This window comes from Ranitomeya imitator, chromosome 2, assembly GCF_032444005.1.
Source record: "Ranitomeya imitator isolate aRanImi1 chromosome 2, aRanImi1.pri, whole genome shotgun sequence".
NCBI classification, from domain to species: Eukaryota; Metazoa; Chordata; class Amphibia; order Anura; family Dendrobatidae; genus Ranitomeya; species Ranitomeya imitator.
The window spans coordinates 311,920,597-311,992,685 of record NC_091283.1 but is presented as its reverse complement, the minus strand read 5'-3'; the positions used below and the strand labels follow the sequence as shown (position 1 = coordinate 311,992,685).

The 72,089-nt window shown below is 43.5% G+C and overlaps 1 protein-coding gene across 2 annotated transcripts; it reads left to right on the top strand.

Moving 5' to 3' along the window:
- Window positions 1–15,121: 15,121 nt before the first annotated feature.
- On the top strand, window positions 15,122–55,189 carry LOC138663401 (oocyte zinc finger protein XlCOF22-like). Of its 2 annotated transcripts, none has more exons than XM_069749583.1 (7): window positions 15,122–15,172; window positions 43,202–43,351; window positions 43,481–43,660; window positions 43,743–43,866; window positions 43,950–44,047; window positions 44,246–44,336; window positions 53,453–55,189. In XM_069749583.1, the coding sequence occupies exons 1-7, from the start codon at window positions 15,146–15,148 to the stop codon at window positions 54,883–54,885; spliced, it is 2,103 nt and encodes a 700-aa protein (XP_069605684.1). In that variant the 5' UTR covers window positions 15,122–15,145; the 3' UTR covers window positions 54,886–55,189. The 2 variants fall into 2 exon arrangements, with proteins under 2 accessions (XP_069605684.1, XP_069605686.1); XM_069749585.1 differs by lacking the exon at window positions 15,122–15,172 and adding an exon at window positions 41,318–41,790.
- The last annotated feature ends 16,900 nt before the right edge of the window (window positions 55,190–72,089 follow it).

The window sequence follows — 72,089 nt, the reverse complement described above, 5'->3', positions numbered from 1 at the left end:
TCGCAGTTTACATTCCAATAGTCTCACAGTTAAGCACAGTATGAGGAGCACAAGACCCATTTTAAAGGGGTCGGTGCTTCCTGTTCGTGACGCCAAGTTGGAATGCCCGCCAGGGCCTTGGGGAACTCGGTACCAGGTCCAGTACTTAAAGGGATGTGTCATGCCGGTTGTGACCCGGTCCGTGGCCCTGTGTGCCCATGTTAAAGGAAAAGGTCTTTAAAGGGGTTTGTGAAATAATAAAAGTTTGTGATGCCACCTGTGGTACTCGGTCAGGGATGACCGAAGCTGCTTAAATGGGTCCTCTGGGGTGATGTTATGGCAGCAGGGATAGTATGGCTCCCGATGTCTTTGTCAAGGATAGTGTGGTGCTGGAAAATAAACGGAGGACACAGGGTTGCAGTCTCTTTACCTGGTTTACTGATGGTAGACAGCCACAGTCCAGGGTACCGGATCACAGGTGCTGGTATGGTCCAGCCGGCTTGGAAGCGAGTCTGGAATCCCCCTAACCAGGTGGGATTGGAAGCCTTCTTTCTAGCGCTGTGTTGTAGTCCCTTGCTGTCTTAGGCCTCACACAAGGTCCTCACGTTTTTTCTCTGTCCCCCTTTAGGTTGGACACAACCCGCATTACAGGTAACTCGAGCCTTTTTACAGGATCTCTATCATGACCCATGCGCTATCTGCTACTGTGTCTTTGGGTGTTAATGGTGGACAGGTGACTTGCAATCTGCTGTCCACTGTTTTCTGCCGTGGGGCATAGAGATACCCCCACAACCTCGGACTTCCGGCTACCGGTATCTGCGCTCAGCGTGGAGGAAGCTCAGTTGCAGCTTCTCTCCAGCGCTCAACTCTCCTTTGCTCCTTTTTCTCCTTCACACTCTCTACAGCTTGTTCCATCCTTTTCTCTCTCCTTTCCAGGAGCTGCAGCAACTCATGTGGCTGCACGGCAAAACACTTTCCTCGCAGGAGCTGCAGATCTTCTCATCTGCACAGCCCCTTTCCTCTGTCTTTCTCACAGACTGACTGACTACTTACCCTCCAGCCAGAATATATCTATGGGAGCCACCCACAAACTGGATCAGAGCTCCCCCTTCTGGCCTAGAGTAAGAACATGTTGCATGTTTGTGAATACCTGATAAAGGGATCCTTCCTTGCTTCCAAGCATGACATCACTCTCCCCGTGAGGAAAGCAATGCCACTGTAACAACCAGGAACCTGGGATGTTACTCACCTTCCTGCTGCTCTTCCCGCATACTCTTCTGTGGGCGGTTCCTTCTTCCATGCTTCCGGCCATCCAAGACTATGAGGTGGACTTCTCTTGTTGACGGACAGATCTCTCGGACATAATAGTTGTTGTGAGTTCCGTTCTTGGGCTCCCTCCGGTGGTTGTAAATGGCACTTTTGTGAATTCTGCCCTTGGGCTCCCTCTGGTGGTTTTGAGTGGAACTGCCGCTCCTTGGGTTTAGCTTTAGCAGCTGCTTTCACTAATCGTCTCTCCTGGCTCTGCTATTTAACCTGGCTCTAGTCTTCAGCCTATGCCACTTGTCAATGTTCTCTGGCTGGATTCACATCTCTGCTTGGATTCTCCTGGTTTCCTGACCAGTTCTGCAAAGATAAGTTCTGGCTTTGCTCATTTCAGTCCACATGTTGTGGACTTATTGTTCTGTGCATTCTATTTTTGTCCAGCTTGTCATTATGGATTTTTTCTGTTAGCTGGAAGCTCTGGGAAGCAGATTTACCCTCCACACCTTTAGTCAGGTGTGGAGATTTTGTAAATTCTGCGTGGATTGTTTTGTAGTTTTTATACTGACCGCACAGTATCCTTTCCTGTCCTATCTATCAAGCTAGACTGGCCTCCTATGCTAAAATCTGATTTCATCTCTGCGTATGTTATTTTCCCTTCCTCTCACCGTCAATATTTGTGGGGGGCTATCTTTCCTTTGGGGATTTTCTCTGAGGCAAGATAGGTTTCCTGTTTCCATCTTTAGGGGAAGTTAGATCTTAGGCTGTGCCGAGGGGTCTAGGGAGCGTCAGGTACCCCCCACGGCTATTTCTAGTTGCGCTGCTAGGTTCAGGGTCTGCGGTCAGTACAGATACCACTTCCTTCAGAGCTTTTCTCATGTTGTTCCTAAACCACCAGATCATAACAAATAGTATCGTGAGGGGCAGCCATAACTTTTGCACCGTTTTTCCAAGCTCCGCCCATGACAACACCCTCCACTCCTCCTGCACACCACATGGCGCTGCAATGGTGGCGGTAATGGCGGCAATTAACAGTTCATTGGTCTCTCAATAAAGCACAGTCTCTGAGGCGCACAAGACCCAATTTGCTGGGTCAGTCCATCCTGTTCGTGACCACAAGTTTTGGAGCGTGCCACTAGGGTCATCATTAATGGGGTGGTCTCGGTGGCAGCGACCTAGTCCGTGGCCCTGGACATCCAAATTGAAGGAAAGGTCTTTAAAGGGGTTTTTAGGAGTAAGAATGTTCATGACGCCACCTGTGGTATTCAGTCAGGGGTGACCGGCGCTGCGTAAATGGGTCCACTGGGATGATGGTATGGCAGCAGGGATGGTATGGTTTCCCACAGATGAAGCTGGATCCCCAGAGCTCCCGCTGTGATAGATAACGATGGTGTAGTAAGAAACAGAGGACACATGGTTGCAGTCTCTTTACCTCTTTACTTGTATAAGGCAGCCACAGTCCAGGGCATTGGATCACAGGTACTGGTACGGTCCAGCCGGCTTGAAAGAAGCTCAGGAATCCCCCTAGCTAGGTGGGGTTGGAAGCCTTCTCTTCTGTGCTGTGTTGTAGTCCATTGCTGCTTTAGGCCTCACACAAGGTCCTCACGTTGTCTCTGTCCCCCTTGTTGGTAGGACACTACCCACATGGCAGGTAAATCGAGCCTTTTTACAGGGTCTCTCAGAATGACTCCGGGCTCTATCTATTACTGTGTCTTCTGTTGGTAATGGTAGACTGGCGACCTGCAAACTCCTTTCCGCCGGTTTCTGCCGTGGGGCATAGAGTTACTCCCACAACCTCGGTCTTCCGGCTCCCGGAATTCTGTGCTTCTGCGTGGAGGAAGCTCAGTTGCAGCTTCCCACCAGCTCTTTACTCTCCTTTGCTTCTCTTCCCTGTCAGTCTCCTACAGACTGCTCTGCTTTTCTCTCTCCTTCCAGGAGCTGCAGATCCACGGGTCTGCACGGCCCCAGCTTTCCTCTCTCAGACTCTCTGTCTGCTTCCTCTCTCCTCTCACAACATAATTAACTCCTCCCCCAGGCCAGAATATATATATCTTGGGAAGCTCCCCTGAAACCGGTTTCAGAGCTCCCCCTTCTGGCCTGGATTCAGAACAGTGTTGTATGTGCTGGTTACCTGTTAAAGGGATGCTTCCTCACTTCCAAGCATGGCATCACTCTCCACGTGAGGAAAGCAATGCCACTGTAACAACCAGTTACCTGGGGTGTGACAGGGATGCATGGAAGAAATTATTGATCCTAGAGGCAATATGAAGTAGCAACTTAACCGTCACAGGATTCAAAATGTTAATAATTTATAAGAACCTATGAATTTAGAAGCAAGCATCCTTTGTGTGACCTTTAAGAGTAGATTTTTTTTAGGACAACCACCCAAAAGACAGGAGCCTTCCTATGTTTGCGGCTAGAACATCTCTTGTCCCGATCAACAGCTACCCAAAGACCCCTTTTGACCTTCTTCCAGACCTTAATTAATCTGGAAGATAATCCCTCTTCCTCTGGCATGGAGGATTGCATCCCAGAAAAGTTCCCAAACAGTGGATGAAAACCCCTGCATCAAAAAAAGGCGAGGTCTCAGTAGCTGTAAAGGAACGGTTTCTAAGAACAAACTCGGCAAGGTGCAGAAATTCCACCCAATCTTCCTATTTAGCAGAAACAAAACCTGTTAAACACTGCTATACCTCCTGGTTCATCCATTCTGTTTTTACATTAATCTCTGGATGATAACCTGAGGTAAAAGACAGCTTGATACTCAATCTGGAACAAAAACCAAGCCAAACGCTAAGAAATGTAACCCCTTTATCAGAAATAATGTTTTTGGGAACACATTGCTAAGGTTATATGCCCCTCTCAAGTCAAGTTTGCAAAACCATTTAGCTTCAGATAATTGGTTAAGCAGGTCAGGTATAAGGGGTAAAGGACAGGGATTGTGAACTGTGATTTTATAAATCTCTTGCATGTATGCAACCCTCCATCCTTTTTTAAGAAAAAAAACCCACGGCGACTGGAGAGGTGGATGTCCGTATATGGCCCTTAGCCGGACTATTTTGAATATAGTCTATTAAGGCCATCCTCCCTGGAAGGGGTTAAATAAATGAGATTTTGGCATTTTATCTCCTAGTATGGAGTCGATAGCACAATCATATGCTGCCATATACAGCTCTGGCAAAAATTAAGAGACCACTGCAAAATGTTCAGTTTGTCTGATTTTTTCTTTATAGGTATATTTTTGAGTAAAATGTAAATTGCTCTTTTATTCTATGAACTTCTGACAACGTCTCCGAAGTTCCAAACAATACATTTTGTATTTTTCTGACAAACAAAAATGGTCAAAATTACAAAAATAACCCAGTGCTTTCAAACCTAAAAAAATGCAAAGAAAACAAGTTCATCATCATTTAGAAACAACAACACTAATGTTTTAACTCAGGAAATGTTCAGAAATCAATATTTTGTGGAATACCCATGATTTTAATTACAGCTTTCATGCATCTTGGCAGCTTTCCACCAGTCTTTCAAACTGCTTCTGGTTCAAAAATTTAAGCAGTTCTTTGTTTGATGGCTTGTGACTATCCATCATCCTCTTAATTACACTCCAGAGGTTTTCAATGGGTTTCAGGTCTGGAGATTGGGCTGCCCATGACAGGGTTTTGATGTGGTGGTCTCTTAATTTTTGCCAGAGCTGTAGTAGACGTCCGGTAACTGGTAAGGTCGGCGTCACACTCAGCGTAGGGAAATACGGTCCGTTTTTTACGGCCGTAATGCGCAGAAATGTTCCCAAAATAGTGGTCCGTATCTCATCCGTAGGCAGGAATAAATATATAAATGGAGGGCACCACAAAAATACAACAAAGATTGGAAGATTCACTGTGGGCTTGTGATTAAACATGAACACCTCCATATATATACACCAGTATCAAAAATAAGTACACACACAAAACAACAACACAAAAGCCATTAAAAGCACTTAAAAAATGCAAACATGCAAGAAAACATGCCCATATATATGTCATATCCTAGAATGAGGAAAATGACAGCCCACAAAACATGTGCTTCCCACAATAAAGGTTATCACAAGAATCTGACTGCACAAGCGAAGATAATGCAAGGATAAATGACCACTCCATAAAATGGGTGTGAAGATGTTAATATTGCAATACCATACATCCCTATAATAAGGCACATAATATGCGTGCAGGATACTTCAATAATATAGAAACTTTAGTCATATGGCAAAAAGAAAAAATGTAACTGATGAAAAAAGGCGTACAACAAAAATGGTGATGAATGAGACAGTAGAAAAACATAAGAGATGTTAACATATGAAATGTCTCAGTAATAGTATGCATAGGACCTGCGGGAGGGGGAGGGAGAGGGGGAAACTAGACAATGCAAGAGCCCAAAACCTCAATCCCATGGGGAAAAAAAAAAAAAAAACGAAATACCCACAGTCCAAAGCCATAGAGAAAGATCTTGTGAAGTGGGGAAGCAGAATGTGGGATAGGCTCCCACGCGTATCGCCGCCTGAGTAGCGGCTTCCTCAGGGAAAAGATATCATGTAGTGTGAGGCATCCCATGTGGTAACATATATACATATCCCTAATGGTACTAAAGGTATTCACCTGTGTGGAGAGATCTCAAGGAGCACATGTGTGCAATACAGCATGGTCGCGGCCATCTTGTTTGTGTTAAAATCCTGAATGAAGCAATAAAGTTTGATCACATAGCTAGTGCGCATACGCGCACACATAGAGGCGATGCGCACCAAAAACTCAGATATAAAGCATCTAGCCATTGCTGCGCAAACCCAAGGGGGAAGTATCTGCGCATGCACACTGCATGGCTCTGCCTAAGTATCACAGTACGTGCTACAATTATTCCGCACATACCAAATAGCGAATCGGAGTGATTGTACCTGCGAAAATTAATGTACACAGTTCCCACTAAGTAAACAAAGCATGACCCAATTTTGTAACATTGATGGGGGGAAAAAAGAAGAAAACAGCTTATGCGCGTGCGCATAGACATGGATGTCATATGTCAGTAACATGAAACTGACCGACATGGTGATTGCTGCACAGACAAATGGAGATGGTACCAACGCTTGCACTATGTGCCACACAACACCCATGCAAGACCACTCGCTGTGGGTGGGATTCTCGACGCAATAATTCCTTAGTCCGATCGCCCCCACGTATACTCCCCAGCACCTGGTCCAAAACCATGACCCGTATATTGTGATATTTGCTGTCATGATTGTCAAAAAAATGGGATGCCACAGATGAAATGGGTTTGTCCTTCTCCTTGTCCCCATTGGCTCTGCTGATGTTTGATATATGCTGCTGGATCCTTCGTCTGATTTCTTGGCCCGTCTGCCCAACGTATATTTTCGGAAACACAAACAGACAAGTAGGTACACCACATTCCTGGATCGACAGTTGGCATATATCCTTGTTTCAATTTGCTCTAGAAAAACGGAAAGCGTAATAGTATTAGTGGCAACCATATAGGGACACACGTTGCAACTACCGCAGGGAAAAGATCCCCTGAGACGGCTCCCCGTCCCCAAACTCGTAGTCGGTCTCCTAAAGTGGCTGGTAGTGAGACAGTCCTTGAGGTTTCTGGCCCTCCTAGCAATCACCCTAGGCGTGTCAGATATGTGGGACAGGGTGTGTCATCGTATTTTGCGCATGTCATCCTCCGTATGTAATCCGTATGGCATCTGTACTGCGTGATTTTCTCGCCGGCTTGCAAAACGGACATACAATGGATCCATGGGCTCAAATTTCAGTTAAAACATATATACTGTCTATATATATCTATATATATAATTGCCTAAAAGGTAGTTCCGTTTTTCTGTCGGCAACTTCCGTAACGGAAATCCCGCATCGCTGATTGTCTTGCCAGCTACCTGTCATGGCTGCCGCGACCAATCAGCGACGGGCATAGTCCGATTAGTCCCTCCCTACTCCCGTGCAGTCAGTGCCCGCTCCATACTCCCCTCCAGTCAGCCCTCACACAGGGTTAATGCCAGCGTTACCGGAGTGCGGTGTAACGCACTCCGATTACGCAGCTATTAACCCTGTGTGACCAAGTTTTTACTATTGCGTATGCAGCATCAATAGTAAAACGATCTAATGTTACAAATAATAATAATAATGAAAAAAAAAACTTTATTCTCACCCTCCGATGTCGCGTCCTGTCCGCCGGCAGGTTCCGGTGCTAATGATGCTATGGGAGAAGGACCTGCCATGACGTCACGGTCATGTGACCGCGACTCATCACAGGCTCTGCGCGCCTGCGCGAGAAGGACCTGCCATGACATGGGAAAATATTCTGAAAAGTTCCCAGGCTCGAGTTCATATGAGTTCATCCAGCCAGCAGAGGGCGCATCACCGCGACTCGAGGTAACTACAGTACATTCCCCTGCATTCCATTCATTCACCAAGTTTTACAGCTAGGAGCACAGCTGCATTAGCAGAGCTCCTGGGTGTAAAATGATTTAACCCCTTCAGATGGATTTACAGCGTGGGACAAGACTGTAACGATGGAAGGTATGGAATATTGTTGTTTATTTTTTTTAACTTTGTTTCAGGTGACAAGGGTCTTTAGGTGGATTAAGAGCATAATAAAATATTAAAACGCCATATGTCTTTATTTCATTAAAATACTTTTTAATAATGTGCGTGTATTTTATTAACTATTTCATACTATTGGATTAATAATGGATAGGTGCCATAATTGACACCTCTCCAGAGGCGTAGCTAGGGTTTTGGTTCAGGGGGGCGAAGCTTCTGAGTGGGCCCCTAACCAGGTAACCTTGATTGCAACTCGGTGACGCGCCCTAATACTGGAGGAGAACCTCAGCACATGACCGCGCTGTTACTGAAAATAATCTCTATATAACGACCAACATGGATATTACCGCCATATGGTCAGTGGTAGATACCAGTCGTACAGAGCATATAAGAGATCACTGCACAGTTCCAGATAATGACTTACCACTGACGTCTTTTCTGATGGAATCGTTCACTTTTCCTGTCTTTTCCATCTGGCCCAGACCGACATGACAACTTCTTCCAGCAACGACTCACCTGCAGAGAAAACAACAAAGACACATTTCACTTCTTACATTCCAGACATCACCATCTATTCCCAACCTGCACAAACTCCTCATCCTGCTGATATCCCAAATACTGAGCCGCTGCTGCCGTATGTGTCCCTATTACTGCACCTGATATCCCAATACTGAGCCGCTGCTGCCGTATGTGCCCCTATTACTGCCCCTCCTGTGTGATTCTCTGTGCCCTCTAAATTCGAAGGCACCCCTCTATAATACAGTAATGCCGGGTGCAAGTGCCATAGAAAACAGTGCCCATATTTTGCCCCCTAGAAAGTAATATTGCCTGTGTGCCCCTTTGATAGTCACAGTAAGTTGAGTTCCCCTATAACAATAAGTGCCCACTTTACATTTAATGTCCCGAATCTGCCCCTGTACAGCTCCCCAATACACAGTGTGATGCTCTCTTATACACAGTATACTGACCCCTTAGTAGCCTCCAAACTGTTTGATGGCTCCAACACTGTAATCCCTGCACTGTATGATGCCCCTCTAGATAGCTTCCATATAGTATAATGCACCAGAGTGTCCTCAATATACTATAATGCACCAGATACTCCTCAATATAGTATAATGCACTCCCCATAGGCCTAATCTATATTGTATAATGCACCCCCCATACGCAGACCCTGTAGTATAAGGCAGCACCCCTATAGGCAGACCCTGTAGTATAAAATGGCACCCCGCAGGCAGACCCTGTAGCACTTGCTTATTACTGTGATTTTTTTACAACAGAGTATTTTTGACCTCACTGTACTCTTTTGCGCCTGTAGTATAAAGCAGCACCCCTATAGGCAGACCCTGTAGTATAAGATAGCACCCCTAGGACCCTGTAGTATTAGGCAGACCCTGTAGTATTAGGCAGACCCCCCATAGGCAGACCCTGTAGTATTAGGCAAACCCCCATAGGCAGACCCTGTAGTATAAGGCAGACCCCACATAGCCAGACCCTGTAGTACTAGGCAAACCCCCCCATAGGCAGACCCTGTAGTATAAGGCAGACCCCGATAGGCAGACCCTGTAGTATAAGGCAGACCCCCCATAGGCAGACCCTGTAGTATTAGGCAGACCCCCCATAGGCAGACCCTGCAGTATAAGGCAGACCCCCCAAAGGCAGACCCTGTAGTATTAGGCAGACCCCCATAGGCAGACCCTGTAGTATTAGGCAGACCGCCCATAGGCAGACCCTGTAGTATTAGGCAAACCCCCATAGGCAGACCCTGTAGTATAAGGCAGACCCCACATAGGCAGACCCTGTAGTATTAGGCGAACCCCCCATAGGCAGACCCTGTAGTATAAGACAGCACCCCTATAGGCAGACCCTGTAGTATAAGGTAGCACCACTATAGGCAGACCCTGTAGTATTAGGCAGACCCCCCATAGGCAGACCCTGTAGTATTAGGCAGACCCTCCATAGGCAGACCCTGTAGTATTAGGCAAACTCCCCATAGGCATACCCTGTAGTATAAGGCAGACCCCCACCCATAGGCAGACCCTGTAGTATTAGGCAGACCCCCCATAGGCAGACCCTGTAGTATTAGGCAGACCCCCATAGGCAGACCCTGTAGTATTAGGCAACCCCCCATAGGCAGACCCTGTAATATAAGGCAGACCCTGTAGTATAAGGCAGACCCCCGTAGGCAGACCCTGTAGCATTAGGCAGACCCCCATAGGCACACCCTGTAGTATTAGGCAAACCCCCATAGGCAGACCCTGTAGTATAAGGCAGACCCCACATAGGCAGACCCTGTAGTATAAGGCAGACCCCCATAGGCAGACCCTGTAGGATAAGGCAGACCCCCTATAGGCAGACCCTGTAGTATTAGGCATACCCCCCATAGGCAGACCCTGTAATATAAGGCAGACCCCCCACAAGCAGACCCTGTAGTATGACAGCACCCCCCATAGGCATATTCTGTAGTATAAGGCGGCACCCCTAAAAAAAATAAATACCTCTCTTCTTCATGATTCCTGTGCTGCTGAGCTCCCACTCGTCTCGGCGCCGGGCAGTGACTCATCACGCCCACTGTTAGTGTCGCTGACGTCAGACGCTGACAGGGGGATGATGGGGGAAGGAGCGCAGTGCTCCGATACAGCTGACCTTGCGATGACGGGCGGGGGGCTCACTGCTGGCATAGAGGCCGGCGGCAGAGCAGGGAGATCGATTCTCCCTGCTCTGCCGCAGAAGGTAACTGTATCGGCGCGCTGCACGAGCCTATACAGTTACAGTAGCGTAGCTCCGGGTGGGCCCCCTCTGAGCACCGGGCCCGGGGCGCCCACTCCCTCTGCCCCCCGGTAGCTTCGCTACTGCGCCTCTCCATTATTAACCTGGCTTAATGTCACCTTACAATAGCAAGGTGACATTAACCCTTCATTACCCCATATCCCACCACTACAGGGGAGTGGGAACAGAGTGGCTAAGTGCCAGAATAGGTGCATCTTACAGATGTGCCTTTTCTGGGGTGGCTGGGGGCAGATGTTTATAGCCAGGGGGGTCCAATAACCATGATCCCTCTCTAGGCTATTAATATCTGCCCTCAGTCACTGGCTTTCCCACTCTGGCGGAGAAAATTGCTCGGGAGCCCACGCCAATTTTTTCCGGGATTTAACCCTTTAATTTAATAGCTAGAGACCCCAAATTTGACACAAAGATACTTCGTACATTACTAAAGAGGAATATGTAATAAAAGAAGGGATATGAGATGGCTTACTGTATGTAATCCATGTCTCATATCGTGTCCGGTTTGTGAAGGAGATAGGAAAAGCTGGTAATTGAATTAGGCTACTTTCACACTAGCGTCGGCCCGTCGCAGTGTGTCGGGCCGACGTACCGACACATCCTGTCACAACGCAGCACAACGGGGGCAGCGGATGCATTATTACAACGCATCCGCTGCCCCATTGTGAGTTGCGGGGAGGAGGGGGCGGAGTTCCGGCCACGCATGCGCGGTCGGAAATGGCGGATACAACGCACCAAAAAATGTTACAAGCAACGTTTTTTGGTGCCGACGGTCCGACGCAACACGACGCAACCGTCGCACGATGGTTGTGACGTGTGGCAATGCGTCGCTAATACAAGCCTATGGAGAAAAAACGCATCCTGCAAACAACTTTGCAGGATGCATTTTTTTCTTCAAAATGACGCATTGCGACGTGCGTCCTACGACTACTAGTGTGAAAGTAGCCTTACCAGCTTTTCTGCTATCTAGCACTGAATTAAATATAAATATATATATGTGTCTCACTGACATATATGTACAGTTAGGTCCATATATATTTGGACAGAGACAACATTTTTCTAATTTTGGTTATAGACATTACCACAATGAATTTTAAGCAAAACAATTCAGATGCAGTTGAAGTTCAGATTTTCAGCTTTCATTTGAGCGTATCCACATTAAAATTGGATGAAGGGTTTAGGAATTTCAGCTCCTTAACATGAGCCACCCTGTTTTTAAAGGGACCAAAAGTAATTGGACAGATTAAATTATTTTAAAGAAAATGTTCATTTCTAGTACTTGGTTGAAAACCCTTTGTTGGCAATGGCTGCCTGAAGTCTTGAACTCATGGACATCACCAGATGCTGTGTTTCCTCCTTATTGATGCTCTGCCAGGCCTTCACTGCGGTGGTTTTCAGTTGCTGTTTGTTTGTGGGCCTTTCTGTCTGAAGTTTAGTCTTTAACAAGTGAAATGCATGCTCAATTGGGTTGAGATCAGGTGACTGACTTGGCCATTCAAGAATATTCCACTTCTTTGCTTTAATAAACTCCTGGGTTGCTTTGGCTTTATGTTTTGGGTCATTGTCCATCTGTAGTATGAAACGACGACCAATCAGTTTGGCTGCATTTGGCTGGATCTGAGCACACAGTATGTCTCTGAATAGCTCAGAATTCATTCGACTGCTTCTGTCCTGTGTCACATCATCAATAAACACTAGTGACCCAGTGCCACTGGCAGCCATGCATGCCCAAGACATCACACTGCCTCCGCCGTGTTTTACAGATGATGTGGTATGCTTTGGATCATGAGCTGTACCACGCCTTCGCCATACTTTTCTCTTTCCATCATTCTGGTAGAGGTTGATCTTGGTTTCATCTGTCCAAAGAATGTTCTCCCAGAACTGTGCTGGCTTTTTTAGATGTTTTTTTTTAGCAAAGTCCAGTCTAGCCTTTTTATTCTCGATGCTTATGAGTGGCTTGCACCGTGCAGTGAACCCTCTATATTTACTTTCATGCAGTCTTCTCTTTATGGTAGATATGGATATTGATACGCCGACCTCCTGAAGAGTGTTGTTCACTTGGTTGGCTGTTGTGAAGGGGTTTCTCTTCACCATGGAGATTATTCTGCGATCATCCACCACTGTTGTCTTCCGTGGGCGCCCAGGTCTTTTTGCATTGAGGAGTTCACCAGTGCTTTCTTTCTTTCTCAGAATGTACCAAACTGTAGATTTTGCCACTCCTAATATTGTAGCAATTTCTCGGATGGGTTTTTTCTGTTTTCACAGCTTAAGGATGGCTTGTTTCACCTGCATGGAGCGCTCCTTTGACCGCATGTTTACTTCACAGCAAAACCTTCCAAATGCAAGAATCACACCTCAAATCAACTCCAGGCCTTTTATCTGCTTAATTAAGAATGATATAATGAAGGGATTGCCCACACCTGTTCATGAAATTGCCTTAGAGTCAATTGTCCAATTACTTTTGGTCCCTTTAACCCCTTACCGGCATCGGACGTACTATACCGTCCGATGCCGGCTCCCCTGCTTTGATGCAGGGCTCCGCGGTGAGCCCGCACCAAAGCCGGGACATGTCAGCTGTTTTGAACAGCTGACATGTGCCCGTAATAGGCGCGGGCAGAATCGCGATCTGCCCGCACCTATTAACTAGTTAAATGCCGCTGTCAAACGCAGGCGGCCGGAAATGACGTCATTGCCGACCCCCGTCACATGATCGGGGGTCGGCGATGCTTGTGAATGGTAACCATAGAGGTCCTTGAGACCTCTATGGTTACTGATTGCCCTGTGGTCGGCGCTCACAGCACACGTGCAATTCTGCTACATAGCAGCGATCAGCAGATCGCTGCTATGTAGCAGAGCCGATCGTTCTATGCCTGCTTCTAGCCTCTCATGGAGGCTATTGAAGCATGGCAAAAGTTAAAAAAAAAAGTTTAAAAAAATGTGAAAAAATAAAAAAAACATAAAAGTTTAAATCACCCCCCTTTCGCCCCAATCAAAATAAATCAATAAAAAAAAATCAAATCTACGCATATTTGGTATCGCCGCGCTCAGAATCGCCCGATCTATCAATTAAAAAAAAGTATTAACCTGATCGCTAAACAGCGTAGCGGGAAAAAAATTCGAAACGCCAGAATTACATTTTTTGGTCGCCGCGACATTGCATTAAAATGCAATAACGGGCGATCAAAAGAACGTATCTGCACCGAAATGCTATCATTAAAAACGTCATCTCGGCACGCAAAAAATAAGCCCTCAACCGACCCCAGATCATGAAAAATGGAGACGCTACAAGTATCGGAAAATGGCGCAATTTTTTTTTTTTTTTTTTAGCAAAGTTTGGAATTTTTTTTCACCACTTAGATAAAAAATAACCTAGTCATGTTTGGTGTCTATGAACTCGTAATGACCTGGAGAATCATAATGGCAGGTCAGTTTTAGCATTTAGTGAACCTAGCAAAAAAGCCAAACAAAAACAAGTGTGGGATTGCACTTTTTTTGCAATTTCACCGCACTTAGAATTTTTTTCCCGTTTTCTAGTACACGACATGCTAAAACCAATGATGTTGTTCAAAAGTACAACTTGTCCCGCAAAAAATAAGCCCTCACATGGCCAAATTGACGGAAAAATAAAAAAGTTATGGCTCTGGTAAGGAGGGGAGCGAAAAACGAACACGGAAAAACTAAAAATCCCCCGGTCATGAAGGGGTTAAAAACAGGGTGACACATGTTAAGGAGCTGAAACTCCTAAACCCTTCATCCAATTTTAATGTGGATACCCTCAAATGAAAGCTGAAAGTCTGAACTTCAACTGCATCTGAATTGTTTGGTTTAAAATTCATTGTGGTAATGTCTATAACCAAAATTAGAAAAATGTTGTCTCTGTCCAAATATATATGGACCTAACTGTATATATATATATATATATACCCCTATACTATGTGTAGACATTTATCTTACCTATTCTATTCTAACCTGTCAGTGTGATTTTACTGTACACCGCACTGAATTACCGGCTTTTCTATAGAACACCGCTGCGTATTTCTCGCAAGTCACACTGTTGGTCCGTGTGTAATATGTATTTTTCTCGCCCCCATAGACTTTCATTGGCGTATTTTTTGCGCCTGTAACATACCATATATTACGGATGCGTAATATACGGCAGATAGGAGCTGCCCCATAGAGAATCATTGGGCCATGTGCAATCCGTATTTTCTGGACGTATTTTCTGCGCTCATACATCCGTAAAACTCGCTAGTGTGACGCCGGCCTAATAATTCCCTCATGTGTGGGGTGTATTTGTCTCCAAGCAGAGAAATCACACGTTACAGTCCACACCTAACACTGTGCAGAAAAGGCGGCGCGGGGTAATTGTGCCAGTAGTGAGGGGAAATAATGGCGGAAACGTCACTGACTGAGGAGAAGTTTCCATGTAGGGTCTACACTCAGGATATCATTCACTGAGGCCCCTGATCATGTGACCCCTGACTCCTCCCTCCTGTGACCTCATCACAGGTCCTGTGTGCACAGAGCAGCCATATATGTGGAGTGCGGCTCTGCAGGTGGAGGTAGGTGCTGGAGATTCCTCATCAGTGGGGGGGACATTAACCCCTTCAGCCCGAAGATGCTTTTGGGGTCTCTGTGTGGTGTGAACAGTGACGTAACAGCTGTAGACAGAATTCGGCTTCGCCGGTTCCCAAGTCCTCAGACACCTGCAGGATGAGCGGACAGAAGCCCAGAGAAGTTCTCCCACAATGCGATGATTCCTCTCCTGGCTCCAGCACCATAATGGAGATACTAGTGATGAGTGAGCGCGCTCGGCATTGGTCGAGTATCGTGTGCTTTGGCGCTATGCTCAAGAACCCGCCCGTATGTTTCACGGCTGTTAGACAATAAACATAGTTACATGGGCTGAATAACGACCTAGTTCCATCAAGTTCAACCTTTCTCCACCAATTGTTCATTTTGTCACTAATTTACCTATAACCCACAGTGTTACTTGTTCTGAGGAAATCATCCAGCCAGTTTATAAAAGCTGTTATAGTGTCTGCCGTGCTGGGTGCATTACTCTACATTTATCAATATTAAACCTCATTTGATCTTATCCAGATCATTTTTTAATATTGTAATTTCAAGGTCAGATTTTAATATCCTACATAGTTTGGTGTCGTCAGCAAAGACTGACACTTTACTCTCAATCCCATCTGCAAGGTCATTAATGAAGAGGTTAAAAAGAATTGGTCCTAGCACAGATCCACTGCTGACTATATCCCATTAAGGCTAGTTTCACATTTGCGGTAGAATCCACAGCGTTTAATCTGCATCCGCAAGTGCAGGAAAAAACGCATAGAAACACGTACAAACGCGGTGTTTTTTTAGACGCATGCGGGGAACGCATGCGGTTAAAAAACACCGCGTTTGTACGTGTTTCTATGCGTTTTTTTCTGCGTTTATGCTTTTGGTGTGCAGGGTGAAAAATTTAACAGGAGAAAAATCTATTTAACCTGACGGCGACAATGGGACTACAGAGGGCGTGCATTATGGGATCTCTATATATAGACCCCTGAACAGCTGAAATCTTCAGATTTTGCTCCTGTGTCATGGATCTTCGCATGGAGAGCTTTTATTTCAACCTGGATTTAAGCATCAAGCTGTTTCTTGCCTGAGTGCTTTTGCTTGGGAGCAAGACAGAAATCGCGAAAGATTGAGAAGGAGACGGCGTAGGCTTTTTTGGAGACACCCCATTATTGAATTACGTGAGAGACGTGGAGCCTATCACTCGCTGTATGGCGAGCTTAATGCCAACACGGAGAAATTCAAAGAATATACAAGGATGTCGCAAGACTCATTCCGGGATTTGCTTGCTCGTGTCCAAGGAACCATACCGAGACAGGACACCCAGCTCCGTAGAGCGATTCCACCCGAGGAACGTCTGCTGGTTACATTTAGGTACGTAACAAATCTAAACCAATGACAGTCCAAATTTTGGGTGTTCAGACATGTATTTTTTGGGTATTTTCCTTTCTGTCTTTAGCATAACCACATCATAAATAGAATAGATTGTAATTTTTTTTCTCACAGATTTCTGGCAACTGGAGAGAGTTTCTCATCCCTCCACTTCCAATACCGGCTTGGAATTTCCACCCTGTCTGGAATAGTTGCGGACACCTGTTGGGCTTTGTAGAATGTACTCCGGGATGAGTTTATACCCGTACCCACCTTGGACATGTGGCTTGAAATTGCGGAAAAATTCTGGAGTGTGTGTGATTTTCCAAACTGTTTGGGAGTGGTTGATGGAAAGCACATTTGCATTATAAAACCAGCCAGAACAGGATCGGAGTACTTAAATTATAAAAAATATTTTTCTGTTGTGCTCATGGCAATAGCCGATGCGGACTGTCGCTTCATCACCGTGGACATTGGAGCTTTTGGCCGTGGCAACGATTCCCAGACTTTTAAGAACTCTGATATGGGCCGCCGTATGTATGGCAAAAATTTTAATTTTCCACGGCCACAACTGCTCCCCAACACTCAAGGTCCACCGATGCCATTTGTTATGGTTGGGGATGAGGCCTTTCAGATGTGTGAAAACCTACTGAAGCCATATTCCAGTCGGGACTTGAACCACACTAAAAGGATCTTTAAGTACAGACTGACTAGGGCCCGAAGAACAGTAGAGTGTACCTTTGACATTCTAGTCTCAAAATGGCGCATTCTTGCATCAGCTATTAATCTAAAAATGGAGACAGTCAACAAGGTGGTCAAAGCCTGTGTGGTTCTGCACAATTACATAATGGCTAAGGAGGGACCCAACATTGAACTGGATGAACCAGTTGCACACCCACTGCCCGATTACCATCATCACCCGCTGCGGTCAACTGCTGAAGTTTTTTGATTCTGATATTAGATGTGTGTCATGGCAGGACAATGTTGTGTAAATGTCCTGTTGTAATTTTATCTGTACCAGTAATTTTTTTAAATGTTAATAATATTTCTCATTAATAAACTTTGTTTTTGTTGTCTTGACCGTGTCTCCTATGTATTTCTTCTACAAACCAAGGCTGTCCTCAAACTAGCAGTGGAGTGGGTGATAAAGGCAGAGGTGCTAGTTATGTTAATATTATAATTTACCTCTAATTGTTTCACTCCTTGTTTTGGCTTAGAAATACTGATATAAAACACTGACCACATACTGCTAGTGTGACGGCAACCATGTTGCTTTAGTGGTAAGGTTGTTGATGTCATTGCGTCCTGATTTTGTTCTGCTATGCAGTATCCACTGGACACAGACTGAAGAGACAATGACTGTCATACAAAACAGATCTATACTCCTCAAGTCAGGTGTCAGAAATAATGAATTCAGGATGCACATATAACAGCCTCATGAATTCACTATTTCTGACACATGTACAGGTGAGCATAGATATGCCGTGTTTATGACCACCATCGTACCTTCAATTTGTGTGGAATATTACGTACACAGACGAGAAAATGGAGGTTATACAAGGCAGTTCTCTACTCACCAGGTGAGGTGTCCTAACTAATGAGTTTTTGGACACCTGACCTGTTGAGTAATAGTTCTGCATTGTATTTCCGCCATTTTCTCTTCAGTCTGCAACACTAGTCACAGACTAAAGGAAGAGATTATGGAGATAATACATGAATTATTTTTTTGGCCCACCTCATATCTCTATACTAAAGACACACAAAGCTGCAGTCATTTATTTGCTAACTACTGGAGCTTTGATGTGGCCAAAAAATTAAGTGTTTGGCGCACGGTGTGTGTGGACGGCGGCGAAAGACATAATAAACTACACATAATTGGGAGCAAAACATAATATATATATTTTTTTTACACAAACTTTAAATTGAACTGCGCCTGCTTGGGGTAGAGTGGTGTAAACAGGGGGTGTGAAGCAGTGAGGCCTGGCTAACAGTGGATGACGCAGGGGTGGCAGGAGAAGGGGCAATGAAACTTGAGGGGTCTGGTAGTTCGGGGATAGGGCTTGACACATGAGAGGCTTGAGACACACTGGATGGGTGAGACAAACCTGACATTACAGACACACTGGGAGGTGAAGGGGGAGGAATACTAAGAGTCCGCTGTTTTGTTTTTTTTACTTTCTGGGATTGTCGGGTTCTGGGAAGCCTCGGAGGGCTCATTTGTCGTGGCATGGTCATGGTGGGTGACCTGTTAGGGTCCTGCTGCACTGTGCCAGTGTCCATAGTGCTCGTAGAGCGTGCAGCCATGCCAGAGTCCATAGTGCTCGTAGAGCGTGCAGCCATGCCAGAGTCCATAGTGCTCGTAGAGCGTGCAGCCATGCCAGAGTCCATAGTGCTTGTAGAGCGGATGGCCATGCCAGGGTTCTGCTGCATCATGGTGGCGGTACGGAAGGCCATGCCAGGGTCCTGCTGCATCGTGGTGGTGTCGGTACGGAAGGCCATGCCAGGGTCCTGCTGCATCATGGTGTCAGTGGAGGAGGTCCAAGCAGGAGCAGCGGTTGTCATGGTGGTGGCGGTGGGCTGTCCAATAGCACTCGGCATGGTGGTGGTGCTGTACTGGTGTCCGGCAGTGCTAGGAATAGAGGTGGCCGTGCAGTGGTATGCAGCAGAGGTCGGCATTGAGGTTAATCGTGACAGTGAAGGCACAGGTGGATATGCCGCCACTGTCTGCTGAGAATACTGAGTCTGCTGCATAGCCTGCACGTAAGCAGCATTGCAGGCCTGCATGACACTAAGCTGGAGATCAGGAGTAAGGTGTTCCGACATGCCCTGCTCAATTTGGTTAAAAAAATGATGTGCTGGCCTCTGGAGGTCGGCTTCTACTTGGTCAAGGCTTCTGGTGACCTCCAGGAAACGTGTATTCATGTGGCTAAGGGAAATATCCATTCGGTCACCCAAAGCCTTGAGTCCTTTGTGAAAAACCGAGCTCAAGTATAAAAACTCGGGCATGAGGGTCCTGTCCGATGCCCTCTGCCACTGCCGGGAGGAGCCTAAAAAAAAAAAAGGGGCAGTGGCAGAGGACTGGGAAAGGGGAAGACCTGATGGACCAGCTTCCTGGTCTCCAGTTTGTGTGGCAGGCCCACTTGCTGCAGCGCTGCTGGATGGCTGGGATGGGTCCGTGGCTGTTTGATGAAGGACCGCTCCAGAACCTGGGCCAACAGTAGTGCTCCATGTGCTGTGAAAAAAGGAAAAAATAAATTAATACCAAAAATTAAACAGACGACAACTCCTGTGGAATAGAAACATACAGATTATGGCAATTCAACATAACCTAATGCACGGGATAAATACTTATGTTCTCTGGGCAAGGACCGGTCTTAAAAATGCCAGAACACGATGGTATTTGTACTTTCGGATCCTTGCTCCTGAACCACTGGGAACACGGCTCTCTTGACGCAGGTCCTTGTTGAAGCGGTTCTTCATCGAACACCAACGTGTTTTGACTTTGGCCACTGTTAAAAAAAACAAACCATAATGGTCAGAAAATGGACTTTTGCCCGTGCTCACACAATTGTGTGTGATGAGAGAAACTCCTGAGAGTTTCTTTCATCACACACAGTTGAGTGAGCACGGCCAAGGTCTCTGCTGCTTGACACTGCAGTGCAATACTTACCAAATGCATTTCGGACCCGAGTCGGGGCGTTGTCCCAGCCATCCCACATCGCTTTGGCCACCTCATTCCATAGGCGCCGAATCGTTACGTTGTTTGAGTGCAGTGGATCCCGGGTGTCCTGCAACGGGACTCGCTTCTGGACCATGGAGATGAGGAGGTCTTCATCCCGTTCTGGAACCTAAAAATTAAATAAAGACATTAATGTTGGATACATTAACATAAGGAAAAGAAAGAAAACAGAGGCTGAGAAATGGCGTGAATAAGGAAAGTCAAGATATAAAAGTAGTCCAGAAGAGAATTAAAAAGAAAGAGTAAAGTACAGAAAGGAAGATTAAAGAATACAACAGTGAGGATACAGCAGCCAGCCTTGTATACGTACACGCTGCCGCCTTGCCACCCAACCGTGACTCCGCTGCTCCTGCCCAGTCTCTGCCGCAGTAGAAGTGCTCTAAAAAAAAAATGAAAAGCAAAAAATTGTCATATGTGTAGATTTGACAGTGAATACTTACCAATCTGAGAAGGTGAGTACTCCCTTCACTGACATGTTCTACTTCGGAAGGCCCAGGATGTTGCTCCTCATCAGAAGAAGAAGACATTCTGATGCATGCAGAAAGAAAGAAATATCAGAAATTAGGACATGCGTTCACATAGACAGTAATGCGTTTTTTTTGGCGCATTCCTTACGCAATCGACCGCATATGTTTATAGGTGGCAAATTGACGCCTCCAAAAATTACTACATGTTGCATTTCTGCGCAAAACTGCAGACGACGAAACGACGCATGCGTTGTCAAACGCGGCAAAAAGCAAATGATCGCAGACGCATGCGTCCCTAATGTTAAATATAGGAATACACAACGCATGCGGATATATGTGGAAGAAACGCTGCGGACACAACCGCAAATGTGAAACCGGCCTTAGAGAATGTACCATTTATGATATGTGCAAATTGCCTCTTCTGAGAAAAAGAGGAGTTAAATGCTATAGCGCCACCTGTTGGAAGTAGCGATCCTACAAGTCACAATCAACCCTTTAATGAGTCGTGCAATATGACTTAGAATTAAAGCAAAATCAGTATCTCAATTCGCAGACACGGTGTTTCGGGCTGTTGGCCCTCGTAAGTGCGAAGCATGAGAACTGATTTGGCTAGGTGAGAGGCTCTGGACTGGGGTCTAAGGTGTAACGTTTCTCCTTATGGAGAGTGACATACCAGCTGGCTTGTCAAGGTAAGGAGGCTTATTCGCCATGCAATGCTCCTCTGGGAAATTAAATATGCAAACTGCCTCTTCTGAGAAAAAGAGGATAATGATAATGACTCTTTGTTTCCTGTCATTTAGCCAATTCCTTACCCATCTGCATATAGGTCCTCCAGTCCTTGGTTCTGTAGCTTCAGTATAAGGCCGTTATGTGGTACAGACTCAAATGTCTTTGCAAAGTCCAGATAAATCACATCATTACCAACATCCCGATTTGCACTCACCTCCTCATAGAAATACAATATGCTAGTTAGACACTATTTATCGTTCATGAGTCCAGGCTGGTTGTCGGTTATATTATTCTCTGCCATATAACTCTGCAGGTCATCTCTTATGATGCCCTAAAATTTTTGCACACTATATTGTTGTCAGACTTACCAGACAGTAGTTACCTGGATCCACCTTCTTACCTTTCTTAAATATCAGTACCACATCAGCCATCCTCCAATGTTCAAATTGCTCAGACACAAGAGTACTTCTTTTCGTGTTTAACTATTATTTCAGATGGTGAACTTGGATTTTTGCCTTGTTGAATGATAACTGAAACAGACGGTTCATTGGTGAACATGGATGAAAAGTGCCTGTTTAATATCTCCGCCTTTTCTTTGTCTTCTATAACAATTATCTTGTTATTATCATTTTTAAGGGGCCGAAATTATCTTTTTTTTTCTTCTTGGCATTGATTAATGTAGAGACACGGGGGGTCAGTGGGTGCTCTGGTTCGCGAGCCGGAACTGCATGGACTGGGGATCATCATAATGAACGCCCACTATCATTTTACCATGGGCGTAATACTACTCAGACAGCACAGAGTGAGGGTAAAACAGTGTGGCAATAATTTATTTAACCACAAGAGGCAAATAATACATAGAATAGTCCCAGCAAAATGCTCAAAATGGTGCACATTACAGAGTCTCACCTTTAATAATAATAATAATAATAATAATTTTTATTTATATAGCGCCAACATATTCCGCAGCGCTTTACAAATTATAGAGGGGACTTGTACAGACAATAGACATTACAGCATAACAGAAATACAGTTCAAAACAGATACCAGGAGGAGTGAGGGCCCTGCTCGCAAGCTTACAAACTATGGGGAAAAGGGGAGACACGAGAGGTGGATGGTAACAATTGCTTTAGTTATTCGGACCAGCTATAGTGTAAGGCTCGGGTGTTCATGTAAAGCTGCATGAACCAGTATGTAGCAGTACAGAAACAGAGGGCTAATACTGCATAAAGTGTATGAGAACATGATGCGAGGAACCTTTTTTTTTTTTTTTATTATAAATAGGCCACACAGGGATCGTTAGGTTAATGCATTGAGGCGGTAGGCCAGTCTGAACAAATGAGTTTTTAGGGCACGCTTAAAACTGTGGGGATTGGGGATTAATCGTATTAACCTAGGTAGTGCATTCCAAAGAATCGGCGCAGCACGTGTAAAGTCTTGGAGATGGGAGTGGGAGGTTCTGATTATTGAGGATGCTAACCTGAGGTCATTAGCGGAGCGGAGGGCACGGGTAGGGTGGTAGACTGATACCAGGGAGGAGATGTAGGGTGGTGCTGAGCCATGGAGTGCTTTGTGGATGAGGGTAGTAGTTTTGTACTGGATTCTGGAGTGGATGGGTAGCCAGTGTAATGACTGGCACAGGGTAGAGGCATCGGTGTAACGGTTGGTGAGGAATATGATCCTGGCTGCAGCATTCAGGACAGATTGGAGCGGGGAGAGTTTTGCAAGAGGGAGGCCGATTAATAGAGAGTTACAATAGTCCAGACGAGAATGAATAAGTGAAACAGTCAGAGTTTTCCGCTGACTCGCCGGGATAAGAGCAGCTGTTACTTCAGAGCTTCCAGGGCCGATGGCCCCACCTGTGGCACGCACACAGAGAGGAGGTAATGACAAGCTTAGGAAGATGAATGAGCATGTTAATGTGGATATAATCTGTGCTGCTGAATAGATGTAGGTCCAGACGTATTTCACATAAAGAGACGTGGTTTATTCAATGTGTTTCGAAGTCTAAGTGACTAGGATACTGTCTTATATATACAAAATTTCAAATAACGGCGCCATTGGCATCACCTGAAAAACAGAAAATATCAGAGTTCACAGATACAGCACATGACATGTTCAAGAATTGATGTATATAAAATATTTAAGCATTGAAATTTGATGGTATTGACCAAATTTTCCTATTCCATAGTGCAAAGGTGAAAAAAGAAAAATTTGGCTAATACCATGAAATTCAAAGTTTAAATATTTGCTCGTCAGGTGATCCCATTGGTGCCGTTATTTGAAATTTTGTATGTATAAGACAGTATCCTACTTCTGACTCTGTATTCGTGTGGTATTTCCTGATGAAGAAATCGCTTAGACTTCGAAACGCGTTGAATAAACCACCTTTACATAGTAACATAGTTAGCAAGGCCGAAGAAAGACATTTCATCAGAATAAATCCCCAAATCTGCGTCCTTCTAAATAACCTAATAACTGTAAGATACAATATTGTTACGCTCCAGGAAGACATCCAGGGCTCTTTTGAACCTCTCGACTGAGTTCGCCATCACCACCTTCTCAGGCAAGAAATTCCAGATTCTCACTGCCCTAACAGTAAAGAATCCTCTTCTATGTTGGTGAAAAAACCTTCTCTCCTCCAGATGCAGAGTATGCCCCCTTGTGACTGTCCCCTTCCTTGGAGAGATATTTGTACTCTCCCCTTTTATACTTATATATGGTTATTTTATCGCACCTTAGTCATGTTTTTTCTAGACTAATCCTAATTTTGCTAATCTCTCTGGGTATTGTAGTTCCCCCATCCGCTTTATTAATTTTGTTGCCCTCCTTTGTACTCGCTCTAGTTCCATTATATTCTTCCTGAGCACCAGTGCCCAAAACTGTACATAGAACTCCATGTGCGGTCTATCCAGGGAATTGTACAGAGACAGTATAATGCTTTCTTAATTTTAAATACATCTGGGCCTACATCTATTCAGCAGCACAGATTATATCCACATTAACCCGTTCATTCATCTACAGCATGGTCACTTGCTGACCGGTAGATCTGCTGCAGCGGATAACTTTATATGCTTTATCAAATGCTCCATTTGATAAGTAGAATTTGATTATATCAATTCGATTTGCGTTGGATAAGACCCTATTTGCGCTGATGCCAACAGCATTCTTAAGCTTAGGAAGATGACAGTCCATTGAGGTATAAGGCCAGATAACCCGAGATTCAAAACTGGCTTCTCCGAAAATCTCAATGGAGCCAGATGAACAGTGGGTTCCATTCCTGGCTTTCACAAATGTATCCATGAGGCTCAAGTGACCGGAGGGTCCAAATCCTGACTTCCCCAAATGTATCCATGGTTCAGTGATGGTCAATGGAGTAAACCTGCATTTTTTCAACCGGGGCCATGTTCCCCTAAGCTGGCATCCTGTAGAATGACAATTTTGTGTCCCTTATGATGGAGCTATGATGTCTTCTTTGCTCTCCTGCGGAGAGTCTCTGGTTCTTTGAATGTCTTGACTTTTAGACCTAATACTATCTAATAGACCTGACAGAATAACAAATCTGCAGGTGGTCGGGCATCTAGGAAATAGTGACCACAATATTGTACAGTTTCACCTGTCTTTCACTAGGGGGACTTGTCAGGGAGTCACAAAAACACTGAACTTTAGGAAGGCAAAGTTTGACCAGCTTAGAGATGCCCTTAATCTGGTAGACTGGGACAATATCCTCAGAAATAAGAATACAGATAATAAATGGAAAATGTTTAAGAACATCCTAAATAGGCACTGTAAGCGGTTTATACCTTATGGGAATAAAAGGACTAGAAATAGGAAAACCCCAATGTGGCTAAACAAAGAAGTAAGACAGGCAATTAACAGTAAAGAGAAAGCACTACTAAAGCAGGATGGCACCATTGAAGCTCTAAAAAACTATAGGGAGAAAAATACTTTATCTAAAAAACTAATTAAAGCTGCCAAAAAGGAAACAGAGAAGCACATTGCTAAGGAGAGTAAAACTAATCCCAAACTGTTCTTCAACTATATCAATAGTAAAAGAATAAAAACTGAAAATGTAGGCCCCTTAAAAAATAGTGAGGAAAGAATGGTTGTAGATGAGGAGGAAAAAGCTAACATATTAAACACCTTCTTCTCCACGGTATTCACGGTGGAAAATGAAATGCTAGGTGAAATCCCAAGAAACAATGAAAACCCTATATTAAGGGTCATCAATCTAACCCAAGAAGAGGTGCAAAACCGGCTAAATAAGATTAAAATAGATAAATCTCCGGGTCCGGATGGCATACACCCACGAGTACTAAGAGAACTAAGTAATGTAATAGATAAACCATTATTTCTTATTTTTAGGGACTCTATAGCTACGGGGTCTGTTCCGCAGGACTACATTTCAAAAGACTGACCGTCACATCCAAACATAGACTTAGTGTGAACAGGTGCTGAACCTAGAGTCGCCAACTCGTATATAGTCAAGTAAATAAGGCAGCACACTGTAGCGCTAAAACATGCAAACATGAAACACGAAAATTGAACTGCATTACTGCACTAGAAATATGAAAAATGAGAGCGTTTAGCGCATAAAAATGGCCAATTTTATGTGTACCTGTTAGCCACTTTACGGCATCTCTCTTATACCAGGTCCTAAACTTGCCTTTCCTCGCTGAGAATAAACGTCTCCATCTGAATGGGTACCTGTGTGAAACCTCTTCTTAGACTAAAATTCTCTCTCTCTATGGAGGAGTAATGGACCTGCTGTAATTAAAACACCTGTGACTAGGAGGCGGAGTGCTCAATCAGAAGGCTAAAGAATACATTTCAAAAGACTGACCGTCACATCCAAACATAGACTTAGTGTGAACAGGTGCTGAACCTAGAGTCGCCAACTCGTATATAGTCAAGTAAATAAGGCAGCACACTGTAGCGCTAAAACATGCAAACATGAAACGCGAAAATTGAACTGCATTACTGCACTAGAAATATGAAAAATGAGAGCGTTTAGCGCATAAAAATGGCCAATTTTATGTGTACCTGGTAGCCACATTAGGGCATCTCTCTTATACCAGGTCCTAAACTTGCCTTTCCTCGCTGAGAATAAACGTCTCCATCTGAATGGGTACCTGTGAAACCTCTTCTTAGACTAAAATTCTCTCTCTCTATGGAGGGGTAATGGACCTGCTGTAATTAAAACACCTGCTCGAGCCCCGGATCCAAGATGGCCGCGGATCCGGGTCCTGCAGGGAGGGAGGTGGCTTCACAGAGTCTGCTCAGAGCAGGCACTGTGAAGCAGCCTGCACTGCTATCAGATCGGTGATCTGACAGAGTGCTGTGCACACTGTCAGATCACCGATCTGTGATGTCCCCCCCCTGGGACAAAGTAAAAAAGTAAAAAAAAAAATTTTCAAATGTGTAAAAAAAATTAAAAAAAATATTCCAAAATAATGAAAAAAAATATATATATTATTCCCATAAATACATTTCTTTATCTAAATCAAAAAACAAACAATAAAAGTACATATATTTAGTATCGCCGCGTCCGTAACGGCCCAACCTATAAAACTGGCCCACTAGTTAACCCCTTCAGTAAACACCGTAAGGAAAAAAAAAAAAAAACGAGGCAAAAAACAACGCTTTATTATCATACCGCCGAACAAAAAGTGGAATAACACGCGATCAAAAAGACAGATATAAATAACCATGGTACCGCTGAAAGCGGCATCTTGTCCCGCAAAAAACGAGCCGCCATACAGCATAATCAGCAAAAAAATAAAAAAGTTATAGTCCTGAGAATAAAGCGATGCAAAAATAATTATTTTTTCTATAAAATAGTTTTTATCGTATAAAAGCGCCAAAACATGATAGCACCAAAAAAAATGATATAAATGAGGTATCGCTGTAACCGTACTGACCCGAAGAATAAAACTGCTTTATCAATTTTACCAAACGCGGAACGGTATAAACGCCTCCCCCAAAAGAAATTCATGAATAGCTGGTTTTTGGTCATTCTGCCTCACAAAAATCGGAATAAAAAGCGATCAAAAAATGTCACGTGCCCAAAAATGTTACCAATAAAAACGTCAACTCGTCCCGCAAAAAACAAGACCTCACATGACTCTGTGGACCAAAATATGGAAAAATTATAGCTCTCAAAATGTGGTAACGCAAAAAATATTTTTTGCAATAAAAAGCGTCTTTCAGTGTGTGACGGCTGCTAATCATAAAAATCCGCTATAAATCCCGCTATAAAAGTAAATCAAACCCCCCTTCATCACCCCCTTAGTTAGGGAAAAATAAAAAAAATGTATTTATTTCCATTTTCCCATTAGGGCTAGGGTTAGGGTTAGGGCTAGGGCTAGGGCTAGGGTTAGGGCTAGGGTTAGGGCTAGGGTTAGGGTTAGGGCTAGGGTTAGGGCTAGGGCTAGGGCTAGGGTTAGGGTTAGGGCTAGGGTTAGGGTTAGGGCTAGGGTTAGGGCTACAATTTGGGTTGGGGCTAAAGTTAGGGTTCGGGTTGGGGCTAAAGTTACAGTTAGGGTTTAGATTACATTTACAGTTGGGAATAGGGTTGGGATTAGGATTAGGGGTGTGTCAGGGTTAGAGGTGTGGTTAGGGTTACTGTTGGGATTAAGGTTAGGGGTGTGTTTGGATTAGGGTTTCAGTTATAATTGTGGGGTTTCCACTGTTTAGGCACATCAGGGGCTCTCCAAACGCGACATGGCGTCCGATCTCAATTCCAGTCAATTCTGCGTTGAAAAAGTAAAACAGTGCTTCTTCCCTTCCGAGCTCTCCCGTGTGCCCAAACAGGGGTTTACCCCAACATATGGGGTATCAGCGTACTCAGGACAAATAGGACAACAACTTTTGGGGTCCAATTTCTCCTGTTACCCTTGGGAAAATACAAAACTGGGGGCTAAAAAATAATTTTTGTGGGAAAAAAAAGGATTTTTTTATTTTCACGGCTCTGTGTTATAAACTGTAGTGAAACACTTGGGGGTTCAAAGTTCTCACAACACATCTAGATTAGTTCCCTGGGGGGTCTAGTTTCCAATATGGGGTCACTTGTGGGGGGTTTCTACTGTTTAGGTACATTAGGAGTTCTGCAAACGCAATGTGACGCCTGCAGACCATTCCATCCAAGTCTGCATTCCAAATGGCGCTCCTTCCCTTCCGAGCTCTGCCATGCGCTCAAACGGTGGTTCCCCCCAACATATGGGGTATCAGCGTACTCAGGACAAATTGGACAACAACTTTTGGGGTCGAATTTCTCCTCTTACCCACGGGAAAATACAAAACTGGGGGCTAAAAAATAATTTTGGGGGGAAAGATTTTTTTTTTAATTTTCACGGCTCTGCGTTACAAACTGTAGTGAAACACTTGGGGGTTCAAAGCTATCACAACACATCTAGATGAGTTCCTTAGGGTGTCTAGTTTCCAAAATGGTGTCACTTGTGGGAGGTTTCTACTGTTTAGGTACATTAGGGGCTCTGCAAATGCAATGTGACGCCTGCAGACCATTCCATCTAAGTCCTCATTCCAAATGGAGCTCCTTCCCTTCCGAGCCCTCCCATGCGCCCAAACAGTGGTTCCCCCCCACATATGGGGTATCAGCGCACTCAAGACAAATTGGACAACAAATTTTGGGGTCCAATTTCTCCTGTTACCCTCGGGAAAATACAAAACTGGGGGCTAAAAAAATAATTTTTGTGGGAAAAAAATTTTGTTTTATTTTTACGGCTCTGCATTATAAACTTCTGTGAAGCACTTGGTGGGTCAAAGTGCTCACCACACCTCTAGATAAGTTCCTTAGGTGGTCTACTTTCCAAAATGGTGTCACTTGTGGGGGGTTTCAATGTTTAGGCACATCAGTGGCTCTTCAAACGCAACATGGCGTCCCATCTCAATTCCTGTCAATTTTGCATTGAAAAGTCAATCGGCGCTCATTCCCTTCCGAGCTCTCCCATCCGCCCAAACAGTGGTTTACCCCCACATATGGGCTATCAGCGTACTCAGGACAAATTGTACAACTTTTGGGGTCCAATTTCTTCTCTTACCCTTGGGAAAATAAAAAATTGGTGGCAAAAAGATAATTTTTGTGAAAAAATATGATTTTTTATTTTTACGGTTCTACATTATAAACTTCTGTGAAGCACTTGGTGGGTCAAAGTGCTCACCACACCTCTAGATAAGTTCCTTAGGGGGTCTACTTTCCAAAATGGTGTCACTTGTGGGGGGTTTCAATGTTTAGGCACATCAGGGGCTCTCCAAACGAAACATGGCGTCCCATCTCAATTCCAGTCAATTTTGCATTGAAAAGTCAATTGGCGCTCCTTCGCTTCCGAGCTCTGCCATGCGCCCAAACAGTGGTTTACCCCCACATGTGGGGTATTGGCATACTCAGGACAAATTGTACAACAATGTTTGGGGTCCATTTTCTCCTGTTACCCTTGGTAAAATAAAACAAATTGGAGCTGAATTAATTTTTTTGTGAAAAAAAGTTAAATGTTCATTTTTATTTAAACATTCAAAAAATTCCTGTGAAGCACCAGAAGGGTTAATAAACTTCTTGAATATGGTTTTGAGCACCTTGAGGGGTGTAGTTTTTAGAATGGTGTCACACTTGGGTATTTTCTATCATATAGACCCCTCAAAATGACTTCAAATGAGATGTGGTCCCTAAAAAAAAATGGTGTTGTAGAAATGAGAAATTCTGGTCAACTTTTAACCCTTATAACTCCCTAACAAAAAAAAAATTTGGTTCCAAAATTGTGCTGATGTAAAGTAGACATGTGGGAAATGTTACTTATTAAGTATTTTGCATGACATATCTCTGTGATTTAATTGCATAAAAATTCAAAGTTGGAAAATTGCGAAATTTTCATAATTTTCGCCAAATTTCCGTTTTATTCACAAATAAACGCAGGTACTATCAAAGAATGTTTACCATTGTCATGAAGTACAATATGTCACGAGAAAACAATGTCAGAATCACTGGGATCCGTTGAAGCGTTCCAGAGTTATAACCTCAAAGGGACAGTGGTCAGAATTGTAAAAATTGGCCCGGTCATTAACGTGCAAACCACCCTTGGGGGTAAAGGGGTTAAATGAAAAAAGAATATATAAAAAAATTACTAAAATATTAAAACCAAGCAAAAAGGCCAAGATCAAAAGACAGCAATGACTAAAGGCAGCCAATACAATACACCAGATTATAACCCTACCAAGGATGCCTGTTATGTAGGCAATCCAGTGACACAGTGTTCCAGCAATCAGAGCACATACAGTGATCTGACAATAACCCAAAAACAATAGAACGAGCTCTGAGACGTGGAATCTCTGTAGACCGCAATACCTGAACCTATCCTAAACACAACTAAAAGCAGCTGTGGATTGCGCCTGACACTACCTATGCAACTCGGCACAGCCTGAGGAGCTGACTAGCCTGAAGATAGAAAAACAAGCCTGACTTGCCTCAGAGAAATACCCCAAAGGAAAAGGCAGCCCCCCACATATAATGACTGTTAGCAAGATGAAAAGACAAACGTAGGGATGAAATAGATTCAGCAAAGTGAGGCCCGATATTCTAGATAGAGCAAGGATAGCAAAGAGAACTTTGCAGTCTACAAAAAACCCTAAAGCAAAAAACCACGCAAAGGGGGCAAAAAGACCCACCGTGCCGAACTAACGGCACGGCGGTACACCCTTTGCGTCTCAGAGCTACCAGCAAAACGAATAGACAAGCTGGACAGAAAAAGTAGCAACAAAAGCAAAGAAGCACTTATCTAAGCAGAGCAGCAGGCCACAGGAAAGATCCAGAAGCTCAGATCCAACACTGGAACATTGACAAGGAGCAAGGAAGACCGAATCAGGCGGAGTTAAATAACAAAGCAGCCAACGAGCTCACCAGAACACCAGAGGGAGGAAGCTTAGAAGCTGCAGTACCACTTGTGACCACAGGAGTGAATTCAGCCACAGAATTCACAACAGATGCCACAGGCTCAGATTGGCAAAAAAGGAGCGAAACTATTATGATCATTAACCCCTTTCTGACCTCGGACGGGATAGTATGTCTGGGGTCAGAAGCCCCGCTTTGATGCAGGGCTCCGCGGTGAGCCCGCACCAAAGCCGGGACATGTCAGCTGTTTTGAACAGCTGACAAGTGCCCGTAATAGGCGCGAGCAGAATCGCGATCGGCCCGTGCCTATTAACTAGTTAAATGCCGCTGTCAAACGCAGACAGCGGCATTTAACTACCGCATCCAGCCAGGCGGCCGGAAATGATGGCATCGCCGACCCCCGTCACATTATCGGAGGTCGGCGATGCTTCTCCATTGTAACCATAGAGGTCCTTGAGACCTCTATGGTTACTGATCGCCGGTAGCTGTGAGCGCCACCCTGTGGTCGGCGCTCACAGCACACCTGCAATTCTGCTACATAGCAGCGAACAGCAGATCGCTGCTATGTAGCAGAGGTGATCGTGCTGTGCCTGCTTCTAGCCTCCCATGGAGGCTATTGAAGCATGGCAAAAGTAAAAAAAAATGTGAAAAAAATAAAAAAATATAAAAGTTTAAATCACCCCCCTTTCGCCCCAATCAAAATAAATCAATTAAAAAAAAATCAAATCTACACATATTTGGTATCGCTGTGCTCAGAATCGCCCGATCTATCAATTAAAAAAAAGCATTAACCTGATCGCTAAACAGCGTAGCGAGAAAAAAATCGAAACGCCAGAATTACGGGTTTTTTTTGTTGCCGCGACATTGCATTAAAATGCAATAACGGGCGATCAAAAGAACGTATCTGCACCAAAATGCTATCATTAAAAACATCATCCCGGCACGCAAAAAATAAGCCCTCAACTGACCCCAGATCATGAAAAATGGAGACGCTACGAGTATCGGAAAATGGCGCAATTGTTTTTTTTGTTTTTTTTTTAGCAAAGTTTGGATTTTTTTTTCACCACTTAGGTAAAAAATAACCTAGTCATGTTAGGTGTCTATGAACTCGTACTGACCTGGAGAATCATAATGGCAGGTCAGTTTTAGCATTTAGTGAACCTAGCAAAAAAAGCAAACAAAAAACAAGTGTGGGATTGCACTTTTTTGCAATTTCACCGCACTTGGAATTTTTTTCCCGTTTTCTAGTACACGACATGCTAAAACCAATGATGTCGTTCAAAAGTACAGGTCATCCCACAAAAAATAAGCCCTCACTTGGCCAAATTGACGGAAAAATAAAAAAGTTATGGCTCTGGTAAGGAGGGGAGTGAAAAACGAACACGGAAAAACGAAAAATCCCAAGGTCATGAAGGGGTTAAGGCCAGATGGTGAGATGGTATCCAATTTGAAAATCCATCTGGCTTCTTTTTGTGCCAGCATCCTCTTCCAATTGCCTCCTCTGAGTCCCACAAAGACTGTATCAATACCCTTAATGCACAATCCCTTAGGGTCACATCCGTGGAAGGCCCTAAAATGCCGTGGGATAGGTTTGAGTTTGTGGGGATCATCTTCAGTTCGTGCTCTTTCAATATCCAGTACATGCTCATGTACTCGCCTGCGAAGCTCCCGTGTGGTCATCCCGATATAAATGAGACCACACGGGCAGGTCGCATGATATACAACGGCTTTTGTTGTGCATGTAATAGTGTGCGTAAGTTGAAAGGTCCTATCATTCCTAGAGTTTGTAAAATCCAAGGCATTACACATGTAAAAAAAAATGTCTTCTTCAATGCTGTCTTTTGAACTGGTTCCTGTGCCTGTGAGTTAGCCTCACCAAATACATTCTGAGCATGCGCCGTCCAAGAAGCATCTCTACTCCTAAAGTCCATACTGAACAAGGATATAGTCACAATCTGCAACCAACAAGATAAACACACCTAAGTATATCCTACATATAAGGCCATGAAGAAAACAACAAATAAGCCACCAAAAAGAACACCTTCACATAAGGCCAATAAAATCCACATAATCTTTATTAAACATGATAAAAACAATGTAAGTACAAAAGGTATATAACCACAGGCACAGGTAACAACAGGTGGGTAACCCTGGTAGTAACTCCAAAATATAACATATGTATACGCAACAGTACTGTATCTGACAACTGTGTGACCATGTACAATCGAGCACAAAAGTAGAAATAATATAATAATACAAGTGTATAAAGACCTCTGCAAATGTTTTAAGGATCGTGGGTATGGGAAGAAGTCCCATACTCTTATCAAAGGGCATACCATAGCAGAAGGAATACTCTTCTACAAAAAAACGGAAGTTGGATAAAGACATGGATCAGGTACAGTGTATCCTGGATTTCAATTCCAGGAGTGATGAAGTTAGGAATGCTATCACCAAACATTGGTCAATACTTATGACGGACAGGATCATTGCCAAATGCATCAGTAAAAATCCCACTATCACTTTTAGGCGGTCTCATAATCTCAGGGACCAGTTGGTCCACAGTTATCATAAAGGACCTGGCCCGAACCTAATTTTTGGGGCGAAGGGCCCTAAATGGGGCTGCACTAGTTGTGGGAAGTGTGTGGCTTGCAAGAATGTGTGTAATGCCTTGGATTTTACAAACTCTAGAAATGATAGGACCTTTCAAATTATGCACATTATTACATGCACAACAAAAGCCGTTGTATATCATGCGCGCGACCAGCCCGTGTGGTCTCATTTATATCGGGATGACCACACGGGAGCTTCGCAGGCGAGTACGTGAGCATGTACTTGATATTGAAAGAGCACGAACTGAAGATGATCCCCACAAACTCAAACCTATCCCATGGCATTTTAGGGCCTTCCACGGATGTGACCCTAAGGGATTGTGCATTAACCCCTTTCTGACATCGGACGTACTATCCCGTCCATGTGGGGTGGGCCCCTATGACCATGGACGGGATAGTACGTCCAGCGCGATCGGCGGCGCTCACGGGGGGAGCGCCGCCGATCGCGGCCGGGTGTCAGCTGCCTATCGCAGCTGACATCCGGCACTATGTGCCAGGAGCGGTCACGGACCGCCCCCGGCACATTAACCCCTGGCACACCGCGATCAAAGATGATCGCGATGTGCCGGCGGTGCAGGGAAGCACCGCGCAGGGAGGGGGCTCCCTGCGGGCTTTCCTGAGCCCCCCGCAGCAACGCGATGTGATCGCGTTGCTGCGAGGGTCTTACCTCCCTCCCTCCCTGCTCGAGCCCCGGATCCAAGATGGCCGCGGATCCGGGTCCTGCAGGGAGGGAGGTGGCTTCACAGAGCCTGCTCAGAGCAGGCACTGTGAAGGCTGCAGCGCTGCATGTCAGATCAGTGATCTGACAGAGTGCTGTGCAAACTGTCAGATCACTGATCTGTGATGTCCCCCCCGGGACAAAGTAAAAAAGTTAAAAAAAAAATTTTCAAATGTGTAAAAAAAATTAAAAAAAATTCCAAAATAATGAAAAAAAAATATATACCGGTATATTATTCCCATAAATACATTTCTTTATCTAAATAAAAAAAACAAAACAATAAAAGTACACATATTTAGTATCGCCGCGTCCGTAACGGCCCGACCTATAAAACTGGCCCACTAGTTAACCCCTTCAGTAAACACCGTAAGAAAAAAAAAAAAAAACGAGGCAAAAAACAACGCTTTATTATCATACCGCCGAACAAAAAGTGGAATAACACGCGATCATAAAGACAGATATAAATAACCATGATACCGCTGAAAACGTCATCTTGTCCCGCAAAAAACGAGCCGCCATACAGCATCATCAGCAAAAAAATAAAAAAGTTATAGTCCTGAGAATAAAGCGATGCCAAAATAATTATTTTTTCTATAAAATAGTTTTTATCGTATAAAAGCGCCAAAACATAAAAAAATGATATAAATGAGGTGTCGCTGTAATCGTACTGACCCGAAGAATAAAACTGCTTTATCAATTTTACCAAACGCGGAACGGTATAAACGCCTCCCCCAAAAGAAATTCATGAATAGCTGGTTTTTGGTCATTCTGCCTCACAAAAATCGGAATAAAAAGCGATCAAAAAATGTCACGTGCCCGAAAATGTTACCAATAAAAACGTCAACTCGTCCCGCAAAAAACAAGACCTCACATGACTCTGTGGACCAAAATTTAGAAAAATTATAGCTCTCAAAATGTGGTAACGCAAAAAATATTTTTTGCAATAAAAAGCGTCTTTCAGTGTGTGACGGCTGCCAATCATAAAAATCCGCTAAAAAACCCGCTATAAAAGTAAATCAAACCCCCCTTCATCACCCCCTTAGTTAGGGAAAAATTAAAAAAATGTATTTATTTCCATTTTCCCATTAGGGCTAGGGTTAGGGCTAGGGTTAGGGCTAGGGTTAGGGCTAGGGTTAGGGCTAGGGTTAGGGCTAGGGCTAGGGTTAGGGCTAGGGTTAGTGCTAGGGCTAGGGTTAGGGTTAGGTCTAGGGTTAGGGCTAGGGTTAGGGCTAGGGTTAGGGCTAGGGTTAGGGCTAGGGCTACAGTTTGGGTTGGGGCTAAAGTTACAGTTAGGGTTTAGATTACATTTACGGTTGGGAATGGGGTTGGGATTAGGGTTAGGGGTGTGTCTGGGTTAGAGGTGTGGTTAGGGTTACTGTTGGGATTAGGGTTAGGGGTGTGTTTGGATTAGGGTTTCAGTTATAATTGTGGGGTTTCCACTGTTTAGGCACATCAGGGGCTCTCCAAACGCGACATGGCGTCCGATCTCAATTCCAGCCAATTCTGCGTTGAAAAAGTAAAACAGTGCTCCTTCCCTTCCGAGCTCTCCCGTGTGCCCAAACAGGGGTTTACCCCAACATATGGGGTATCAGCGTACTCAGGACAAATAGGACAACAACGTTTGGGGTCCAATTTCTCCTGTTACCCTTGGGAAAATACAAAACTCGGGGCTAAAACATATTTTTTGTGGGAAAAAAAAAGATTTTTTATTTTCACGGCTCTGCGTTATAAACTGTAGTGAAACACTTGGGGGTTCAAAGTTCTCACAACACATCTAGATAAGTTCCATGGGGGGTCTAGTTTCCAATATGGGGTCACTTGTGGGGGGTTTCTACTGTTTAGGTACATTAGGGGTTCTGCAAACGCAATGTGACGTCTGCAGACCATTCCATCTAAGTCTGCATTCAAATGGCACTCCTTCCCTTCTGAGCCCTCCCATGTGCCCAAACAGTGGTTCCCCCCACATATGGTGTATCATCGCACTCAGGACAAATTGGGCAACAAATTTTGGGGTCCAATTTCTCCTGTTACCCTCAGGAAAATACAAAACTGGGGGCTAAAAAAATAATTTTTGTGGGAAAAAAATTTTGTTTTATTTTTACGGCTCTGCATTATAAACTTCTGTGAAGCACTTGGTGGGTCAAAGTGCTCACCACACCTCTAGATAAGTTCCTTAGGGGGTCTACTTTCCAAAATGGTGTCATTTGTGGGGGGTTTCAATGTTTAGGCACATCAGTGGCTCTTCAAACGCAACATGGCGTTCTATCTCAATTCCTGTCAATTTTGCTTTGAAAAGTCAAACGGCGCTCCTTCCCTTCCGAGCTCTCCCATCCGCCCAAACAGTGGTTTACCCCCACATATGGGGTATCAGCGTACTCAGGACAAATTGTACAACAACTTTTGGGGTCCAATTTCTTCTCTTACCCTTGGGAAAATAAAAAATTGGGGGCGAAAAGATAATTGTTGTGAAAAAATATGATTTTTTATTTTTACGGTTCTACATTATAAACTTCTGTGAAGCACTTGGTGGGTCAAAGTGCTCACCACACCTCTAGATAAGTTCCTTAGGGGGTCTACTTTCCAAAATGGTGTAACTTGTGGGGGGTTTCAATGTTTAGCCACATCAGGGGCTCTCCAAACGAAACATGGCATCCCATCCCAATTCCAGTCAATTTTGCATTGAAAAGTCAAATGGCACTCCTTCGCTTCCGAGCTCTGCCATGCGCCCAAACAGTGGTTTACCCCCACATGTGGGGTATTGGCATACTCAGGACAAATTGTACAACAATGTTTGGGGTCCATTTTCTCCTGTTACCCTTGGTAAAATAAAACAAATTGGAGCTGAATTAAATTTTTTGTGAAAAAAAGTTAAATGTTCATTTTTATTTAAACATTCAAAAAATTCCTGTGAAGCACCAGAAGGGTTAATAAACTTCTTGAATATGGTTTTGAGCACCTTGAGGGGTGTAGTTTTTAGAATGGTGTCACACTTGGGTATTTTCTATCATATAGACCCCTCAAAATGACTTCAAATGAGATGTGGTCCCTAAAATAAAATGGTGTTGTAGAAATGAGAAATTGCTGGTCAACTTTTAACCCTTATAACTCCCTAACAAAAAAAAATTTTGGTTCCAAAATTGTGCTGATGTAAAGTAGACATGTGGGAAATGTTACTTATTAAGTATTTTGTGTGACATATCTCTGTGATTTAATTGCATAAAAATTCAAAGTTGGAAAATTGCGAAATTTTCATAATTTTCGCCAAATTTCCGTTTTTTTCACAAATAAACGCAGGTACTATCAAAGAATTTTTACCATTGTCATGAAGTACAATATGTCACGAGAAAACAATGTCAGAATCACCAGGATCCATTGAAGCGTTCCAGAGTTATAACCTCATAAAGGGACAGTGGTCAGAATTGTAAAAATTGGCCCGGTCATTAACGTGCAAACCACCCTTGGGGGTAAAGGGGTTAAGGGTATTGATAGTCTTTGTGGGACTCAGAGGAGGCAATTGGAAGAGGATGCTGGCACAAAAAGAGGCCAGATGGATTTTCAAATTGGATACCATCTCACCACCTGGCCTTAATGATCATAATAGTTTCGCTCCTTTTTTGCCAATCTGAGCCTGTGGCATCCTTGGTAGGGTTATAATCTGGTGTAATGTATTGGCTGCCTTTAGTCATTGCTGTCTTTTGATCTTGGCCTTTTAGCTTGGTTTTAATATTTTAGTAATTTTTTTATATATTCTTTTTTCATTTAAGGACCTCTAGTTTTGGTGCTTCTATACTCACAGTGGATCGTTGGACTTTGGAATAAAGTGCTTTTTCTTCTTATGCTTACATCGTTGGATCTCCTTATGACATTAGCTTCTGTTATGCGGCTGTGTGTCCATGCACTTTCTTTGCACTTTCGTTGTCATATATTATTCATAGTTAATGCCAATATCATGGTATAAAGGTTGTCACTAAGTATTTTATGTTATTATTTGTTTTATACTTATATATGCTTACGTGTTGGTTATGCATATATGGATATTATCATGTGTTATTGTTATTATATAAATGTCATTTTTTATATGTCCTAATGCCTTTTTTTCTTAGGCTCTGCAGTAGTCACTTTGCACAGCGCACTTTATTCACTTATGCACTTATAGCTGTCTTATGGCGGTTTCCTAGCAACGCTTTTTCATTACCGTATATTAGGTGCTGTTACTTCCTGTCATGCGCCTTGCACCTCACCGTTTGGTAGTTCGCCGTGTGTAGTTCTATGCACCTCTAGCAGTCGCACTCTATGACTAGAGGATGCGCACCGGATATTGCGTCAGCGGCCTTCACTCCGTGCGATATGGTGGCTGCGTACCTGTGCTGTGGCGTGGACATCATGCGCCTGCGTGCTTCATTCCAGCGGCCGCTCCATTTCCGGTATATCGGCATTCCACATGTATATGTGTTGTCCCTGCACAGCAGGTATTTATCACTAATTTGATTAGTGTGCTCATTCTATTGGTCCTTGGGGGATATATATACTATAGCTGGCCAGTACCCAACCACCCCTGGACGAAGCATTTCTATGCGAAATGCGCGTCGGGTGTGGTGGGTCCCCAGGAGTGCTCCTTGGTAATTATACTACATTATTGGTTTCCTTATACACTTGTATTATTATATTATTTCTACTTTTGTGCTTGATTGTACATGGTCAAACAGTTGTCAGATACAGTACTGTTGCGTATACATATGTTATATTTTGGAGTTACTACCAGGGTTACCCACCTGTTGTTACCTGTGCCTGTGGTTATATACCTTTTGTAATTACATTGTTTTTATCATGTTTAATAAAGATTATGTGGATTTTATTGGCCTTATGTGAAGGTGTTCTTTTTGGTCGCTTATTTGAATATCTGTCTCAAGTTACAGAGGCACCGAACCTCTTTTTATTGTTAACAAATGTCCTTCAAGCCAGCAGTCACAGGTAAGGGGGAAGAATAGTGATGAAATTAACTTACTTAATTTGATTATATAATCCATTTGCATAGTTTTTCCTCCTCTGTTTTGCAAGCCAACAAGCTATCTGGCCTGGACAATGTATAATCAACATATCAGCAAACATCATTATTCAATTATCCTGTGTCTTTAGTCATCAAGGGTAGCAGCACAATATTTTATATGAAATGTCAACTTACAAGTCAATATTACAGGCTTATACAAACAAAAGTCTGTGTTTTTTGAACAACAAGAATGAAACACATAAATTTAAAAGTTAACAAATAGATAACAGTCTATTCTTCCTGGCTTGCTGAAAAGAGATGTTTGGTTAATTAAGAAAAAAGCTGTTTCAATGTATTTATAACATTTTTTGAGATTTAGTTTAATATCGCTGGCAATTTGTTTCTCTTTGGATAACTTTGCTAGCTTGATTTCTTTTTTACATTTCTTATTTAGATCTTTGTACTCCTGAAATGTTATTTCTGTATTATTGCCTGCCATATACGGCAATGCCGTAGCCATTTTGGCTTTACTGTGACTGGCTGGCCGCATCGTGTCACTGGGTTAATATAAGACCAGGTGAAAAGATGCTAACCACAATGTCCTCTGGAAGCAGTTCGGAGAGAGTTATTATAGGAGAAAGAGCTTAGATTAATGTCCATTCCACCCTAAATATTATAAATTTGCACCCTCTAGTGCCTTTCATGCTGCCCTAAAGGGCGTATTTAACATTTTTTAAACATATTAAATAATTAATTTAAAAAAAATCATGTGGGATCCTCCCTATTTTTGATAACCAACCAAGGTAAACCAGACAGCTGGGGGCTGATATTATCCAGCTGGAAAGGTCCATGAATATTGGCCATTCCCAGCATATAAATGCAAGCCCGCAGTTGTCCCAGAATTGGTGCATCTCATTAGATGCACCAATTCTGGCACTTTGTCTGGCTCTTCCTGATTGCCTTGGTATGTTAGCAATTGGGCTAATATATTTTGGGGTTGATGTCAGCAGTGTATTGTAAGCTGACATCAATCTCTGGGATTAATATTGGAGAGGTATCTATCACACAAAAATGTATATTGATTTTAAAAAATCCATGCTGGCCAGAAGTAGTCCAAGCATTCCGATGCAGTCCACAAATGGAAACCTGAAAGGCCTAAAAAGAGAGACTTAAATGAATAAAGACAAGAGACAGTCGCTCATTCACCAATTTATTAGCCTCACAGCTCTGACATAGTCCACAGTGCTCCTACGAGGTCCATCAATTCTGTAGTACAACCTTTTGAGCCTTGTTCTGAGAAAGACGCTTCATAGGTCACTCCCGGTCAGACTGTGACCTGCAAGTCAGAGATGTGTCCAGGTATCTTCTCAATGCTGTTCCTATTCCATTTGAGCGCTCTTTCAATCCATTTCAGCGATTTTCCTGCCCTCTCGTTAGTCTTCTGGAAAAAATTTTGAGTTTCTCATTGACTTTCATTATACTCGGTACTCGAGTCAAGCCTCCCCAACCTACTGGATTCGAGCAGCGAGAACTTAAGCATTTTACTAGATACAATTGATGACAATTATATTATTATATCATGAATATATGGCAAATACTTGCTGGATATTCTGCTTTCAGGACTGGTTCCACCTGTAAGTCCTATTAAAAAATTCAGGAGACGAACCTGTCAAATCCGTGACATAAGATCCATCCGATGTCAAATGTCAGAACAAATGTACTTAAAAATAATGCATGACACAAGAATAGAAGAGAAAAGGGAGATAAACAAACAACCATCTCACGTCCATTGAATTACTGTATTATAAACCAATAATACTAGAAATATATTGCACAGGGGATATGGCAGCCAATTCCCACAAGAAGAATCTTGGAAGCACAGAATTAGAAATGATTCTTTCTCTGCAGTTTCTATAGGACTTAATACATTCCTGATTCCGGAGAGTAATAGAAATACGGCAGAAAACAGAGGAAGAAAGTTCAGAGAAGAAGCTTCATAGAAAGACATTGAAGTTACAGACGCCATTTAACCCTTTAGGAGAAAGTGATTCCAGCACTTCACCGAGTAAATCCCACGAGAACTGTAGCAGGTAAAGACCCCAATATCCACAGGTGTCCCTTCTAATTGGTGGGAACTATCACCTCTAATAATCCTCGGACAGTTCTGACAAACACAGTTAAGTGCCCCTTTATGGAGGTGACAGAAAGTCTGTTTAGTCACTTTAGCTTCATAGTATCAGCTCTAATCCAATGGTGAGAGAGCGATTTACCCTGAAGGGTCACAGATTGTGGGGTTGTTATAAAATGTTATATTTAGGGGGGTTTGTGTTGTCTCCTTATAAGAATCACAATGGTTTTGCTCCTTTTCCGCTGATAGATACAAACGACCCAACTATGAAAGACTGGAACCAAGGAAACCTGTATTACTCTCATAGTACCGTGCCCCTTTCTTGGCCCCCAGACACAGTATAATGTTCCCACAGCATCCCCCACACATTATGATAGTACAAGATGTCCCACACAATATTCTTCCACCCAAACCACTAGATAATAAATCCTCACTTATCCCATTCTTGATACCGTACAGTGCCAGTTTCTTGGCCCCTACACACACACAGTATAATTTTTCCACAGTACCCGCATCTCTAATATTTTTAAGGGTATTTTTCATGTAATATATAGAGGTCTACAAAAAAAGCTAAAAAAAAACCTAATATAAAGAGAAAATAAAACACTGTACATGGAGATATTGACGTCAAACAACTCCTGTCATGTTCTTACAAATAAGCTTTTATAAAAGCCTCAAATTTCTGTGTGTGAATTAGACATGAGATCTAACGTTATAGAAGATTACAGTGCAGGGAAGACGGGAAAAATTCATATAGACGGCCACGTAAAACATTCATATAGATGGCTGGTAAGGATGGAGTCAGTGATGGACTCTGGACAAATATGTTTTTAGATCCGTAGTAGAAGATGAAGTAGTTCTTTCTTATGTCCCGTGTAATGAATATCTCCTGCAGTATTGCTAATGCCGATTCCAGTGTCGGTAAATGAGACGAGAATTAGCGTTATGGAAGATGAGTCTATGAGGAACGTATTCAGCTGCCGATTCCGAGAAAGAAGCTGCTTGTTGTCTGTGGCCTAAATATATAGGTTTTATTAGTATATGTCAGGGAAGAACGTGGTATGTTGTAAAATAATAAAAAATACCATTGCTGCTTGGGTCCCCCGCCGGTCACTGTATTTCCTAGTCATTCCCAACGAACTTGTGATTCCTACAGCCAATCAGTTGCTGAAGCAGTAAGAAACATAGCCAGTGATTGGGAGCATGGAGATGTCTTAGCCAGCAATTCAACTTATGTTCCAGTCCATAAAAGACTAGAGAATACAACATCTACACGTTCTATCTCCTCATGTGTTTCCCTTATTATCTCAAATAATTATATTATTACACAGGATTTTTATGATGTTACATCGGCTCATCTTCTTCTCATTCAGGTCTCTACAATATCAGATCCTCTGAGTGAAGATCTTCTATATAAGAAAATTTTCCTCAATTGCCCATCAAGGATGGATATGGACAGAGACAAGATGGCGGAGAGGATATTACACCTCACCCTAGAGATCCTCTTCCGGCTTACTGGAGAGGTGAGAGATTCTGATGACGTCACATTACATCATTCTTATCTATGGGAATAACAGATGGACAGAACTGGAGAGGTGAGGACTCTGGAAATGTCTGTAGTGAGATTTATTAATGTGTCTCTCCATAACCAGGATTACACAGTAGTGAAAAAGACCTCTAGTGGGCGATGTCAAGACCCTGTGTCTGAGGAATGTGGAAGAACCATAAGTCCAGTCCAAAGGCCTCCATGTAACCCCCTGGTTTATGAGGATATCAATGACCAGAAGATCCTAGAACTCGCCTGCAAGTTGATTGAGCTGCTGACTGGAGAGGTGACACTGCTGGGAATGCTGGGACATTATACAGTAACACTATGAAGGGATCAGGGGATGATGGTATCATTGTATGTGTCAGATTCCTATAAGGTGTCAGGATGTCACTGTCTATTTCTCCATGGAGGAGTGGGAGTATTTAGAGGGACACAAAGATGTATACAAGGAAATCATGATGGAGCTTCCTCAACCCCTAACATCACCAGGTAATAGACAGGACTAAATGCAGACAGCCTATAATTATCTGTATGTAAATAATGAATTCTGTCCTTGTATGTGTTTCCTTCAGATCTATCCAGTACGAGGACAACACTGGAGAGATGTCCCCGTCCTCTTCTTCCACAGGACTGTAAACAAGAAGATCCCAATGTTCCTCAGGATCATCAGGTAGATGGAGAGAAGGTGTCATGAGACCTCCCCTATGATGTGTAGAAGGCTGTGAAGGTTTCATGCTCAGTCTTGTTTTATCCACCAGTATTATATGTTTTATACTTGTGTAATGAGAACGGTGGAGATGGCAGGATTAGAGCTGATCATAGATGTGACTTCTCCATCTGACTGTGACTTTTACAATATTTGTTTCAGGGAGAAGATCTGACCCATATTAATACTGCAGAGACCTATGTGAGGGGCGATGACTGGTTTAAAGAGGAGATTCCCACATATGACTACCCAGGTGAGTAGAAACCACTAAATGCAGAGAATTCACAGATTCTTCTCAGTCACCAGCTGTGGCTGCGTTATCAATAGTCTATTCTGGTCGTATCACAATCGTGTGATCATCATTTTGCCTATAGACCACAACATTCTGCTCTATTTGGAAATGTTGAAATTACTTTGTGAAATTTAAATCCTTTTCTATAGAACTTACAACCTGGAGTATCCACCTACCCCCTTGGGATTAGTAGTCAATGACCATTACCTGCCCAGATCTGTAAACTACAAAGCCAAATGACGTAGAATGTGCTATCAAGTAAGAAAATCACTTGAAGAAAAATATAATGGGCCTGTAAGAGAAAGTGGAGGGTAATGCAGCTGTTGGATTCCTAGAATCCTGATATCTTATTCGATGAATTTACCTTCTTCCTCTTCTGTGCTGCTGAATGTTCTCATATGGTCCCTACAAGACCAGGTCCAGTCTTTCTGGCCAAACTTCACTTTTATGATCGACAACATTAAATGTGCAGTGAGGCCAAGAGTGAATTTCTGTACTATAACAACAGTTTCCCTTTATCATGACTTTTTAATTTCTTTAAAACCAACTAACTTCAAGGAGGATTATGATAAACTACATAAAAAACATTACACCTGTGCCATGATATATCTCTAAGCTGTGCGCGACTGATGGCTGTAAAATACATTTATTCATCCCTGCAGGAGATATGTTGGCATTGCTCAAACCTTGGTTTCATGGATTAACTCCACGTCATAAATTTCATTATATTTTAAATCCTAAAGAATTCAGATTACTGCACAATCTCTCCTGAAATGGGGAGTAATAATACTTTCTCTACTCTTATCTTTGACTATCTAATATTTCTTCTTGAAACTCATCTGACAGAAAATTACGCTTATTTATATTGCCAAGAACCACCAAGCCCCATACTGTAACTGCTCCAGAGAGGTTTCACCACTAGTTACTCATTTTTTACTGATGTAGATTGGTCTGTTTGATCATTTCAGTAGATGTGTTATTGTCTATTGTCAGTTTTTTACTACAGTAGTTAGTGCCCAAAATACTCTGATAACCAGTTCCCGCAGCCAGTTTTGTGTTCCTAATTGGGGTCCATTTTTCAAATCTGACATGTGTCGCTTCATGTGGTGATAATTTTAGAATTCTCTACAAAATACAGTGGGGGAAAAAGCATTTAGTCTGCCACCAATTGTACAAGTTCTCCCACTTAAGATGAGAGAGGCCTGTAATTGACATCATAGGTAGAACACAACTATGAGAGTCAAAATGAGAAAACAAATCCAGAAAATCACCTTGTCTGATTTGGCAAGATTAATTTTGCAAATTATGGTGGATAACAAGTATTTGGTCATTAATAGTGATGTTGAGCGAGTATACTCCTTGCTTGGGTTTCCTGAGCACGCTCGGGTGGTCTCCGAGTATTTATGACTGCTCGGAGATTTAGTTTTCCTTGCTGCAGCTGGATGATTTATGGTGTGATGTGTCACATGACCCTCTTCCCATTGGAAAAAATAGTTGGATCAAAAATGTCCGACTTAAAAATAGACGCCATGGTCACCACCCATCTTGAAAAGTTTCCCCCTCCCATATACTAATGTGCCACACACAGGAAGTTGATATCACCATCTATTCCCATTTTATTTAGGTGTATCCATATACATGGCCCACCTTGTATATCCTTTGTTGGCAATGACAAAGATCAAACATTTCTGTAAGTCTTCACAAGGTTGGCACACAGTGTTGGTGGTATGTTTGCCCATTCCTCCATGCAGATCTCCTCTAGAGCAGTGATGTTTTGGGCCTGTCACTTGGCAAAACAGACTTTCAACTCCTTCTAAAGGTTTTCTATGGGGTGGAGATCTGGAGACTGGCTAGGCTACTCCAGGACCTTCATATGCTTCTTACAAAGCCACTCCTTCCTTGCCCTGGCTATGTGCTTGGGATCATTATCATGCTGAAAGATCCATCCACGTTTCATCTTCAATGCCCTTGATGATGTAAGGAGATTAGCACTCAAAATCTCACGATTCATGGGCCCAGTCATTCTTTAATGTACATGGATCAGTTGTCCTGATCCCTTTTGCAGAGAAACAGTCCCAAAGCATGATGTTGCCACCCCCATTCTTCACAGTAGGTATTATTGTTGCAACTCAGCATTCTGTCTCCTCTAAACGTGACAAGTTTTGTTTCTACCAAACAGTTCTACTTTGGTTTCATCAGGCCATATGACATTCTCCTAATACTTTTCTGGATAATCCAAATGCTCTCTAGCAAACTTCAGATGGGCCTGGACATGGACAGGGGGACACGTCTGGCACTGCAGGATCTGAGTCCGTGGTGGCGTAGTGTGTTACTGATGATAGCCTTTGTTATGGTGGTCCCAGCTCTATGCAGGTCGTTCACTAGGTCCCCCATGTGGTTCTTGGATTTTTGCTCACTTTTCATGTGATCATTTTGACCCCAAGGGGTGAGAACTTGCATGGAGCCCCAGATCGAGGGAAATTATCAGTGGTCTTGAGTATGTCTTCCATTTTCTTATTATTGCTCCCACAGTTTATCTCCTCAAACCAAGCTGCTTGCCTATTGCAAATTCAGTCTTCCCAGCCTGGTGCCGGGCTACAATTTTGTTTCTGGTGTCCTGCGACAGCTCTTTGGTCTTCACCATACTGGAGTTTGGGGTGTGACTGTTTGAGGTTGTGGACAGGTGTCTTTTATACTGTTAACGAGTTCAAACAGGTGCCATTACTACAGGTAATAAGTGGAGGACAGAGGAGCCTCTTAATGAAGATGTTATAGATCTGTGAGAGCCAGAAATCTTGCATGTTTTTAGGTGATCAAATACTTATATTCCACCATATTTTGCAAAATAAATCTTTCAAAATCAGACAAGGTGATTTTTTCTTTTTTTTTTTTGGATTTGTTTTCTCATTTTGATTCTCATAGTTGTGGTCTATTTATGATGTCAATTACATGACTCTCTCCTCTTTTTAAGTGGGAGAACTTGTAAAATTGGTTGCTGACTAAATACTTTTTTTCCCCACTGTATAAGCCCAAATGTTTTCAATTTCACAAAGGGTTATAGCAAACAGATGGACCTCACAAGTTATTTTACGACTTTTCTTGTATCCGTCAATACCCTATTTACGGTTGTACATTACTGTCTGGGCACATTTCAGGGTTGAGAAGGGAAAGAGAGCCATTTAGCTCTTTGAATCCAGATCTTACTGGAATAGTTTGAAGACACAATGTATTAGGAGCGGTGTTTGTGGCCACCTGTCAGCTCAGAAGATGGCCATCACGAACAGGCTTGGCGCTATCTACTCCATTTTTTTGATCCCAAGGATTATCTTGCTCATCACCCTTTAGCACCACTACATGGATCTGGACTTACATAGAGACTCCCCCCCCCCCCCCCCCCGGCTTGGGCAACAGTGTTGCCTGCGGTTCGGTGGTGTGAAACAGGAAGAACAATAGTCAGGTCGCTGGGTCAGAACCTGTAAGGCAGAGAAAATACTAAATTGGAAGACGTAAGAGTGTCATAGTAACATAGTTAGCAAGGACTAAAAAAAAACATTTGTCCATCCAGTTCAGCCTATGTTCCGTCAGAATAAATTCCCAGCTCTCCGTCCTTCTAAAGAACCTACAGGTCCTTCTCAAAAAATTAGCATATAGTGTTAAATTTCATTATTTACCATAATGTAATGATTACAATTAAACTTTCATATATTATAGATTCATTATCCACCAACTGAAATTTGTCAGGTCTTTTATTGTTTTAATACTGATGATTTTGGCATACAACTCCTGATAACCCAAAAAACCTGTCTCAATAAATTAGCATATCAAGAAAAGGTTCTCTAAACGACCTATTACCCTAATCTTCTGAATCAACTAATTAACTCTAAACACATGCAAAAGATACCTGAGGCTTTTATAAACTCCCTGCCTGGTTCATTACTCAAAACCCCCATCATGGGTAAGACTAGCGAACTGACAGATGTCAAGAAGGCCATCATTGACACCCTCAAGCAAGAGGGTAAGACCCAGAAAGAAATTTCTCAACAAATAGGCTGTTCCCAGAGTGCTGTATCAAGGCACCTCAATGGTAAGTCTGTTGGAAGGAAACAATGTGGCAGAAAACGCTGTACAACGAGAAGAGGAGACCGGACCCTGAGGAAGATTGGGGAGAAGGACCGATTCCAGACCTTGGGGAACCTGAGGAAGCAGTGGACTGAGTCTGGTGTGGAAACATCCAGAGCCACCGTGCACAGGCGTGTGCAGGAAATGGGCTACAGGTGCCGCATTCCCCAGGTAAAGCCACTTTTGAACCATAAACAGCGGCAGAGGCGCCTGACCTGGGCTACAGAGAAGCAGCACTGGACTGTTGCTAAGTGGTCCCAAGTACTTTTTTCTGATGAAAGCAAATTTTGCATGTAATTCGGAAATCAAGGTGCCAGAGTCTGGAGGAAGACTGGGGAGAAGGAAATGCCAAAATTCCTGAAGTCCAGTGTCAAGTACCCACAGTCAGTGATGGTGTGGGGTGCCATGTCAGCTGCTGGTGTTGGTCCACTGTGTTTCATCAAGGGCAGGGTCAATGCAGCTAGCTATCAGGAGATTTTGGAGCACTTCATGCTTCCATCGGCTGAAATGCTTTATGGAGATGAAGATTTCATTTTTCAGCACGACCTGGCACCTGCTCACAGTGCCAAAACCACTGGTAAATGGTTTACTGACCATGGTAGTACTGTGCTCAATTGGCCTGCCAACTCTCCTGACCTGAACCCCATAGAGAATCTGTGGGATATTGTGAAGAGAAAGTTGAGAGACGCAAGACCCAACACTCTGGATGAGCTTAAGGCCGCTATTGAAGCATCCTGGGCCTCCATAACATCTCAGCAGTGTCACAGGCTGATTGCCTCCATGCCACGCCGCATTGAAGCAGTCATTTCTGCCAAAGGATTCCCGACCAAGTATTGAGTGCATAACTGAACATTATTATTTGATGGTTTTTTTGTTTGTTATTAAAAAACACTTTTATTTGATTGGATGGGTGAAATATGCTAATTTATTGAGACAGGTTTTTTGGGTTATCAGGAGTTGTATGCCAAAATCATCAGTATTAAAACAATAAAAGACCTGACAAATTTCAGTTGGTGGATAATGAATCTATAATATATGAAAGTTTAATTGTAATCATTACATTATGGTAAATAATGAAATTTAACACTATATGCTAATTTTTTGAGAAGGACCTGTAATAACTGTAAGATACCATATTGTTACCCTCCAGGAAGACATCCAGGCCTCACTTGAATCCCTCGACTGAGTTCGCCATCACCTCCTCCTCAGACAAGGAATTCCAGATTCTCACTGGCCTAACAGTAAAGAATCCTCTTAAATGTTGGTGGAAAAATCTTCTCTCCTCCAGACGCAGAGAATGCCCCCTTGTGACCATCACATTCCTTGATATAAACAGATCCTTGGACAGATATTTGTATTGTCCCCTTATACAGTATACTTATACATGGTTATTAGATCACCCCTCAGTCGTCTTTTTTCTAGACTAAATAATCCTAGTTTTGCTAATCTCTCTGGGTATTGTAGTTCCCCCATCCCCTTTATTAATTTTATTTTCCTCCTTTGTACTCGCTCTAGTTCCATTATATCTTTCCTGAGCACCGATGCTCAAAGCTGTACAACGTACTCCATGTGCCATCTAACCAGGGATTTGTACAGAGGCAGTATAATGCTCTCATCATGTGTATCTAGACCTATTTTAATGCACCCCATGATACTGTTTGCCTTGGCAGCTGCTGCCTGGCACTGGCTGCTCCAGGTAAGTTTATCATTAACTCGGATCCCCAATGACTTCTCCATGTCAGATTTAACCAGTGGTTTTCCATTCAGTGTGTAATGGTGATATTGATTCCTTCTTCCCATGTGTATAACCTTACATTTATCATTGTTAAACCGCATCTACCACCTTTCCGCCCAAGTTTCCATCTTATTCAGATCCATCTGTAGCAGAATACTATCTTCTCTTGTATTGACTGCTTTACATAGTTTTGTATCATCTGCAAATATCAATATTTTACTGTGTAAACCTTCTACCAGATCGTTAATAAATATGTTGAAGACAACAGGTCCCAACACCGACCCCTGCTGTACCCCACTGGTCACAACGACCCAGTTAGAGAATATACCATTTATAACCACCCTCTGCTTTTTATCACTAAGCCAGTTACTTACCCATTTATACACATTTTCCCCCAGTGCCAGCATTCTCATTTTGTGTGCCAACCTCTTGTGTGGCACGGCATCAAACGCTTTAGAAAAATCAAGATATACCATGTCCAATGACTCACCTTGGTCCAGTCTATAGCTTACCTCTTCATGAAAACTGAGTAGATTGGTTTGACAGGAGCGATTTCTCATAAACCCATGCTGATATGGAGTTAAACAGTAATTCTCATTGAGATAATCCAGAATAACATCCCTCAGAAACCCTTCAAATATTTTACCAACAATAGAGGTTAGACTTACTGGCCTAAAATTTCCAGGTTCTCTTTTAGAGCCCTTTTTGAATATTGCCATCACATTTGCTATGCGCCAATCCTGTGGAACAGACCCCGTCGCTATAGAGTCCCTAAATATAAGAAATAATTGTTTGTCTATTACATTACTTAGTTCTCTTAGTACTCGTGGGTGTATGCCATCCAGACACGGAGATTTATCTATTTTAATCTTCTTGGGTTACATTGGTGACCCTTAATATGGGTTTTCTTCGTCTCTCGGCGTTTCATCTAGCATTTCATTTTCCACCGTGAATATCATGGAGAAGAAGGTGTTTAATATATTAGCTCGTCATCTACAACCATTCTTTCCTCACAATTTTTTTAAGGGGCCTACACTTTCACTTATGATTTTTTTTACTATTGATATAGTTGAAGAACAGTTTGGGATTAGTTTTACTTCTCGATTTCCTATTTGGTAGCGTTAATTAGTTTTTTAGATAAAAATGTTTTTCTCCCTATAGTTTTTTTAGAGCTTCAACTGTGCCATCCTGTGTAAATGTTTTTGTTTTTTTACTGTTAATTGCCACATTGGATTTTTCCTATTTCTTGTCCTTTTATTCCCACAAGGTATAAACCGCTTACAGTGCCTATTTAGGATGTTCTTAAACATTTCCCATTTATTATCTATATTCTTATTTCTGAGGACATTGTCCCAGTCAACCAGATTAAGGGCATCTCTAAGCTGGTCAAACTTTGCCTTCCTAAAGTTCAAAGTTTTTGTGACTCCCTGACAAGTCCCCCTAGCGAAAGACAAGTAAAACTGTACAATATTGTGGTCGTTATTTCCTAGATGCCGAACTGCAGATTTGTTATTCTCTCAGGTCTATTAGATAGCATTATGTCTTAAAGTGCTGCTCTTTGGTTATTAGCAGAAACCTGTTGCCTTTATAGGTTTTGCAGGTCTCAGTTTCCCAGTTAATATCCGGGTAGTTAAAGTCCCCCATAACAAGAACCTCGTTATGGGTTGCAGCTTCATCTATCTGCCTTAGTAGTAGACTTTCCATGATTTCTGTTATATTTTGGGGTTTGTTACAGACCCCAATGAGAATTTTGTTACTAATTTTCCCTCCGTGTATGTCGACCCATGTGGACTCGACATCCTCATTCCCTTCACTAATATCCTCCCTTAAAGTGGACTTTAGACAAGACTTTACATAAAGACAAACCCTTCCTCCTCTCTGATTTTTATGATCCTTTGTAAACAGACTGTAATCCTGTAAGTTAACTGCCCAGTCATAGCTTTCATCTAACCATGTCTCGGCTATTCCCACTATGTCATATTTACCTGTAGATATTTCTGCTTCTAGTTCTTCCATCTTGTTTGTCAGGCTTCTGGTGTTTTGGGAGCATGCAGTTTATAAGATTTTGTTTTGTTCCAATCTCCTCCCTGTGGATTGTTTTGGAAATTTTCTTAGTCAGCAAACAGGCTGGGATCACAACAGGAAACAAACACACAAGCCGTGAGCTGAGCATAGAGGACTGAACTAGAGGAGAACAAGGCTGTATCTGGCAGCTTTGATCTTTCGTAAAATATGGTACTATCCAGTTGGCTGAATCAGGGAGCAGATTACTTCTGCTGGACAACACATACACCCATACTGTCAGACTGGATGGTACTACTTGTCGTCCCAGGCACCCTAATCTTAGTGGCTGAATCGAGCCTATGTCGTCCAAAGCTTATGGTTCCAATGTCTACTCCTGCCATATGAATAAGGACATGCCTCGTGACGTCATAGGAGCAGATCCCAGAAGAGATTTGACACCCCATCTGCAGAAGCCCTAATAAGACAAAATTTCAGAAAATCAGATCTGTAGAAATCCCCATAAAATGACTCCATTTTGGAAACTATAACCCTCAGAAAACCAATCTATTGGAGTAGTGACTATTTTTGATTCCACAGGCACTTTCCGGAAATTAGCACACAGTGGATGTGGGAGAAAAAAAAATTACAAATATGCAGTTTTATTACCCAACGCATAGTGCCCTGATTGTGTTCCAGGAGGCACACACACCGTAAATTAAGTGGGTTCTTCTCACTATAGTAATTCCAAATACATTTGGTTTGGGCACACTGAAAGGCTCAGAAGCGAGGGGGAAAATTTACTTTGGGATAGTGGTTATTGCTGGATTGGTTAAAGAAAGCCATATTATTTTTCAAGAGCCTTTGAGCCACTAATAATGTGGAAACCTCTGTTTTTCCACTGAAAGATGATGGACCTGAGTGGGGACTTGTTTTTTATTACATGAGTAGAAGTTTTTATTGGTATTATGTTTGTCAACATAACGTCCCTTTGTTGCTTTTTATTCCATATTTGGGAGGCAGAATGAATAAATAGCTGAACACCGTGTTGCACTGGTTCTTCCTATGAGAGTTTCTATTAGACTGTGAACTGTCATTGTCTTGGTGAAGAGTTAAATATTTTTACATAACTTACCATTTTTAGAGACAAGTTAAGTAGAAATGTTAAATGACATTCAAAGAAATTTTATTCAAAAACAATAATTAGTTTATATCTTGACAGATGATTGTACCAAGAGATCAGAGAAACAGTTGAAATTTTCAATTTTTAAATCGGATGATTTTGAAATCCCACTGGATATAATTGAAGTTGATGCCATTACTCCAGGTATACCATCATCCCTTCAGAGCAAGAAACTTTCACCTGATCCTTTGAAAGAGGTCCTGTTTTCTGATTCATTAGCAACAACTAAGGAAAATCAGAGTCACAAAATAAGCATTAAAAACAGAAATTCTCCTAAATCAGAGAAGCCGCTTTCATGTTCAGAATATGGAAACAGTTTTCCCATCAAAAAGTCTTTTCTTAAACATCCAAAAATTCACACAGTGGAGGAAAAAATGTCTTGTTCCGAATGTGGAAAATATTTTAAACACAAATCATATCTTGCTATACACCAGGGAACCCACACAGGGGAGAAACCTTTTTCATGTTCAGAATGTGGGAAATGTTTTAACCAGAAATCAAATCTTGTTACTCACCAAAGAACCCACACAAGGGAGAAGGCTTTTTCCTGTTCAGAATGTGGGAAATGTTTTAACTTTAAAAGGAATCTTGTTATACACCAAAGAACCCACACAAAGGAGAAGCCTTTTTCATGTTTAGAATGTGGGAAATGTTTTAACCAGAAATCAGCTGTGATTAAGCACCATAGAACACACACAGGAGAGAAGCCTTTTTCATGTTCAGAATGTGGGAAATGTTTTAACCAGAAATCAGATTTGATTAAGCACCATAGAACCCACACAGGGAAAAAGCCTTTTTCATGTTTGGAATGTGGGAAATGTTTTAGCCAGAAATCAAATCTTGTTACTCACCAAAGAACTCACACGGGGGAGAAGCCTTTTTCCTGTTCAGAATGTGGGAAATGTTTTAACGAGAAATCAGGTTTGGTTAAGCACCAGCGAACACACACAGGGGAGAAGCCTTTTTCTTGTTCGGAATGTGGGAAATGTTTTAACCAGAAATCAGCTTTGGTTAAGCACCAGAGAGCTCACACAGGGGAGAAGCCTTTTTCTTGTTCAGAATGTGGGAAATGTTTTAACCAGAAATCAGCTTTGGTTAAGCACCAGAGAACTCACACAAGGGAGAAGACTTTTTCCTGTTCAGAATGTGGGAAATGTTTTAACGAGAAATCAGCTTTGGTTAAGCACCAAATAACCCACACAGGGGAGAAGCCTTTTTCCTGTCCAGAATGTTGGAAATGTTTTAACGAGAAATCAGTGTTGGTTAACCACCAGAGAACCCACACAATGGAGAAGCCTTTTTCCTGTTCAGAATGTGCAAAATGTTTTACACAGAAATCTACTTTGGTTAACCACCAGAGAACTCACACAGTGGAAAAGCTGTTTGCATGTTCAGAATGTGGGAAATGTTTTAACCGGAAAGGAAATCTTGATCGCCACCTGAGATGCCTTTTCCATGTTCAGAATGTATGAAATGGTTTAATTAGAAATCAGATTTGGATAGGCACCAGAGAACCCACTCGGAAGAATCCTTTCACCTGTCCAGAATTTCAGAAATATTTTCACCAATATCTTATTGTTTGATATGTCCAAAAGTGGAGACCGTGAGCCAAGTTTAAGAACACACTTGCTTTCTAAACGCATTTGGTATTCTATTAATCTTTTCACTATGATTTTTAAATACATTTTTCCTACTTGTTTCAACCCTGAAAGAAGAAAACTTTTTTGATATGACTATAATTTAACTTTGAAAAAATAAAGAATTCATCATTTTAAACATGTCTTGGATTTGTAAAGTAGAAGTTGGATAAACCGTTCCTTTTCCAGTGAGGAGGGTTTGTCCAAGTAGTGGACATCCCCTTTAACCCCTTCACCCCCGGAGCTTTTTTCAGTTGTCGTTTTTCGACTCCCCTCCTTCCCAGAGCCATAACTTTTTTTTTTCCATCAATATGGCCATGTGAGGGTTTATTTTTTGCGGGACGAGTTGTACTTTTGAACGACGTCATTGATTTTACCATGTCATGTACTGGAGAATGGTGAAAAAATTCCAAGTGCAGTGAAATTGCAAAAAAAGTGCAATCTCACACTTGTTTTTTGTTTGGCTTTTTTGCCAGATTCACTAAAGGCTAAAACTAACCTGCCATTATGATTCACCAGGTCATTATGAGTTAAGACACCAAACATATCTAGGTTATTTTTTATCTAAGTGGTAAAAAAAATTTCAAACTTTGCTAAAAATAAAAAATTGCGCAATTTTCCAATACCCGTAGCATCTCCAATTTTCGTGATCTCGGTTCGGATGAGGGCTTATTATTTTGCATGCCGAGCTGACGGTTTTAATGATACCATTTTGGTGCAGATACGTTCTTTTGATTGCCCGTTATTGCATTTTTTTTTTTTTTTAATTCTTTATTTAAGAAAAATTTTCATAACACAACATAACAAATTCAAATAGAATAACCTACAGTGGCCATTCATAGAATAAACAGTGAATTTTTGTAATACACGATTGGTTCAGAAGATGACAAGTGCCACATTACAATCGGATCAAAAATCATGTAAACATGTGAACAGCCAGGTATAGGTCAAAAAACTATATAAGCAAAATGGAAGAACAGTTTCCCAGGTAGTAAGATCAACTAATTATAAGAAGTCTCCACAAGACTGAAGCCTAGTCTCTCGGAGACCTGTAAAGGTACCTTCACACATAACGATATCGTAAACGATATCGTAAACGATATCGTTGCTTTTTGTGACGTAGCAACGATATCGTTAAGGAAATCGTTATGTGTGACAGCGACCAACGATCAGGCCCCTGCTGGGAGATCGTTGGTCGCTGAGGAAAGTCCAGAACTTTATTTCGTCGCTGGACTCCCGCTGACATCACTGGATCGGCGTGTGTGACGCCGATCCAGCGATGTCTTCACTGGTAACCAGGGTAAACATCGGGTTACTAAACGCAGGGCAGCGTAAACGTTAAAAAAACAAACACTACATACTTACCTTCAGCTGTCTGTCCCCGGCGCTCTGCTTCTCTGCACTCCTCCTGCATCCTGTGTCCTGTGTCAGCGCCGGCCAGCCGGAAAGCAGAGCGGTGACGTCACCGCTCTGCTTTCCGGCTGACCGGCGCTGACAGTGCAGAGGAAAGCAGAGCGCCGGAGGACAGACAGCTGAAGGTAAGTATGTAGTGTTTGTTTTTTAAACGTTTACGCTGGTAACCATGGTAAACATCGGGTTACTAAGCGCGGCCCTGCGCTTAGTAACCCTATGTTTACCCTGGTTACCGGGGACTTCGGGATCGTTGGTCGCTGGAGAGCTGTCTGTGTGACAGCTCTCCAGCGACCAAACAGCGACGCTGCAGCGATCGACATCGTTGTCGGTATCGCTGCAGCGTCGCTGAGTGTGAAGGTATCTTAAGGGTGAGTCAGTAAGACACAAGAGGTAATTAGAAGCAAACATGCAACAAGCGAGCAGACAATGAAACCGTAGCTGAATTACAGTATTTGTACTTAGTTGAGGTTGGTGTTATGACCTGGTGGTCAGGACAATAATGGACCTGGTGGTTAAGAGCACACGGAATGACCTGATAGTTACTGATAATTAAGGACGAGCTCTGGGACGTGGGAACTCTGCTAACCGCAATCCCTAATCCTATCAAACACACTAGAAATAGCCGTGGATTGCGCCTAACGCTCCCTATGCAACTCGGCACAGCCTAAGGAACTAGCTAGCCCTGAAGATAGGAAAATAAAGCCTACCTTGCCTCAGAGAAATTCCCCAAAGGAAAAGGCAGCCCCCCACATATAATGACTGTGAGTAAGATGAAAATACAAACACAGAGATGAAATAGATTTAGCAAAGTGAGGCCCGACTAACTGAACAGACCGAGGATAGGAAAGGTTACTTTGCGGTCAGCACAAAAACCTACAAAAAGACCACGCAGAGGGCGCAAAAAGACCCTCCGCACCGACTCACGGTGCGGAGGCGCTCCCTCTGCGTCCCAGAGCTTCCAGCAAGCAAGACAACAAAAAATAGCAAGCTGGACATAAAAATAGCAAACCAAAGAAATACAAGCTGGAACTTAGCTTCTGCAGGGAAGACAGGTCACAAGAACGATCCAGGAGTGAACTAGACCAATACTGGAACATTGACAGGTGGCCAGGAGCAAAGATCTAAGTGGAGTTAAATAGAGCAGCCCACTAACGAATTAACCTCGTCACCTGTGGAAGGAAACTCAAAAACACCCACCAGAGGAAGTCCATGGACAGAACCAGCCGAAGTACCATTCATGACCACAGGAGGGAGCCCGACAACAGAATTCACAACAGGTTGGGCTCCGCACCTTGGTTCTTGTGGTTTCTAGTGATAGAGGTAAAACTCGGGAAGTAAGTGGGCAGTGAATGAGTGAATGACATTTTGAGGAAGGGGGTGGTCGACAGAAACCCAAGGGTGCCAGGTGAGAAGAAATTTTTCATGTTTGTGGGAATCCCAGCTTGACAATTCTTCCATTCTATAAACATCTTGAACTTTGCTAATCCACTCGTACAGAGTGGGGGGGGGGGGGCGATTGTCTCCAATGAAATGAAATCAGGTACTTAGCCGCTGCCAAAAAAAGAGGAAGTAAGTCATGTTTTTTGGGTTTGAACGCTTGTGTAGGGAGCAAAAGGAGAACTTCTTGAGGTGATAGGTCCTGTGTAATCAGGTTTAAGCGCCGGAGATATTTGTTAATATCTAACCAGTATTTAGATATAATAGGACACAGCCAAAAGATATGTGCCAGGGAGCCTACCAAATTTGAACGTCTCCAGCATAGTGGAGAGGGGGATCAACCCATATGGAATAATTTTTCGAGGGTTCTATACCAGCGTGAGTGAATTTTAAGAGTTTTCTTGTAGCGAGATACATCTTGAGAAGCCGTGGGAATTACTCAGAACTTGATTCGATTCCTGAGGGGACAGAGGCAGCTTTAATTCCGATTCCCATGAAGATAAGAAGAGTGGTTTGAACTGGGTGGGTGGACCAATGAGATTAGCATATATTTTGGAAATGAGTGTGGAGGAGGGAGATCTAAGGCCTACTAGAAATTCTAGCCATAACCAGTCAGAGTTATGTTTTAGTCCTGACTTAAATTTAGAAAAAATGAAAGTTACATGGTGTCTTTGTAAAAGGTTGCGGGGGGGGGGGGGAGCTCGCGTCTCTTGGCCAATCATCTATGCAAGGGATTTGATCAGACAGGAGGTGTGAAATTGGTAGGTTAGTTAAGGAGTCCCACAGATCAAAAGCATCAGCATATTTGAGGTCATCTTCAGTGCAATATTATCTAAAAAATAATAATGAGGAACCTTGTTGGGAACTAGAGAGCGCCGAATGGCTAAGGTGTTGTTAGTTATAGCATCGAGTTAGTGGGAGGAGCACAGGAGGACCAGAGAAAGATCTCAGCTTTATTACCCATCAAATTAATTTCGATGTTAGGGGTTAGCGAATCTAGTGTAGACGTAACCAAACATAACCATCTAGCGAGGTGAATTGCATGGTAGTACGTCTTAAAGTTGGGAAGGCAGAGTCTACCTTTGTTTTTAGGGAGAGAAAGAATTTTAGGGGGGATTCTGGCTCTTTTAGATCTCCATACATAATTTGCAACCAGTGGACGTGAAGAACGAGTTAGGGAGAGGGATGGGGAGCATATTCATTACATAGAAAATTTTTGGAAGGATGTAGGACTTGATAACATTAATCCTCCCCATCCAGGAAAGATAAGGTAAGTCATAAGATTTGAGCAGAGATTGTATCTTGGCTAGTAAAGGTAAAAAGTTAAATTTGAAGAGAGAGGTGGGGTCTGTAGCGAGATAAATCCCTAGGAATTTTAGTTTCTCAGGAGGCCAATTAAAAGGGGTGGTTTGTTTGAGAATCGTGGATACTCTATCTGGTATCGAGATAATCAGAACTTCCGATTTGCTCATATTAATTTTAAAGTTGGAGACAATACCAAACTCATTAAATAAGTTTAAAAGATTGGAGAAGGCTGTTTTAGGGTTCGAGATCAGGAGTAAAAGATCATCAGCAAACCCAGCTGTCTTGAATTCGTACTGGCCCACTTTTAAGCCTCTAATATCAGGGTCCTGTCTAATTTTCTGGATCAAGGTCTCCATCACCAAAACGAAAAGGGAAGGGGAGAGAGGGCAGCCCTGTCTAGTGCCATTTTTAATCATGAAGGGATTCGAAAATAATCCATTCACTCTGACCTTAGTAGTTGGAGTCATGTAGAGGGTCATGATCGCCTCAATAAACGGAGGGGGAACTCCAATTTTTGTAAAGTGCAAATCAGATAGTGCCAGCTGATTCTATCGAAGACCTTTTCGGCGTCTGTCGACAGAATGGCAAGGGGAATGCCAGAGCGTTTAGCATGAGAGATAGCCAGAAGGGTTTTAACGGAATTGTCCTTGCCCTCTTTACCTCTAACGAAGCCAACTTGGTTAGGATGTATTAGTGTTTCTAGAACACTATTAATTCTGGCTGCCAGTATCTTTGCCCATAATTTTAGGTCTGTATTGAGCAAAGAGATAGGTCTATAATTACTGCAGAGGCTGCCGTCCCTGCCCTCCTTGGGGATAACTGTAATGTACGCTTCTAGGGATTGGCTAGGAGGACCTTTCCCGTCCAGAAATGAGTTGAAGAGGTCAACTAGGTGGGGGAGAAGTATATCTGAAAACTTTATGTAGTAACCTACGGGAAAACCGTCTGGACCTGGAGTTTTGTTGTTTGGGATGGTTTGAAGGACGTCTTTAATTTCCTGGAGGGTAATTTTAGAAAGAAGAGCTAAGTTATCATTGGGAAGGACTTTGGGGAGTGAGAGGGTAGCTAAGAACCTACGAATCCTGTCTGCAGCAGCAGGGCACTCACACATAGGTTCAGGAGGGGCTATATTATAAAGTGACTCATAGTATTGTCTAAAAGCTTCTGCAATTTCATCGGAACCAGACACTCTCTCACCAGTCTTGGTATGAATATGTTTTATAAACGTTCTCTCTTTGTTTTTTGAGCAGTTGGCAAGTAAGCTTGCTGCATTTATTCCCGTGCATATAGAATCTTTGTCTGCAATGTAACAACGTCTTTGCTGATTTGACATTAAGAAAATCTTTAAGTTTGGTGCGAAGAGATACGAGGTCCCGACGAGAACCTTTAGAGACCGATTTTTAATGTAAGCGTTCTGCTATACTGATTTGGCGGAAGAGCGACAAGATCTCCTTGTCTCTTTGTTTCTTAGCATAGGAAGCGATAGAAATTAGTTCCCCTCTGGGGACCACTTTATGAGCTTCCCATATATTAGGAGTGAGTTGGTTTTCAGGGATGTTTTCAGCAAAGTACTGCAAAAGTACGGTTTTTATTTTTGCAATATTATGTGGAGAATCTAGGAGAGAATCGTTTAATCTCCAATATAAGGCAGGGCGGGGTAGTGATTTAATGATGAGATCAATAAAAATGGGTGTATGGTCCGAGATGGTAATGACTCCTATTTTGGTGTCTTTTTCTAGTTGTACAGCCGGAGTTTGGACTAAGAGAAGGTCAATTCGGTGGTATGAGGAATGGGGAGGGGAGAAGAACGTGTAGTATTTTGTGGTGGGGTGAGAAAGACGCCAAGGGTCTATGAGTTGGAGAGTATCTAGTTTGTTCAAGAGTTTACGTCGTAGTGCATGGGAGATGGGGGAGGAACCGCTAGAGGTATCTATCTCTGGCTGGAATGCTAGATTGAAATCTCCACCCACAATCAGAAGTCCCTCTTTAAAAAGTTGTAAAGTGTCTAATGTGTTTGTGATCCATTTCACTTGGTGGATGTTAGGGGCGTACAGATTCGCAAAGGTGACCATAGTATTAGCAAGCCATCCCTTGACGAAAATATTTCGGCCCTCATGGTCGCTTAAACAATCTTTTGAGAATGGGAGACCTTTTTTAAGAGCTATACTCACTCATTTTGAGGAGGAAGAGCTACAGCTGTTAAACCAGATGAGATAGGGAGAAAAAGAAGTGTTGGGGACTCTACCGACTTTAAAATGGGTTTCCTGAAAGAAGATAATTTGAGAGTTTTGTTGTCTTAAAAGGGTAAAGATTTGGTTACGCTTAGCTAGGGAATTCAGACCTTTGACGTTGAATGAAGCCAAGGTGACAGAGCCCGGACCAACCTGACTACTCGCAGTTAGCAACATTCTTGAAGAATTCAGACTCCGCTGTAAACCTGGAAAAGGGAGAGAACAAAATTAACAGCAAACTTTTTACAAACATTAGTTCGCCTAACACAGGGGGGGGTATAGAAACCCAAACATAGGTGAGGAGGTCCAAGTTGCAAACTAGAGTGTGAAAGAAGATAAAGAAAGGGATGAGAAAAAGGGGAAAGGGTTTAAATTGCAGACGATGGGGTATAGATAGTTATTTCATAAAACTTTAGTAGACAAATGAAAAGCAGGAACATTGTTTATAGTGCTTTGCGAAATCAAGGTGGGTGTTTCTTGGGATCCTGCTTCTTAATGTTAGGGGAAGCGTGTTTCTTCTTCAAAGACCAGTCCTGAGATCTAGTTAGTGGAGGAAGGGTCCAATTGGTGTCAATCGGCATCCAAGAAGGCAGATCAATCGGAGGAATGCCTAAGGAGTATCAAGCATTACGGAGATCTTCCGGTGAACGAATGGAAATTTGTCGCCCGCCTATGTTGATGGCAAGACCGAAAGGATACAGCCATTTATAATTCAGATTTCTTGGCTCTTAAGGCTGACAAGTGGGGTCTAAGAATCCTTCTCTTTGCAAGAGTGGAAGGAGCCAAGTCCTGGAAGAGTTGGAGTTGCGAATTGTCATACGAGATTCTGTCCAGTTCTCTGGTGCTTGCTAGGATGGCAGCAGTGTCTACGTAGCTGAGGAGACCACAGATAACGTCTCTAGAGGGTTCATCTTGCTTTGTTTTATTTCTCAGACCTCGATGCACTCTCTAGATAGTGATTGTGTCAGCTCTGTCCTGGCCGATGAGGTTGGCAAAGATTTCCCGGGTTACCTTTTCCAGAGCTTCATGCGCAAAGGACTCAGAGATGCCTCTGATATGGATGTTCCTCCTCCTGCTCCTGTTTTCCTGGTCCTCTGATGCTAATAAAGCTGCATTAAGGTGAAATTGTTGTTTAAGGAGTTGATCCTTGAGACAATTAAGAGCGTCGACAGTCTCTGTATTGGCAGATTCTAAGGCCTCGACTCTATGGCCCAGTTGTTGAAGATCCGAGCGCATACCCGCTAACTCATCCAGAATGGGTTTCATATTTTGGGCCATTCATTTTTTCATGAAAGCTCTGGAGATAGGAGCAGGATCCTCCATTGTGGAGTCACTAGCCGAGTCGTCTCCGCTAAGGTCAGACTCGTCTAAAGCATCAAAAGAGGTAGATTTTTTGAGTGATCTTCTTGCTGAGGTTTGTGAGGAGTCCGATTTCTTCTTTAAATATTTGTCTAGATCCCCATGCGTATTTTTTTCTGTTCGTCTGCAGCGACTCTATTTGCTATTTTTTCACGTTCTTTTTGTGATTTGACCATTGTGGGTGCTGTTAACTTGAGAGGCTTTGTTTACAACTTGGACATACGTAGAACTGGTCAGTAGCGCATTATAATGGAAGTTGCAGCGTAGTACCTAGCATATGCACTAGGTGTCAATGTAAGAGCATGGAAAAAAAATAAGAAAAAGAGAAAGTAAAACTGATATACCTGCGTTGGTTTTAGCGGCAAAAAAAAATAATTAAATAAAATAAGTCCTGAAGAAGATGGAGGGGCCAAAGAGCACTCCTTTTATTGCGGCTAGTAGGGCGTCCTGAGAATAATCAGCTCCGGCTACAGTCCGACCAGTAACAACAGAGAGTGTGGGTTGCATACTGGAGATGTAACTAGTACAGCAGGCAGGTTCACAGTATCTACAAAAGGACCAGCGTGGATCCTGTGCTTATTGTTGCTGTCTTTGGGTATGGGGCAGCAGGAAGAACCCGCAGACTCAGTAGACACCGGGCCGGTTTTAGGCAAAGTTTAAAATGAAACCCCAAATACTAACATATTGCACATCACACAGAAACATTTTGGTTGTAGCTACATGCGCTGATTTCAGGCCACTAAACGAGTGTGATCAACAATATTGAAGTCATTCGCCGCTTGTTTCCCAGCCTCTTTACACGTGCTGAGGAATAATGATGGGGACAGAATGATCACTAGTAGCTCAATCTGTCCCTATACAGTATCATCTTACCAGCATATCTGCAGTTTTCACTGGGCGATGTGCTGATGAGAAGGATTTTTGTTCCGGCAAAACCAATCACATACACACACACATACTGTACAGGCATACACACACAGCCACACAAATATACCATACATACACACATATACCATACATACATCCATACATACACAGATACACACAGATAGAAGCATACACATAGATGCACACATATTGTACATACATAGATGCACACATACTGTACATACACAGATGCACACATACATACTGTATATACACACATGCTAATCTGTGATATCAGGTGATCAGATGAGCCCTGGATGAGGTCACATAGTTCAGCTGGAGAGGGCTGCAGAAACAACTGTGGGGGATGGGGCACAGAGCAGACTGATATCCGCCCCCTAGCTCTGCAGTGCTGTCCCGACAGTGAGTTCCTCCCCATCTCTTCACATTGAGGAGATGCCGCAGCCTGCTCCGAATAGAACAGTGGAGGGAGCAGAAGACACACTGCAAGTCCTGCTCGTCCTCCACTGTTGTCCCTGTGTGCTGTGCAGCCGGGGCCCCGACCACAGGTGAGTACTCACCATTGGGATGCGCCATGCAAGAGGACAGACGGCAGCCAGTGAGCGCTCTCCTCAGTCTGGTGGGGAAAGCGTTCATTGGCTAGCGTCTCTCCCTGCATGACATGCCCCCTCTTTGAACTCCAGCACTTCACGCCCCGCTCTCTCCGGCACTGGGTGTTCCATGATTACAGGAGGGAGTGAAAGGGGCCTGATCCTGCATGATACTGGGCCTGCCTGCAGGGGCCCCCCTCCACCTCTGGGCCCTGGAGCAGTGCCATCAGCAGTATTTCCAACCCTGGCTGGGGGCCCCTAGGGCAGCAGGGGCCCTAGGCAGCTGCCTAGTCTGCCTGCCCCTAACACCGGCCCTGAGTAGATAAAGAGGGCACAAGGGAGGAAAGCACGCCACCCCCCCGACACAGGCCGTGGTTCCACAGCTCCAGCCGCGGCAACAAGTCCAAGATGGTGACCGGTGGTGGGAAAGAGGGACTCACCCCCCAAGTCTCGACGATAGCACCACAGGCCGGGACGGGCGATCGCAAGCTACAGACCCTGATGAGAGCACCAGTGCCGGACAAACGAGGTGGGTGATGGGGAGACCGTGTGCAGCGACGGCGGACGTACCCGCAAGGTCCAGGTCACGGTCTCGTGTGGCGGGCTCAGGCGCTGACGTGTCGCTGGCCGGGGTGGTGGTAGCAGGGTCAGTGTGCTGAAGGTAGTACCTCTGTGAAGTGGCACTCCGTGTAGCGCGGCAGGTCCCAATATGGCTCTCCCGCTCTCCTTCCTCTTTCAACGGCAAAGGTGCGGGTCACTGAGAGCCGCAAAAGCAATTTGCGGTGCATAAAAGTCCTCCCTGCAGGAAGAGTCTTGAGGTCTACCGCACAGGAGAGAGAATTGGCTAAAAAATGGGCTGAAAAACTAGTTTATCTTCACTTCACTGGTATGTGCGACTGTTCAGCAGTGCAGTCAGGCCACGTCCCCCCGTTATTGCATTTTAATGCAATGTCGTGGCAACTAGGGTTGAGCGAAATGGATCGGACAAATTGAAAAATCGCCGACTTTCGGCAAAGTCGGGTTTCGTGAAACCCGACCCGATCCTAGTGTGGGATCGGCCATGAGGTCGGCGATCAGCGCGCCAAAGTCGCGTTTCGTATGATGTTTTCAGCGCCATTTCTTATCCAATGAAGGAGGACGCAGAGTATGGGCAGCGTGATGACATAGGTCTCGGCCCCCACCATCTTAGAGAAGGGCATGGCAGTGATTGGCTTGCTTTCTGCGGCGTCACAGGTGCTATAATGGGGCGTGCACGCCAACCGCCATCTTACTTCTGCCAATCTTAGCATAGGGAGAGGTTGCTGCAGCTGCATTAGAAGAAGGGATATAGTTAGGGAGGGAAGATTAACCCCGAAACTGCTTGTGCTGTAGCGATTTCCACTGTCCAACACCACCTTTTCTTTGCAGGGACAGTGGAGTTTATATTTTTGTGCATCAGCGCTGTAGCTTATTAGGCTGCCTTATAAGGCTCCCTGATAGCTGCATTGCTCTTTGTACGCCGCTGTGTAAGCCAACTGCTTTTTTAAAAGCAAAAATCCTATTAGTCCTTTCTGCACAGTTAGCTTGTTTATTTGTCCACACTTTTGTGTGCAGCAGTCCTTTTTATTGCTGCCATACTTGTCCTGAGATCATTGTAGGGAGATTGAAATTGTACTACAGTCCTTGTATTTTTTGATATATCTTCCAGCCACATTCTGCCCCTTACATTGTGTAGTGTAATACACTGGGTCTGAGTTTTGGTGCAGTCTCCCCCCCAACAAAAAAAGGGAGATTTAAATTGGTACTAAGTGGATCTATGTCAGTTCTGTTAGTTTGCCGAACATCTTCCAGCCACGTTCTGCCACTTACATTGTGTAGTGTAATACACTGGGCCTGAGTTTTGGTGCAGTCTCCCCCCCAAAAAAAGGGAGATTTAAATTGGCACTAAGTGGATCTACGTCAGTTCTGTTAGTTTTTCGTACATCTTCCAGCCAAGTTCTGCCACTTACATTGTGTAGTGTAATACACTGGGCCTGAGTGTTGTTGCAGTCTCCCCCCCCAAAAAAGGGAGATTTAAATTGGCACTAAGTGGATCTACGTCAGTTCTGTTAGTTTTTCGTACATCTTCCAGCCACGTTCTGCCACTTACATTGTGTAGTGTAATACACTGGGCCTGAGTTTTGGTGCGTTCTCCCCCCCAAAAAAGGGAGATTTAAATTCTCAACATGTTTATATATACCTTCTACCTTGTTTCACAGTACCATATAACTGTTGTTATTTTTGTTAGATGTTTCCAAAAATGGGGAAGTCTGGTGGAAGAGGCCGTGGGTGGTTGTTGCCAGCTGGTACTGATGGTGGTGGTGGTGGTGGAGCATCTGGTGGTAGTGGGAAAAGCAAAATAGCACCAAAGGCTCGAGGTGTTGAGCCAGCGTCATCGTCTGGCTACACAATGCCTCGAAGGCTTCCTTATCTTGGAGTAGGCAAACAACTTTGAAAGCCAGGGCAGCAGGAAAAAGTTTTGGTTTTCCTTGCTGATTCAGCCTTTAGCTCTTTTGCCTCCTCTTCAGAAAGTTCTAAATATAAAAGCAGCGAGTCGTCAGTGGATGCTCCCGGTCAGGAGCAAGTCGCTTCCTTGTATCCTTCACCCAAACCAAAAGTGAAGGATGCGGCAGGCGACACTATAGTTTTCTCCATGGAGCTCTTTACACATACTGTGCTTGCGTTAGAGAGGGAAATTGTTAAAAGCCCATTACAAGATGAATCGGACATGGAGTGCACTGATGCACAGCCACAGCTAGATTATTATGCTGTTCCATTGACTCAGATCACTACATTGCCCTCGCAGTGTACTGAGCCAGAATCTGACCATGATGAGACTATGGTGCCCCGAACGCTATAGCACATTACACGGTGACACAGAGGAAGGTGCACTTGAAATTGAAGAGGAGGTGATAGATGACCCAGTTGTTGACCCAGATTGGCAGCCATTGGGGGAAGAGGGTGCCGCTGCCAGTAGCTCAGAAGCGGAGGAGGATGATCCACAGCAGCCATCTACATCGCAACAGCTTTCATCTGGCAGGCCCGTATCTGGCCCAAAACCTTTGTCAAAACCAAAAACTGTTTGAGGACAGCGTGGCCATCCGGTTAAAGTAGCACAGCGTGCAATGCCTGAAAAGGTATTCCATAGTAGGAAGAGTGCAGTGTGGGAATTTTTTAACCAAGATCCGAATGATCAGTGCAAAGTTATATGTAAGAAATGCTCAAAGACCTTTAGCAGAGGGAAGAATGTCCAAAATTTAAATACAACGTGCATGCAAAGACATTTAACCAGCATGCACTTGCAAGCCTGGACTAACTACTAAACGTCCTGTACCATTCGTGCACATGCTCAGAATGAAGCTAGTCAGCAACGCTACATTGCTTCCCTCACTGTAAGCCCACCGGTTAGGACACCACCAGCAGCAAATGTGGAGGTATAGTCGCAAGGCCAAAGCAGTCAGAGAATCACAAGGTTCTTGGTAGGAAACACAGTTGGTAGGCCAACATCAAGAATACCATCACCAACCCTCTCTCAATCTGCCATGTCCACCACCACCTCCGCTAGTTCCACCATATGCACCTCTCCAGTCCAGCTCACCCTACAAGAGACTCTCGTTAGGAAAAGGAAGTACTCATCCTCTCATCCGCGTACACAGGATTTGAACACCCACATTGCTAGACTAATCTCATTAGAGATGATGCCTGTTGTGAATTCTGTGGCAGAGCTCCCTCCTGTGGCCACAAGTGGTACTTCGGCTGATTCTCTCTGGGAGCTTCCGTTTGTGGAGGAAAGTGGTACTGCTGCTTCTGAGTTTCCTCCCTCAGGTGATCTGGTGAGGTCGTTAGGTGCTTCTCTACTTAACTCCACCTAATGCTTTGATCCATGCTTCCTGTCAATGTTCCAGTGTTGGACTGTTTTTCCCTGGATCATTCCTGTGGCCTGCTGCTCTGCATAGCTAAGTTCTTCTTTGCTATTTTTTCTGTCCAGCTTGTCTATTTGTTTTGCTGGAAGCTCTGGGACGCTAAGGGTGTACCTCCGTGCCGTTAGTTCGGTACGGAGGGTCTTTTTGCCCCCTTTGCGTGGTTTTCTTTAGGGTTTTGTGTAGACCGCAAAGTTATCTTTCCTATCCTCGCTCTTTTAAGAAAGTCGGGCCTCACTTTGCTGAATCTGTTTCATCCCTACGTTTGTCTTTTCATCTTAACTCACAGTCATTATATGTGGGGGGCTGCCTTTTCCTTTGGGGTATTTCTCTGAGGCAAGGTAGGCTTATTTTCTATCTTCAGGCTAGTTAGTTTCTCAGGCTGTGCCGAGTTGCATAGGCAGAGTTAGGCGCAATCCACGGCTGCCTCTAGTGTTGTTTGGAGAGGATTAGGGATTGCGGTCTGCAGAGTTCCCATGTCTCAGAGCTCGTTCTATTATTTTGGGTTATTGTCAGATCACTGTATGTGCTCTGACCGCTATGTCCATTGTGATACTGAATTGCCTATCACAACAGTACAGGAAGCCAAAAGTGCTAATGATTCTCAATAGAGGGAAAAAAGAAGTTCTGAGACCATTTTTTTTTCTTTGCACTGTGTTTTGCCTTTTTTTTCCCCTAGACATTTGGGTGGTTCAGGACACAGGTGTAGCAATGGACATTAAAGGTCTGTCTTCATGTGTGGATCAGCTCACGGCAAGAGTTCAAAATATTCAAGATTTTGTGGTTCAGAATTCTTTGTTAGAACCGAGAATTCCTATTCCAGATTTGTTTTTTGGAGATAGAACTAAATTTCTGAGTTTCAAGAATAATTGTAAACTGTTTCTGGCTTTGAAACCTCGCTCCTCTGGTGACCCAGTTCAAAAGGTTAGGATCGTCATTTCTTTTTTGCGTGGCGACCCTCAGGATTGGGCATTTTCTCTTGCGTCAGGAGATCCTGCATTAAGTAATATCGATGCGTTTTTCCTGGCGCTTGGATTGCTGTACGATGAGCCTAATTCAGTGGATCAGGCAGAAAAAAATTTGCTGGCTCTTTGTCAGGCTCAGGATGAGATAGAGGTATATTGCCAGAAATTTAGAAAGTGGTCCGTGCTCACTCAATGGAATGAATCTGCGCTGGCAGCTATATTCAGAAAGGGTCTCTCTGAAGCCCTTAAGGATGTCATGGTGGGATTTCCTATGCCTGCTGGTTTGAATGAGTCTATGTCTTTGGCCATTCAGATCGGTCGACGCTTGCGTGAGCGTAAATCTGTGCACCATTTGGCGGTATTACCTGAGATTAAACCTGAGCCTATGCAGTGCGATAGGACTATGACCAGAGTTGAACGGCAAGAACACAGACGTCTGAATGGGCTGTGTTTCTACTGTGGTGATTCCACTCATGCTATCTCTGATTGTCCTAAGCGCACTAAGCGGTTCGCTAGGTCTGCCACCATTGGTACAGTACAGTCAAAGTTCCTTCTGTCCGTTACCTTGATCTGCTCTTTGTCATCGTATTCTGTCATGGCGTTTGTGGATTCAGGCGCTGCCCTGAATTTGATGGACTTGGAATATGCTAAGCGTTGTGGGTTTTTCTTGGAGCCCTTACAGTGTCCTATTCCATTGAGAGGAATTGATGCTACGCCTTTGGCCAAGAATAAGCCTCAATACTGGACCCAGCTGAACATGTGCATGGCTCCTGCACATCAGGAGGTTATTCGCTTTCTGGTGTTGCATAATCTGCATGATGTGGTCGTGTTGGGGTTGCCATGGCTACAAACCCATAATCCAGTATTGGATTGGAAATCCATGTCGGTGTCCAGCTGGGGTTGTCAGGGGGTACATGGTGATGTTCCATTTCTGTCAATTTCGTCATCCACCCCTTCTGAGGTTCCAGAGTTCTTGTCTGATTACCGGGATGTATTTGATGAGCCCAAGTCCGATACCCTACCTCCGCATAGGGATTGTGATTGTGCTATCAATTTGATTCCTGGTAGTAAATTCCCAAAAGGTCGACTGTTTAATTTATCCGTGCCTGAGCACACCGCTATGCGCAGTTATGTGAAGGAATCCCTGGAGAAGGGGCATATTCGCCCGTCATCGTCGCCATTAGGAGCAGGGTTCTTTTTTGTAGCCAAGAAGGATGGTTCGCTGAGACCTTGTATAGATTACCGCCTTCTTAATAAGATCACTGTTAAATTTCAGTACCCCTTGCCATTGTTATCTGATTTGTTTGCTCGGATTAAGTGGGCTAGTTGGTTCACCAAGATAGATCTTCGTGGTGCGTATAATCTGGTGCGAATCAGGCGAGGCGATGAATGGAAAACTGCATTTAATACGCCCGAGGGTCATTTTGAGTATCTAGTGATGCCATTCGGACTTGCCAATGCTCCATCAGTGTTTCAGTCCTTTATGCATGACATCTTCCGAGAGTACCTGGATAAATTCCTGATTGTGTACTTGGATGACATTTTGATCTTCTCGGATGATTGGGAGTCTCATGTGAAGCAGGTCAGAACGGTTTTTCAGGTCCTGCGTGTTAATTCTTTGTTTGTGAAGGGATCAAAGTGTCTCTTTGGTGTGCAGAAGGTTTCATTTTTGGGATTCATCTTTTCCCCTTCTACTATCGAGATGGATCCTGTTAAGGTCCAGGCCATCCATGATTGGACTCAGCCGACATCTCTGAAAAGTCTGCAAAAGTTCCTGGGCTTTGCTAATTTTTATCGTCGCTTCATCTGCAATTTTTCTAGTATTGCCAAACCATTGACCGATTTGACCAAGAAGGGTGCTGATTTGGTCAATTGGTCTTCTGCTGCTGTGGAAGCTTTTCAAGAGTTGAAGCATCGTTTTTCTTCTGCCCCTGTGTTGTGTCAACCAGATGTTTCTCTTCCGTTCCAGGTCGAGGTTGATGCTTCTGAGATTGGAGCAGGGGCTGTTTTGTCGCAGAGAGGTTCTGATTGCTCAGCGATGAAACCATGCGCTTTTTTTTCCAGGAAGTTTTCGCCTGCTGAGCGAAATTATGATGTGGGCAACCGAGAGTTGCTGGCCATGAAGTGGGCATTCGAGGAGTGGCGTCATTGGCTTGAAGGAGCTAAGCATCGCGTGGTGGTATTGACTGATCATAAGAACTTGACTTATCTCGAGTCTGCTAAGCGTTTGAATCCTAGACAGGCTCGTTGGTCGCTGTTTTTTGCCCGTTTTGACTTTGTGATTTCGTACCTTCCGGGCTCTAAAAATGTGAAGGCAGATGCTCTGTCTAGAAGTTTTGTGCCCGACTCTCCGGGTTTATCTGAGCCGGCGGGTATCCTCAAGGAAGGAGTAATTGTGTCTGCCATCTCCCCTGATTTGCGGCGGGTGCTGCAAAAATTTCAGGCTAATAAACCTGATCGTTGTCCAGGGGAGAAACTGTTTGTCCCTGATAGGTGGACGAATAAAGTTATCTCTGAGGTTCATTTTTCGGTGTTGGCTGGTCATCCTGGAATCTTTGGTACCAGAGAGTTAGTGGCTAGATCCTTTTGGTGGCCATCTCTGTCACTGGATGTGCGTACTTTTGTGCAGTCCTGTGGGATTTGTGCTCGGGCTAAGCCCTGCTGTTCTCGTGCCAGTGGGTTGCTTTTGCCCTTGCCGGTCCCGAAGAGGCCTTGGACACATATCTCTATGGATTTTATTTCAGATCTTCCCGTTTCTCAAAAGATGTCAGTCATTTGGGTGGTCTGTGATCGCTTTTCTAAGATGGTCCATCTGGTACCCTTGTCTAAATTGCCTTCCTCCTCTGATTTGGTGCCATTGTTCTTCCAGCATGTGGTTCGTTTGCATGGCATTCCAGAGAATATCGTTTCTGA

What these genes read in the sequence shown, in the direction of transcription:
- LOC138663401 (XM_069749583.1), top strand. Translation starts at nt 15,146, where the DNA reads ATGTGGAGTGCGGCTCTGCAGGTGGAG. An exon ending in TCTTCCGGCTTACTGGAGAG is followed by an intron (nt 43,352 to 43,480) that starts GTGAGAGATTCT and finishes CTCCATAACCAG; the next exon opens with GATTACACAGTAGTGAAAAA. An exon ending in TTGAGCTGCTGACTGGAGAG is followed by an intron (nt 43,661 to 43,742) that starts GTGACACTGCTG and finishes TGTATGTGTCAG; the next exon opens with ATTCCTATAAGGTGTCAGGA.